At 45.2% G+C, this 72089-nt stretch overlaps 1 pseudogene; it reads right to left on the reverse strand.

Moving 5' to 3' along the window:
• Positions 1-27696: 27696 nt before the first annotated feature.
• LOC123485523 lies at positions 27697-35301 on the reverse strand (annotated as a pseudogene).
• Positions 35302-72089: the final 36788 nt, after the last annotated feature.

A 72089-nucleotide genomic window follows, 5' to 3' on the forward strand; every position in this document is an offset into this window, starting at 1 on the left:
CAGCCAAGCCCTCAGAAAAGAAATTGTTGACCTCCACAAGTCTGGTTCATCCTTGGGAGCAATTTCCAAATTCCTGAAGGTACCACGTTCATCTGTACAAACAATAGTACGCAAGTATAAACAACATGGGACCACGCAGCCGTCATACCGCTCAGGAAGGAGACACGTTCTGTCTCATAGAGATGAACGTACTTTGGTGTGAAAAGTGCAAATCAATCCCAGAAGAACAGCAAAGGACCTTGTAAAGATGCTGGAGGAAACAGGTACAAAAGTATCTATATCCACAGTAGAACGTGTCCTATATCAACATAACCTGAAAGGCTGCTCAGCAAGGAAGAAGCCACTGCTCCAAAACCACCTTAAAAAAGCCAGACTACGGTTTGCAACTGCACATGGGGACAAAGATCTTACTTCTTGGAGAAATGTCCTCTGGTCTGATGAATCAAAAATTGAACTGTTTGGCCATAATGACCATCGTTATGTTTGGAGGAAAAAGGGGGTTGCTTGCAATCCGAAGAACACCATCCCAACCGTGAAGCACGGGGGTGGCAGCATTATGCTGTGGGGGTGCTTTGCTGCAGGAGGTACTTGTGCACATCACAAAATAGATGGCATCATGAGGAAGGAAAATTATGTGGATATATTGAAGCGACATCTCAAGACATCAGTCAGAAAGTTAAAGCTTGGTCGCAAATGTGTCTTCCAAATGGACAATCACCCCAAGCATACTTCCAAAGTTGTGGCAAAATGGTTTAAAGACAACAAAGTCAAAGTATTGGAGTGGCCATCACAAAGTCCTGACCTCACTATATAGAAAATTAGTGGGCAGAACTGAAAAAGCGTGTGCAAGCAAGGAGGCCTACAAACCTGACTCAGTTACACCAGCTCTGTCAGAAGGAATGGGCCAAAATTCACCTAACTTATTGTGGGAAGCTTGTGGAAGGCTACCCAAAACATTTGACCCAAGTTAAACAATTGAATAGCATTGCTACCAAATACTAATTGAGTGTATGTAAACTTCTGACCCGCTGTAAATGTGATGAAAGAAATACAAGGTGAAATAAATCATTCTCTCTACTATTATTCTGACATTTCACATTCTTAAAATAAAGTGGTGATCCTAACTGACCTAAAACCTCCAAAACGAGCTTCAATGCCATACAAAACTCGTTCAGTACCCTCCAACTGCTCTTAAACACTAGTAAAACTAAATGCATGCTCTTCAATCGAACGCTGCTGGCACCCGCCCACCCGACTAGAATCACTACTCTCGACGGGTCTGACCTAGAGTATGTGGACAACTACAAATACCTAGGTGTCTGGTTAGACTGTAAACTCTCCTTCCAGTCTCACATTAAGCATCTCCAATCCAAAGTTAAATCTAGAATCGGCTTCCTATTTCGCAACAAAGCCTCCTTCACTCATGCTGCCAAACATGCCCTCGTAAAACTGACTATCCTACTGATCCTTGACTTCGGCGATGTCATTTACAAAATAGCCTCCAACACTCCACTCAGCAAATTGGATGTAGTCTATCACAGTGCCATCCGTTTTGTCACCAAAGCCCCACATACTACCCACCACTGTGACCTGTACGCTCTTGTTGGCTGGTCCTCACTACATATTCGTCGCCAAACCCACTGGCTCCAGGCCATCTATAAATCACTGCTAGGCAAATCCCCGCCTTATCTTAGCTCATTGGTCACCATAGCAACACCCACCCGTAGTATGCGCTCCAGCATGTATATCTCACTGGTCATCCACAAAGCCAACACCTCCTTTGGCCGCCATTCCTTCCAGTTCTATGCTGCCAATGACTGGAACGAATTGCAAAAATCTCTGAAGCTGGAGACTCTTATCTCCCTCACTAACTTTAAGCATCAGTTGTCAGAGCACCTTACCGATCACTGCACCTGTACACAGCCCATCTGAAATTAGCCCACCCAACTACCTCATCCCTATATTGTTATTTATTTTGCTCATTTGCACCCCAGTATCTCTATTTGCACATCATCTCTTGCACATCTATCATTCCAGTGTTATTACTAATTGTAATTATTTTGCACTATAGCCTATTTATTGCCTTACCTCCATAACTTGCTACATTTGCACACACTGTATATATATTTTCTGTTGTATTTTTGACTTTATGTTTTGTTTTACCCCATATCTAACTCTGTGTTGTTGTTGTTTTTATCGCACTGCTTTGCTTTATCTTGACCAGGTCGCAGTTGTAAATGAGAACTTGTTCTCAACTTGTTAGGCCTACTGCTGATAGGTAGCTCTCTCCCTCCCCTCTGTCTGTCCTTGATTGCAGGAGTGAAGTCTGGTGTGCGGGAGTCAGGGTTCCAGCTGCAGCTCATTCACCATATCACCTCAGCCTTTAAGACCCGGTCAAACTTACCACTCATCGTCAGATCATAGTCAAGACGACCATGTTAGTCTCGCTGCCGACTCAACCTGGTTATTTTTGCTCTTTGTGTTTTTGGTCTGTTCTATTTACTTTTTCTCCTGTGCCACAGATATTTGGAACCTGACTCCTGCCTCCGCTTCACTCCTGCCACCACCATCCTGCTCTCCATTACCGGACCTCTCTTTTGGACTCACCACGGACACTAGGACATTACGGTACCACACCTGCCCTGATCTGGATCTGTTACCCTCCCTGTACCTGGACTTGCTCTTCCCATATATTTGGAAACCTGGACTTTGAACATTGTAAATAAACCTGTTAAAACTTCTCTGGCTTGGTGTACTTGTCTGCATTTGGGTTCTTATCCAGTTAAATCATAACAGTATGATCTGACCAACATGAACCCAGCAGACAGTAGCTCGGATACCACCCCAGAGTGCACTCAAATTTGGACTGCCATAGCCAATCAGGGCATTTTACTTGGCCAACATGATACCCTGTTTAAAACGATTGCTGAGGACAGTCAGGTGCTGCTTAATCAGGTTCAATTACTCTCCAATCAAGTATCTGCCCTTACTACCCCTTCAGCCCAGATCAGAGAGCCTTTTGTTCCTGCTCCAGAGCGCTATGACGGGAACATGGGAACCTGTGGCGATTTTTTGACTCAATGCTCGTTAGTGTTTGAACAACAGCCCCTCACCTACGCCTCAGAAAGAGCCCGTATTGCCTACCTTATCAACTCTACTAGCGGTTCCGCTCGTGCCTGGGGATCCGCGGTCTGGGAGAGTCAGTCGGACATTTGCAACGCTTACGTTGCCTTCACCACGGAGATGAGGAAGGTTTTTGACCACCCCGTCACGAGGCAAGGAGGCTGCGAAACGGCTGTTTTCTCTTCGGCAGGGGGCTCGTAGTGTGGCGGAGATGGCAGTGGAGTTTCGGACTTTAGCAGCAGTGAGTGGTTGGAATGACGAGGCATTACAAGGAGTGTTCATCAATGCTTTGTCTGAGACCTTAAAAGATGAATTGGTGTCATATGATGAATCGCCTACGCTGGATAATCTTATTTCACTCACTATCAGGTTGGATAATCGGATTCGGGAGCGCCGCCGGGAGAGGAGTGTTAGTTCCAAGCAACCTGTCTGTCATCAACAAACTCCTCCCTGCATCGTCCCTACGGAGAGAGCCGTGTCTTCCCGGAAGTCGATACGAGGAGCACTGAACCCGAAGCCATGGAGGTGGGTCGTGCACGGTTGTCCTCAGAGGAGCGTGCACGTCGTATTCAGGCTCGGGTCTGCCTGTATTGTGGAGAAGCTGGTCATTTCGTTCCTTCCTGCCCAGTTCGTCCGGGAAAAGGGCCGGCTCATCATTAATGGGAGAAGTTTTGGTGAGCCGAGCAGCGGATTCTTCCTCTTCTCCCGCATTCTGCTCCAGGCATCCCTCCAGTGGCAGTCCCAGAATTTCTCTGTTAGTGCGCTGATTGACTCTGGTGCCGACGAAAGCTTTTTGGATAGAGAGTGGGCTCAACAAATGGATTTGGAGACTGTTCCTATGGACTGTCCGCTGCAGGCTAAGGGTCTAAATGGACAATTGTTGACCCGCATTACCCATCAGACTGTTCCTGTTTGTCTTAGAGTGTCGGGAAATCATCAGGAGAACATTCAATTCCATATTATCGACTGCCCACAGACTCCCCTGGTCCTTGGTATCCCCTGGCTCATAAAACACAATCCACACATTGATTGGGTGACAGGTAGCATTGTTTCATGGAGCACATTTTGTCATGTGAATTGTTTGTGTTCTGCTCAGACTCCTGCCAGTACTGTGCCTCAACCTCCACTGGAGTCCATGGATCTTTCTGCTGTTCCTGACGTGTATCATGACCTGGCATCCGTTTTCTGCAAACACAGAGCTACTTCTCTTCCTCCTCACCGGCCTTACGACTGCGCCATTGACCTCCAGCCAGGAGCCCCGCTCCCCAGCAGTCGCCTGTACAATCTCTCCCGGCCGGAGACGGAGGCTATGGAGAACTACATTCGGGACTCCTTGGCGGCAGGTATTATGCGTCCTTCCTCGTCACCTGTAGGAGCGGGATTCTTTTTGTTGCTAAGAAGGATAAGACCCTCAGACCCTGTATTGATTACCGTGGACTTAACAACATCACCATTAAGAACAAGTATTCTCTGCCTTTGATTAATTCTGCTTTTCCCCTCCTTCATGGTGCTACCATCTTTACGAAACTGGATCTACGAAATGCGTATCACCTGGTGCGCATTCGTAAGGGTGATGAATGGAAGACTGCCTTCAACACACCCTTGGGACATTTTGAGTATCGGGTTATGCCTTTTGGGTTGTCTAATGCCCCTGCTGTTTTTCAGGCACTAGTCAATGATGTCCTTCGGGACATGTTGAATCGGTTTGTTTTTGTCTATCTGGATGATATCTTGATTTTCTCAGAGTCCTCCCAGGAACATGAACTGCATGTGCGCCAGGTGTTGCAAAGGTTGTTGGAGAACAAACTGTTTGTGAAGATGGAGAAATGTGAATTTCATGTGTCTGAGACCTCTTTTTGGGTTACATCATAGCTCAGGGGAGCTGCGGATGGACCCAGCTAAGATCTCTGCTGTCACGGACTGGCCAGCTCCCTCTACCCGCAAACAACTTCAACGATTCCTGGGGTTTGCGAACTTCTATAGGAGGTTCATCAAGGACTACAGCCGCATTGCGGCGCCACTCCACCGCTCTCACCTCCATCTCACGACCGTTCGCTTGGAATGAAGGGGCCGAATCAGCGTTCGAAGAACTGAAACATCGCTTCGCCTCGGCTCCCATTCTGATGCAGCCGGACCCCGACCGCCAGTTTGTCGTGGAGGTGGATGCATCCGACACTGGGGTAGGTGCAGTGTTGTCACAACGTTCTCCTGAAGATAACAAACTGCATCCCTGTGCTTTTCTCTCAAGGAAACTTTCTCAGGCAGAGAGGAATTATGATGTTGGAAATCGTGAACTGCTCGCCGTTAAGCTGGCTCTCGAGGAGTGGCGACATTGGTTGGAGGGGGCGGAACAACCCTTCATCGTTTGGACGGATCATAAGAATCTGGCTTACCTCCAGTCAGCGAAGCAGCTCAACCCCCCGTCAAGCCAGGTGGGCACTATTTTTGGGAGATTCAATTTTTCTCTGTCTTACCGTCCTGGGTCACGCAACGTCAAGCCTGACGCCCTGTCTCGTGTTCATTCGGCTGTTGATACTGGTAGTAACCCTGAACCCATTTTGCCTCCTACCTGCAGTATTGCAGTCATCACATGTGACATCGAGGGGATTGTTAGACAGGCTCAACATCATCAAGCTGACCCTGGGAGGGGTCCTCCTAACCGGATGTTTGTCCCTGAGTCTGCTCGCTCCCAGGTACTTCAGTGGGCTCACTCGTCTCCCCTTACCTGTCACCCTGGAGTTTCGCGGACCCTTGACTTTGTGCGGCGGAAGTTCTGGTGGGCCACGATGGAGGCGGACACTCGAGCCTTCATTGCTGCTTGTACGGTATGTGCACCGAAGTAAAAACTCCACCCAGGCCAGCGCTGGTCATCTACGACCTCTACCTATACCCAGCCGGCCCTGGTCGCATATCGCTATGGATTTTGTCACTGGACTTCCCCCCTCATCTGGTAAGACTGTCATTCTTACGGTGATTGATCGTTTTCTAAGTTCGCTCATTTTTTGGCCCTACCTAAACTGCCCACTGCCAGAGAGACGGCTGATATTTTGGTTGAACATGTGTTCCGCTCTCATGGTCTACCCACGGATATTGTCTCTGACAGGGGTCCCCAGTTTGTCTCCCAGGTGTGGAAAGCTTTCTGTAAAGCTTTGGGCATTACATCCAGCCTGTCCTCTGGATATCACCCCCAGACCAACGGGCAAGCCGAGAGAGCGAACCAGGAGATGGAGACCGCACTTCGCTGTGTCACTGGGTCTAACCCTGGGTCATGGAGCTCCATGCTCCCCTGGGTGGAATATGCTCATAACACCTTGACTAACGCTTCCTCTGGTTTGTCTCCTTTTCTGTGTGCTCTGGGTTATCAACCTCCCCTGTTCCCTTCCCAAGAGAGGGAACTTGCGGTACCCTCGGTGCAGTCCCACATGCGCCGCTGCTTCAAGGTCTGGAGGAAGGCCAGGGTAGCTCTGTCCCGAGCTTCGGCGTACATGCAGAGGCAAGCCAACCGTCACCGGTCCCAGGCTCCCGGTTACTCTCCTGGTCAAGAGGTATGGCTGAAGTCACGGGACCTTCCATTGAAGGTGGAGTCTAAGAAGATGGCGCCTCGTTTTATAGGACCGTTCAAGATACTGTCTATTGTTAACCCCTGCGCGGTTAAGCTACAGCTTCCTGCCTCCCTACGGGTTCATTCCACCTTTCATGTTTCCCAGATTAAGCCTGTGTCGGTTAGCCCTTTGTGCCCGCCCTCTCGTCCCCCTCCTCCGCCCAAGATCGTGGGTGGGGGTCCGGTCTACACTGTCCGGCGACTTCTGGATGTTCGCCGCCGAGGTCGTGGTTTCCAGTACCTGGTGGATTGGGAGGGTTATGGTCCCGAGGAACGTTCCTGGGTGCCCAGGAGCTTCATTGTGGATCCTGATCTGGTCCGAGAGTTTCATAGGTTACATCCCGATAAACCCGTCGGCCGCCAGGTGGCGTGCGTAGAGGGGGGGGTACTGTTAGGCCTACTGCTGATAGGTAGCTCTCTCCCTCCCCTCTGTCTGTCCTTGATTGCAGGAGTGAAGTCTGGTGTGCGGGAGTCAGGGTTCCAGCTGCAGCTCATTCACCATATCACCTCAGCCTTTAAGACCCGGTCAAACTTACCACTCATCGTCAGATCATAGTCAAGACGACCATGTTAGTCTCGCTGCCGACTCAACCTGGTTATTTTTGCTCTTTGTGTTTTTGGTCTGTTCTATTTACTTTTTCTCCTGTGCCACAGATATTTGGAACCTGACTCCTGCCTCCGCTTCACTCCTGCCACCACCATCCTGCTCTCCATTACCGGACCTCTCTTTTGGACTCACCACGGACACTAGGACATTACGGTACCACACCTGCCCTGATCTGGATCTGTTACCCTCCCTGTACCTGGACTTGCTCTTCCCATATATTTGGAAACCTGGACTTTGAACATTGTAAATAAACCTGTTAAAACTTCTCTGGCTTGGTGTACTTGTCTGCATTTGGGTTCTTATCCAGTTAAATCATAACACAACTGGCTTACCTGGTTAAATAAAGGTGAAATAAAATAAATAAAAATAAAAAGACAGGGAATTATAACTAGGATTAAATGTCAGGAATTGTGAAAAACTGAGTTTAAACGTATTTGGCTAAGGTGTATGTAACTTTTTTTTTATATACATTTGCAAAAATGTTCTAAAAACCTGTTTTTGCTTTGTCATTATGGGGTATTATATGGAACTTGATGAGGAATAAAAAGGTTTTACAATAAGTCTGTAAAGTAATTTTTTGGGGAAAAAGTCAAGGGGCCTGAATACTTTTCTGAATGTACTGTATTAGTGAGTGTTGATGATGGTATTTATAAACATACTCATTAACTAGTTAATGGTTAGTAAACTATATATATATATATATATATATATAGTTTACTAACCATTAACTAATGTTTTCTAAATGATTACAGTAACCAATAATAGCTTCTTTACAACTGGTTTGCAAATGCTGTGATAAGCCCATTAAATCTAGTTCATAAATCATTTATAAAGTATAAAATAAGTACCTTATAAATGGTCTTATTTATCACAAATACATAATTTATAACCGTGTTCATTAATTGATAACATATTGTTAATGAATAACTTACTGATGTTAGTAAATATATGAATAATGATTCATGAATAGTTATAAACTATTTACAAATCCTTTAATGTTTTGTAACCAGGGGTTATTATAAAGTCTTACCAATATGTCTGAATAGTTATAATAAATAATTATAATAACAAAAAAAAAATATATATTTCAATATATTTATCCTCGAAATCAATGGGCAGTTCCAGCTATAATGGTGTCATACAATTTACATTGAATACTTCTGCACTGGCCACCGTATTGTGTAACTTGGTCCTGGAGTTTTTCTTGAGCTTTTGACCTGACCTGACTGGGCAAACTCAGGGCCCTACCTATCCATAACACATTCTACACAACAATGCATATTCTCTTCAACCATACAAAACATCACTTAGTCTTGTCATAACCAGTGGAAAACATTTGCATCTCAGGTGTGGTCCATCTAGTGAGGTGATGGGCAGCATCAGTTTACAGACGGGAGAAACACAGGTGTGTTGATGGGCATGGCTGAGGGTGTGGTTGTGGGTGAGAGAGGGAGAGAGGGAGGAAGTAGGTGAGTGGGCGGGCGAGTTCCTTTTCCATTCAATGGGTTCTAAAGTGAAATCTCAACCCTCCAGCGGCACCAGGGGATGCAAAATGAACTCACTGAGAGACCGAGTGAGGGTGTGTTAATGTCTGCACTCCAGCTTCAACTTGTCAACTTAACGTCTCCCCTTCACCTTCAGACAAGAAGAGAACACCGTCTTCTCTGGATTGTTAATATTGTCTCTGAGTTTATCTCTGATTTAAGAACCAATGAGAATATATGCTAGATTTGTTGAATTTGGGTAATATCATTAGATGTGTTTAATGAGACATTGAGTGAGTTAATTCAATAACGTGATTTTATGAATAATTATAATTATAATAATTATAATACATGTTACTTATATAGCACTTTTCAGGTACCAAAGTCACTTTTTTTGTGTCTGTATTGATGAATTTCCTGAATTGACTGAGTTTAAATGGAATTGAACCCAACCTTGGTTCCTTTGATTGATTAATGTTTTACTGTGGCATTGCAACAGGAACAAATCCTGGTGACACGTCTTTATTGTTGTAGAACATGATTCCCCAACAGGCGGCCAAATTTGGCCCTCAGGTGGTTTTATTTGCCCCCACAACTTTTCTGAGCAAAAATATTTTTTTATTATTTTAATTTTATAGTATATATTTTTTTGTTTTGTTGGACATACTAAAAACACCAGAAAATCAACTCCAAGTGATTTTAATTTTGGAAATCTGTTCCCAAGTATTCCCACGCATAGTAGAGATAAACGTGATCATATACACATTTAAGCAAGGTTTGAAATGATCTGTTTAAGATTCTGCTGTCAAATTGCAGTTTACATTTTAACATGTTAGTCATTTAGCAGACACTCTTATCCAGAGGAACTTACAATTAGTGAGTGCATACAATATAAATATATTTTTCATACTGGCCCACCGTGGGAATCGAACCCACAACCCTGGCGTTGGAAACGCCATGCTCTACTAACTGAGCTACATCCCTGCCAGCCATTCCCTCCCCTACCCTGGGCCAATTGTGCGCCGCCCCATGGGTCTCCCGGTTGCGGCCGGCTACGACAGAGCCTGGATTCGAACGAGGATCTCTAGTGGCACAGCTATTTGTAATCATGTTCCGGCCTCCTGACATTCTGGTCAAGAAACAAATCTGCCCGCGGCTGAACCTAGTTGATGATCCCTGTTGTAGATGTGTTTAATGAGACATTGAGTGAGTAAATTCAATAACATGTAATTGTATTAATAATAATAATATTAATAGTTATACAGGTTAATTACATAGCGCTTTTCAAGGACACAAAGTCACTTATTTTGTGCTGGTATTGATGACTTTTCTGAATTGACTGAGTTTAAATGGAATTGAACCCAATCTTGGTTCCTTTGATTCATGATTGATTGATTCATGTTTTACTGTGGCATTCCAACAGGAACAAATCCTAGTGACACCTCTTTATTGATGTAGAATATTGAAGCCCCACACAGCAGTATAGAAGGTGAAGACATGAACATCTCAGAGACAAACAGATCTTCAGTAGCTGCTCTCAATGCACAAGTCACATCAATCTACACTGCTTCCTATACAGTGAACATCATCCTGGGTCTCCCCACCAACGTCTACGTCCTGTTGCTGATACTGACCGGAGCGGGAGGGACGATGGCCTCAGAGTTCTTCTCTCTCAACCTGGCCGTGTATGAGGTCCTCTACTGCCTGTTTTCTGTCTTCGTCCTTGTCAACATGCACATCCCTACAACTGCACTTGCATATCTTGGATTATTTTATTTTGGTTTCTTTAATTCAGGTCATCCACTGTTCCAGTGCTGTATCTGTGTAGAGCGCTACCTGGCGGTGGTCCACCCTGTGGTCTTCCTGAAGAACAAACCCCTGAGATACAGGGTGGGGTGTTGTAGTGTTGTCCTGCTGATGGTTCTTGGGTCCTGCTGTCTATGTTTGTTTGCTAAATATTCACCAGTGTTCTTCTACTCTGTCTTTGACCAGTCAATTATCTATTTTTCTCTCATGTCATTCTGCTGCCTCTCAGTTCTCTGGGCTCTGAAACATCCAGGGCCAGGGGATGGGGACAGGGAGGGGACAAACAGCATTAAGACGAAGGCCTTTAAGATCATTTTGATTATCCTGGTGTATGCTACTGTGTCTCAACTCCCTGGGAGTTTGCAGCCCCTCTTCTACCTCCACAGGGTTGGGAAGCTGACCTGTATCAGCGGTCTCTAAGACAAAAAATCAAAATCTCTTCAACTAATTAGTACCCTAAAAATATAGTGTATTACTTTATATTTTCCTTTCATTTGTGAATTTAAATGTATGATTTTCTTTGATATGGATTGTATTGCTTTCCAATTCACAATGTTTGAATGTATTACCAATGTAATCATTAGCCTAGAAAGTGATTGGGTCTGCAGTTTATGTACCCACATTGACTGTACACCAGCCTAAGAACACCTCAAATCGCCCACATGTAGTAAAATAATTGTGATATATTGGCCAGCATTCATGCACTTGTAGTCAATTCTGCTTTTAAATGCAACGGAACCACATTCACAGAGATAGCGTTCAAGGTAAACACTTCCAATGTTGGCTCAATTGGAAATTACCTTTAAATGCATTATACAGTGCATTCGGAAAGTATTCAGACCCCTTGACTTTTTCCACATTTTGTTACGTTACAGCCTCATCCTGAAATGTATTACATTTATATTTTCCACATCAATCTACACACAAAACTCCATAATGACAAAGTGATAACAGGTTTTTAGAATTTGTGTGAATGTATTAAGAATAAAAAACATAAATCATTTTTTTACAGAAGTTTTCAGACCCTTTGCTATGAGACTCGAAAATAAGCTCATGTGCAACGTGTTTCCATTGATCATCCTTGAGATGTTTCTACAACTTTGTTGGAGTCCACCTGTGCTAAATTCAATTGATGGACATGATTTGAAAAGACACACACTTGTCTCTATAAGGTCCCACAGTTGACAGTGCATGTCAGAGCAAAAACCAAGCCATGTGGTTGAAGGAATTGTCTGTAGAGCTCCGAGACAGGATTGTGTCGAGGTACAAATCTGGGGAAAGGTACCAAAACAATTCTGCTGTATTAAAGATCCCCAAGAACACGGTGGCCTCCATCATTCTTAAATGGAAGAAGTTTGGAACAACCAAGACTCTTCCTAGAGCTGGCCATCCGGCCAAATTGAGTAATCGGGGGAGAAGGGCCTTGGTCAGGGAGGTGACCAATAACCCGATGGTCACTCTGACAGCGCTCCAGAGTTCCTCTTTGGAGATGGGTGAACCTTCCAGAAGGACAACCATCTTTGCAGCACTCCACCAATCAGGCCTTTATGGTACTGTGGCCAGACGGAAGCTATTTCTCAGTAAAAGGCACATGACAGCCCACTTGGAGTTTGCCAAAAGGCACCTAAAGGACACTCAGACAATGAGAAACAAGATTCTCTGGTCTGATGAAACCAAGATTGATCTCTTTGGCTTGAATACCAAGCGTCACGTCTGGAGGAAACCTGGCACTCTCCCTACGGTGAAGCATGGTGATGGCTGCATCATGCTGTGGGGATGTTTTTCAGCGGCAGGGACTGGGAGACTAGTCAGGATCGAGGGAAAGATGAACTGAGCAAACAAAGTACAGAGTGATCCTTGATGAAAACCTGCTCCAGAGCGCTCAGGACCTCGGACTGGGGCAAAGGTTCACCTTCCAACAGAACATCGACCCTAAGCACTCAGGTAAGACAATGCAGGAGTGGCTTCGGTACAAGTCTCTGAATGTCCTTGAGTGGCCCAGCCAGAGCCCAGATTTGAACCCAATAGAACATCTCTGAAAATAGATGTGCAGCAATGCTCCCCATCCAACCTGACAGAGCTTGAGAGGATCTGCAGAGAAGAATGGGAGAAACTCCCCAAATACAGATGTGCCAAGCAGGTAGCGTCATCCCCCAAAATACTCTGTAATCGCTGCCAAAGGTGTTCCAACAAAGTACTGGTTAAAGGGTCTGAATATTTAAGAAAATATGATATTTCCGTTTTTAATTTTTAATAAATTAGCAAGAATTTCTAAAAACCTGTTTTTGCTTTGTCATTATGGGGTATTGTGTGTAGATTGTTAAGGGATTTTTTAATATTTTAATCCATTTTAGAGTAAGGCTGCAAAGTAAAAAAATATGGAAAAAGTCAAGGGGTTTGAATACTTTCCGTATGCACTGTATATCACGGTTTCATATTGAATCCTGGCAATTATATACTTGTCTGTAAATAAACCCGGTGTCATTCTGTTTTAACATTAGCTCGATATTCTATTGGCAGAGACAGACCATTCAGCTGGCTAATGCAAAAAACAGACTGGCACCAATCATTTATATCTTTTCTCTTGAAAGTTACAATGTATTTATTGTTGGGTTGATGAGATTAAATACATACTTATTAAGGAGCTCCTTGTCTGTCTGTCTTCTATAAAGAGGATGAATAAAGGATATGTTTGTATTTTTATAGTAAATAATAACAATAATTACAATAACAAATAAAATAATAATATTTCAATATACTTATTACCTCTTAAGGATTGGAACCTTTTTTTAAAATTTCGCCTAAAATGACATACCCAAATCTAATTGCCTTTAGCTCAGGACCTGAAGTAAGGATATGCATATTCTTGATAACATTTGAAAGGAAACACTGAGATTTGTGTAAATGTGAAATTAATGTAGGATAATATAACACATTAGATCTGGTAAAAGATAATACAAACAAAAAAACATGAGTTTTCTATTATTATGTTTGTTCCAACATCTTTGAAATGCAATTTAGATGTTGGCCACAAGATGGCAGCAGTGTGTGTGCAAAGTTTCAGATTGATCCAGTGAAGCATTGCAATACTGGACTATTTTGTATCAAGTCTGCCCAAATGTGCCAAATTGGTCAATTGATAAGTTTTCAAGTACATAACTATAGAGAACATACAGAAATGATATGGTAATACAAAATGTAAGTTTACAAACTCCCAAGAATGTCATACATGAATAATCATAAGCTTATACACTAACTTTAGCACTTTGGCCTGGCGTGGTGGGTGTGGAGCCAGAGACAGCCTTTGAATATAAAATTGATTATATCTAACAAAACAATGCTACATTTTATCTCTGCGACCGTTAGGATGACAAGATTACTGAATGTAAGTACATTATTTACCTTCAGAGGAGAACGTATCAAACCAGTTGCCTTGATAATTTTGTTGTTGTTGTGCATTCTCCTCAAACAATAGCATGGTCTTTTTTCACTGTACTAGCTACTTTAAATTAGACAGTGCAGTTAGATTAACAAGAATTTAAGCTTTCTGCCCATATAAGACATGTCTATGTACAGGAAAGTTTGCTGTTGCTACAACAGTCATGCTAATCACATTATTTATTTTTATTTTTATTTCACCTATATTTAACCAGGTAAGCCAGCTGAGAACAAGTTCTCATTTACAACTGCAACCTGGCCAAGATAAAGCAAAGCAGTGTGATAAAAACAACAACAACAACACGTACAGTCAAAAACACAATAGAACATCTATATACAGTATGTGCAAATGTAGTTATGGAGGTAAGGCAATAAATAGGCCATAGTACTAATCACATTAGCGCATGTTAGCTCAACCATCCCGTATACGGGACACCGATCCCATAGAGGTTAAAGTCAATGATCAGGTCCCACTATTATGGTGTCATATAATTGCATAAAATAACATTGAATACTTCTGCACTGACTGCCATATTGTGTAACTAGGGCATGGAGGTTTTCCTGACCTTTTAACCTGACCTGGTCTGGAAAAACTCAGGGGCCCTATCGATCCACAACATATTCTCCACAGCACATCATATTCTCTTCAACCATACTAAACATCACTTAGTGTTGTCATAACCAGTGGAAAACATTTGCATGTCAGGTGTGGTCCATTAAGTGAGGTGATGGGCAGCATCAGTTTACAGACAGGAGAAACACAGGTGTCTTGGTGGGGGTGTAAGCCTGATCCTAAGCTTGATCTAACGACCTAAAGTCGACATCTCCTCTGCCGGTTCTACGGCTCCAACTGGTGGCAAGGACAGACTGTGGGAACTACGTCCTCTGGTTGACAGGAGCACTCACTGTCTAAGTCAGGATTAAAGATGGCGACAGGGACAGGGGTCGATACTAATGCTGAAGGAGACGAGGCTCAGCCAGGTGATGAAGGGATGAAGGTTGAAGGAGAGGTTGAAGCCACAGAGAAGGAGTCTCCAGCATTAGGAGGAAAGGAGCAAGAGGATCAGCCTGATGCATCTTCATTACAGCCAGCAGGAATGAATCAGAGAGAGGATACAGAACCCAACACAGACCAACCTGGAGGTCAGGGTGGAGAGGAGGTCACAGAACCCAACACAGACCAACCTGGAGGTCAGGGTGGAGAGGAGGTCACAGAACCCACCACAGACCAACCTGGAAGTCAGGGTGGAGAGGAGGTCACAGAACCCAACACAGACCAACCTGGAGGTCAGGGTGGAGAGGAGTTCACATAACCCAACACAGACCAACCTGGAGGTCAGGGTGGAGAGGAGGTCACATAACCCAACACAGACCAACCTGGAGGTCAGGGTGGAGAGGAGGTCACAGAACCCAACACAGACCAACCTGGAGGTCAGGGTGGAGCGATTGTGTTGAGAAACGTTTTGTAATGGAAAACTAATTAGAGTGTTTCTTATAGGACAAGTCCAAGTAGGTCCTCCCTCATTCAGTCCATTCAATTACATATGGTGCCTAATGATCACGACCCTGATGTGCCCTTCATTCTGAGGTAACTAGCATCTGATGGGTCCTTTATTCTGAGGTAACTAGCCTCTGCCTTGCCACAGGAGGAAAGACAACAGACAAGCCAGCTCTTAGGTAAAATAGTGCTTGAGATATGTTAGCCAGCACACTGCACATGCATAGTAGTGGTTGAGATGGCCACCTGCCATTTGTTGATAAGTGCTCAATGAATGGTAACCTGGTTTACATAGATTAGTGGTTATGGTCATTGTAGATTACTGGTTGTGGTGTGGTCAGATAACCAACTGTATATAGATAAGGGGTAGGTATGGTAACATCTAGATGGCTAGATATTAAACAGTGGTAGCTATGGTAACCACTATATGGCTAGATGTTAAAGTGTGGTAGATATGGTAACCACTACATGGCTAGATGTTAAAATGGAACTGACAGCGTTTTAACTACACAAAAAAATATATAAAAGCAACATGCAAAGTGTTGGTCACATGTTTCAACAGCTGAAAATGAAAGATTCCAGAAATGTTCCATATGCACAAAAAGCTTATTTCTCTTTTTTTACATCCCTGTTAGTGAGCATTTTTCCATTGCCAAGATAATCCATTCACCTGACCGGTGTGGGATATCAAGAAGCTGATTAAACAGCATGATCGTTACACAGGTGCACCTTGTGCTGGGGACAATTAAAGAACACTCTGAAATGTGCAGTTTTGTCACACAACACAATGCCACAGATGCCTGAAGTTTTGAGAGAGCGTACAGTTGGCATGCTGACAGCAGGAATGTCCACCAGAGCTGTTGCCAGAGATTTTAATGTTAAATGATTTACCATAAGCCACCTCCAATGTCGTTTTAGAGAATTTGGCAGTACGTCCAACCGGTCTCAGAACCGCAGACCACATCAATGGCGTCATGTGACCAGAGTGTCCCATGGTGGCGGTGGGTTTATTGTATGGGCAGGCATAATCTACGGACAATGAACACAATTGCATTTTACCGATGGCAATTTGAATGCACAGATATACCGTGACAAAATCCTGAGACCAATTGTCGTGCCATTCATCCGCTGCCATCACCTGTTTCAGCTTTCAATTTCGAGTCTTATAACAAAGGGTCTGAATACTTATGTAAATGTAATATTTAGTTTTTTTTATTTTTAATAAATTTCAGTCAAGGGGTCTGAATACTTTCTGAATGCACTGTAGGTCCCATAGTAGAATCACATAATTTGTCATTTGAAGCTGGTTTGTTTCTGGTCTGTTTGATCACTATCAGGCATGGAGTTTCTGGTCCCCATGTCAGGCTTCTTCTGCAAGTTGTGTTCTAAATTCTATAGCGGAACTGACGAGGCCAAGAAGAACCACTGCAGGAGCCTCAAACAACATCAGAACCTAGAGGTGAGAACCACAAACAACCAATCAGCCACAACACTGACATTCAACAACCAATCAGCAAGAACATTTTGTCAATCAGGGGTGGGGCAGATTCCCTTTAAATTTAGTAAATTCAGTTAGTAATCCGAATTGGAAATTCCGTTTGCTTCTTGAATTTAAATGGAATGGAATCCAATGACTCACTACTGCAACAGTTGATTTCTGTAAAAGGGAATTCTCAGTCAACATAAATACATTAAAATCATAATAAACAATACATGAATGAAATAAGTAACATTTAATAATGATATGTTTAATCTATATAGCGCTTTTCATTACAAGAAGATTCTCAACAACTCAATTTGCCTAAATGATCCCTTGGCTAATGTGACACACAGTTTTACATCACAGCTCCAGGAATTTGCATCAACAGCCTCAGCTGCTGGCCATGTTTGTTTCTCCCTGTAGCTCAGCCACTTTGACTGTCTAATGAGAACACATCTAGAGCAGGGATGACCTTGGCTGGCACCATATTCCCTATTTAGTGCACTACTTTTGAACGGTGCTTAAAAGTGCTCTGGTTAAATGTAGAGCACTATATATTGAATAGGGTACCATTTGGGACTTCACTGCTTTTACCTTCAAACAAAGAACTAAACTAAAGCTAAGTCACAGAATCAACCCATTTAAATCAGTGTTCAGAACTGTTCAGAACAGCCTTGTCATTAGGAACAATAGTGAAAAACATTTAAACATCTTGTTGAACCTATGATATGAATGGGTGTAGTGCATCAATATCTTCTCATAAGACATTACTGAAGCATTATGTAGATATTATAAGAGATAAGAAATCAAATATAACAACATTGTTTGCTATTTGTCTCGTTCTACTACTGATGATTGAAAAAATCTTCTGCAGGTCAGAAGTAAACCCCTCTTTTCTAAACTAACCATATCACTAAAGATAAAGTTAAACCCATCCCACTAAGCCTAACCTTAACCCTTCAATTTAGCCGTAAACCAATTTTTGATCCCTATGGATCAGCTGCCTGCATCTGCCTAGTCGAATATATAGTTGCTAAACTAAACATGTGGGAGAAGTATGAAAAATGAACAGCATTTATTTACTACTGTAAATTGCTCTGGATTAAAATGCCAACTATATCTGTTTTTGTTGTGTTATTTACAGGGGCATCACATGGTTAGGAAGTCTCCTGTCCCTGGCGCCTGTATAGGACCAATCGGAATCCTCGCTTCAAGATAGTTTTGATCACGCGGACTGGGATATGTTCCGGGTAACTTCCGAAAATAATTTAGAAGAATACACTGAAACGGTGACTGAGTTTATCAGGAAGTGTATAGGTGATGTTGTGCCCACTGTGACTATTAAAACCTACCTTAATCAGAAACGTGGACAGATGGCAGCATTCGCACCAATCTGAAAGCGCGAACCACCGCATTCAACCATGGCAAGGTGACAGGGAATATGGCAGAATACAAACAGTGTAGCTACTCAATCCGCAAGGCAATAAAACATCAGAATAGAGACAAAGTGGCAATTCAACGGCTCAGACACTAGAAGTATGTGGCAGGGTCTACAGACAATGACGGACTACAAAAGGAAAACCAGCCACCTTGCCAACACCGACGTCTCGCTTCCAGAAAAGCTAAACACCTTCTTCGCCCGCTTTCAGGATAACACAGAGCCACTGATGAGGCCCACTACCAAGGACTGTGGCCTCTCCTTCTCCGTGGCTGACTTGATTAAGACATTTAAGCATGTTAACCCCCACAAGGCTGCCGGCCCAGACGGCATCCCTAGCCACGTCCTCAGAGCATGCGCTGACCAGCTGGCTGGTGTGTTTATGGACATATTCAATCTCTCCCTTTCCCAGTGTGCTGTTCCCACATTCTTCAAGATAACCATCATTGTTCCTGTACCCAAGAAAGCAAAGGTAACTGAATAAATGATTATCGCCCTGTGAAACTCAACTCTGTCATCAGGAAGTGCTTTGAGAGACAAGTCAAGGATCATATCATCTCTACCTTACCTGTCACCCTAGACCCACTTCAATTTGCTTACCGCCCCAATAGATCCACAGACGATGCAATCGCCATCACACTGTACACTGCCCTATCCCATCTGGACAAGAGGAATACCTATGTAAGAATGCTGTTAATTGACTATAGCTCAGCATTCAACACCATAGTACCGTCCAAGCTCATCATCAAGCTCGAGGCCCTGGGTCTGAACCCCGCCCTGTGCAACTGGGTCCTGGACTTCCTGACGGGCCTCCCCCAGGTGGTGAAGGTAGGAAACAACATCTCCACTTCGCTGATCCTCAACACTGTGTCCCCACAAGGGTGCATGCTCAGCCCCCTCCTGTACTCCCTGTTCACCCATGACTACGTAGCCAAGCACGCCTCCAAGTCAATCATCAAGTTTGCAGACGACACAACAGTAGTATGCTTGATTACCAACAATGACGAGACCGCCTACAGGGAGGAGGTGAGGGCTCTGAGAGTGTGGTGCCAGGAAAATAACCTCTCACTCAACCGTCAACAAAACAAAGGAGATGATCATGGACTTCAGGAAATAGCAGAGGGTGCACCCCCCTATCCACATTGACGGGACTGCAATTGAGAAGGTGGAAAGCTTCAAGTTCCTTGGCGTACACATCACCGACAAACTGAAATGGTCCACCCAGGCAGACAGTGTGGTGAAGAAGGCACAACAGAGCCTCTTCAACCTCAGGAGGCTGAAGAAATTTGTCTTGGCACCTAAAACCCTCACAAACTTTAACAGATGCACAATTGAGAGCATCCTGTAGGGCTGTATCACCACCTGGTACGGCAACTGCACCTTCCGCAACCGCTGGGCTCTCCTGAGAGTGGTGCGGTCTGCCGAACGTATTATCGGGGGCATACAATGCGCCTTCCAAGACACATACAGCACTCGATGTCACAGGAAGGCCAAAAAGATCATCAAGGACATCAACCACCTAAACCACTGTCTGTTCAACCCGTTATCAACTAGAAGGCAAGGTCAGTACAGGTGCATCAAAGCTTGGACCGAGAATGAAAAACAGCTTCTATCTCAAGGCCATCAGACTGTTAAATAGCCATCACTAGCACTTTAGAGGCTGCTGCTGCCTGTTGAAATCACTGGCCACTTTAAGAAATGGAACACTAGCCTCTTTAATAATGTTTACAGTCACTTTAATAATACTTCGATATCTTGCTCTACTCATCTCATATGTATATACTGCATTCTATTCTATAATATTCTACTCTATCTTAGTCCATGCCGCTCTGTCATTGCTTGTCCATATGTATATTTTCTTAAATTCCATTCCTTACTAGTTTTGTGTGTATTAGGTATATGTTGTGAAATTGTTTATATATATATATATATATATATATATATATATATATATATATATATATATATATATATATATATATATACACTGCTCAAAAAAATAAAGGGAACACTAAAATAACACATCCTAGATCTGAATGAATGAAATAATCTTATTAAATACTTTTTTCTTTACATAGTTGAATGTGCTGACAACAAAATCACACAAAAATTATCAATGGAAATCAAATTTATCAACCCATGGAGGTCTAGATTTGGAGTCACCCTCAAAATTAAAGTGGAAAGCCACACTACAGGCTGATCCAACTTTGATGTAATGTCCTTAAAACAAGTCAAAATGAGGCTCAGTAGTGTGTGTGGCCTCCACTTGCCTGTATGACCTCCCTACAATGCCTGGGCATGCTCCTGATGAGGTGGCAGATGGTCTCCTGAGGGATCTCCTCCCAGACCTGGACTAAAGCATCCGCCAACTCCTGGACAGTCTGTGGTGCAACGTGACGTTGGTGGATGGAGCGAGACATGATGTCCCAGATGTGCTCAATTGGATTCAGGTCTGGGGAACGGGCGGGCCAGTCCATAGCATCAATGCCTTCCTCTTGCAGGAACTGCTGACACACTCCAGCCACATGAGGTCTAGCATTGTCTTGCATTAGGAGTAACCCAGGGCCAAACCGCACCAGCATATAGTCTCACAAGGGGTCTGAGGATCTCATCTCGGTACCAAATGGCAGTCAGGCTACCTCTGGCGAGCACATGGAGGGCTGTGCGGCCCCCCAAAGAAATGCCACCCCACACCTTGACTGACCCTCCGCCAAACCGGTCATGCTGGAGGTTGTTGCAGGCAGCAGAACGTTCTCCACGGCGTCTCCAGACTCTGTCACGTCTGTCACGTGCTCAGTGTGAACCTGCTTTCATCTGTGAAGAGCACAGGGCGCCAGTGGCGAATTTGCCAATCTTGGTGTTCTCTGGCAAATGCCAAACGTCCTGCACGGTGTTGGGCTGTAAGCACAACCCCCACCTGTGGACGTCGGGCCCTCATACCACCCTCATGGAGTCTGATTCTGACCGTTTGCTGTAGGTCATTTTGCAGGGCTCTGGCAGTGCTCCACCTGCTCCTCCTCGCACAAAGGCGGAGGTAGCAGTCCTGCTGCTAGATGTTGCCCTCCTACGGCCTCCTCCACGTCTCCTGATGTACTGCCCTGTCTCCTGGTAGCGCCTCCATGCTCTGGACACTACGCTGACAGACACAGCAAACCTTCTTGCCACAGCTCGCATTGATGTGCCATCCTGGATGAGCTGCACTACCTGAGCCACTTGTGTGGGTTGTAGACTCTGTCTCATGCTACCACTAAAGTGAAAGCACCGCCAGCATTCGAAAGTGACCAAAACATCAGCCAGGAAGCAGAGGAACTGAGACGTGGTCTGTGGTCACCACCTGCAAACCAGTCCTTTATTGGGGGTGTCTTGCTAATTGCCTATAATTTCCACCTGTTGTCTATTCCATTTGCACAACAGCATGTGAAATTTATTGTCAATCAGTGTTGCTTCCTAAGTGGACAGTTTGATTTCACAGAAGTGTGATTGACTTGGAGTTACATTGTGTTGTTTAAGTGTTCCCTTAATTTTTTTGAGCAGTGTATATTACTTGTTAGATATTACTGCACTGTCGGAGCTAGAAGCACAAGCATTTCGCTACACCTGCTATAACATCTGCTAAACACGTGTATGTGACAAATACAATTTGATTTGATTTGTCACTTAAGGCTTGTTCACATTGGCTGTTTGAAGTGACTCAAATTCTATTTTTTTCTGCATATCTGATTAGAATCTGTTCATTTTCCTGTAGACTGAACAGCCAAAAAGCACATGAAATAAGAATTTTCAAGCCACATTTCCAACCTCCTTTGTACATGGTTTGAAATCAGATAAAAATCGGATTCCTGGCCATGCGACTTTAGTCTGAACAGTCAAATCTGATTTATTTTCCCTCAAGTTTTTTATGGGACTTATTTTGTATATGTTGTTGATTGCTAGCTACTATGTTGACAGTTTTGACAAGCACATGTGGCAGCTACATGGCTTGTTAATTGTTTACAAACAAATGAGTGAATGTGCTGGAAAGCTAAACAGCTACCTAGCTAGCTAGTTCACTGCTGTGGCTAACCAAAAAGGACTTGTTTTGAAAGTTGGATTATCTTATCCTTTGACACTGTAAAAGTGTTCTTACAGTATGATTTTGAACATTCAAAGCAACTGGAAAACGTCCATGGGAGGCATTGTTGTCACCTTAGCTTGCTACATAACTTCTGTGTGATAGGAAGCATGAGCACCAATCAGACTACACCACGGCGCAGACACCCGTCATCACTATGACAACTAGAGTAGATATGTCAACAAATTACTGCTGTCTGACCGAACAACAAATCAAATTTCGTCACTTGTAACTTGCCGTTTGGACAGTCAGTATTCCAAAACAGATTTGAAAAACAGAACAGATTTGAGCATTAAGGACTGCAGCAATGTCAAGCGTCAGTGTGAGGCGCTAGGACGGAGTCAGGCGTATGACAAAGAGCTAGTAGACAACGTACTTTACTCGTGAAAATAAATGAACAATAATCTCCACGCAGGGAGGACAATCCCGCTCACCAGTCTATGACACCTAACATAGAACAAACACGCACACAACACAGTGGGAGCCAGAGGGTTAAATAGGGAACAAATCATGAACATAATGGGAACCAGGTGTTTACAATAAAGAAAAACAAGTAGAATATTGAAACATAGATCGGTGACAGCTAGTACTCCGGTGACGACGAACGCCGAAGCCCGCCCGAGCAAGGAGGAGCGGCAGCCTTGGCTGAATTAGTGACAAGCGTGAACAAAGCTTTACAAAACCTCCTTAATCAATCATGGACTCTGTATGGCCATTAGGTCCTGTTAAACACAGGCATTTGCATAGGTGTAATGACCTGCTGCACCTGTTTCTGACTCACAGGTGCTCAAGCTGGGACTAATACACCTGACTTGTGTTCAGGACACACCAAATGCACAATGTTTTGAATGGGGTTAAAAAACAAAGACTATCATTCTCATTGGATAAGGTTAGGAAGCACCTCCTCCATTTCCACCCGTTTTACCCCTGTTATGTTGTGTCTGTTGTGTATGACCCAGCATTCAGTTCTTGATGGACACCGACTTTCCAGGAGAGAGAAGAGCTCCATTAGTCAAGGTTTGAAATTGTTATTTTCCCTATTCAAAATCAGAATTGTTGCTGCAGAATAAGTATTCAGTTCCCTTTTTTTCTGGAATTCTATGGTATAATTTATGCATGTTTTATATGAATATTTACAGGAATTTGTATTTTCAGTTTGTATTGAGGAAACACCTTAAAAAGCTATTTAAGTCTCTCTCTCTCTCTCTCTCTCTCTCTCTCTCTCTCTCTCTCTCTCTCTCTCTCTCTCACACATCAGAACTACACCAAGTGAAGACATGAATACTTCAACTCCAGCTACAAACTCTTCCCTTCATGAAGATCCATTGGCTGGCTACTTTTCCCAAATCAACTCAATCAAAACTGCTTCCTATGTAATCAACATCCTCCTGGGTCTCCCCACCAATGTCTACATCCTGTGGTTGATACTGACCGGAGTGGGAGGGACGATGGCCTCAGAGTTCTTCTTTCTCAACCTGACTGTGTCTGAAATTCTCTTCTGCCTGTCTGCTATCTTTTATTTTGTCCGGCTCAACGACCCCTCAATTTTTTTCGTGCACATCATGTTCTTTTCTAATGGAATTCTCTTCACCGGTCGTCCCCTGTTTCAAAGCTGTATCTGTGTGGAGCGCTACCTGGCGGTGGTCCACCCTGTAGTCTACCTGAAGTACAAACCCCTGAGATACAGGGTGGGGTGTTGTGGTGTTGTCTGGCTGATGGTGCTTGGGTCCTGTCTGTTCTTTATGCTGGTGAATCAAAGATCTGTTGTGTTTTATTTTTACTGGGGTGAGGTTCTGATGTTGTTTTTGTTGAAGCTATTCTGCTGCCTCTCAGTTCTCAGGGATCTGAAACGTCCCGGGCCGGGGGAAGGGGAGAGGGACGGAACAAATAACATGAAGATGAGGGCCTTCAGGATCATTTTGATTATCACGGTGGCTATGTTGGTGAATTATCTTCCTTATGAGGTTTTTATACCTTTAAAAGGTTATTTGACTGATGGAGAGTTTTCATTAGCCTCTAACATTTGTTTGATCATCAATATGATCACTGGTTTGGTGCAGCCCCTCCTCTACCTCCACAGGGCTGGGAAACTTCCCTGTGTCAGAGCTCTCTAAGAGATAATACAGGCTAGATAATAGGCTTTATGTAGTCCAGTAGGTCTACCACCTGATTCCAATGGTGAATTGTTTAATTGATGTTTATATACTGTAGATATGCATGGTGTATTTGTTGTTTGTTGATGTGTTCATGCAGTGCTCATCTTTAAAAATATATATATAATTTCACTAGGCAAGTCAGTTAAGAACAAGTTCTTATTTACAATGACGGCCTACACCGGCCAAACCTGGGCCAATTATGCGCAGCCCTACGGGACTCCCAATCACGGCCGGTTGTGATACAGCCTGGAATCGAACCAGGGGGTCTGTAGTGACGCCTCAAGCACTGAGATGCAGTGCCTTAGACCGCTGCACCACTCGGGAGCCAAGAAGAGTCTGTTGTCTCAGCATGACTCCCTGTGTAAATAAAGGTTAAATGAATGACATATGGTATGTAAAATATATAAATGTATATGTCTACTAATTACAACATGTTTGCAGCTGACATACAATGTTTTGATTACATAGTAGTTATATATCGGTGATGATGTGTGTGGGAAAAATATTGATATTTCAATCCCTTCCCACTAAGTGGAAAAATACCTTTAAAATGTTATTTCTAGAAATATAACTATAGATTACTTTAATATCTTTGTTTAATAGTGAAATGGGGAGATAATACCCAAATTGTACAAGGTTTTTAAAGTGTGTATATTACATGTTTACTTTGTGTTTTTCTGAACTATATATGTATTCTTCTGTTTGTATTTGTATTTATTATGAATCCCCATTAGCTGCTGACAAGGCAACAGATACTCTTCATGGGGTCCAGCAACATTCAGGCAGTTTTATACAATTAAAAATCTGAAATTACATTTCATAACACTTTTCACTTATATGTAGCTTTGAGTGTGTGTGTGCCCATGTGTGTGTCTTTTCACAGTCCTCACTGTTCCATATGGTGTATTTTTATCAGTTTTTTAAAACTGATTCTACAGCTTGCATCAGTTACCTGAAGTGGAATATAGTTCCATGTAGCCATAGCAACAGTATATGTAGGCTTCCTTGAACATTGTTTTGGTTCCACAGAGATGGGGTCATTCGTTCAATGTGGCGTGGCCTCACCCTGCAGAGCTTGATCTTATTTCTGGTTAGTAAGTCCTCTTATTTATATGGACACTCACAGAAGTTCTCTAATGGCCAGACAGTGTCATTGGGAGCGCCCTGCTGATTCAGGGATCATATGAGATAAACATGACATTCCCTCATAAGTGATCACAGAATGTTAGAATGTGTTTTGAATAACTAAAACAATCTCTTGGATGAAGTACTTAGTCTGTAGAGTACGCACATGACCATGGTAAAATCCATAATTGTTTTTGCCCCTCATCAATCTACACACAATACCCCATAATAACAACGCAAAAACAGGTTTTTAGATTTTTTTTCACATTTATAAAATCAATGGAAATATCATATTTTCATGAGCATTCAGAACCTTTACTCAGTACTTTGTTGAAGCACCTTTGACAGAGATTACAGCCTCAAGTCTTCTTGGGTATGACGCTACAAGCTTGGCACAACTGCATTTGGGGAGTTTCTCCAATTCTTCTCTGCAAATCCTCTCAAGCGATGTCAGGTTGGATGGGGAGTGTCGCTGCACAGCTATTTTTGTGATGCTTCCACCACCTTGCCTCACCGTTGGGATGGTGCCAGGTTTCCTCCAGATGTGATGCTTGGCAGTCAGGCCGAAGAGATACATCTTGGTTTCTTCAGATCAGAGCACAAGCGCTCAATGAATGGTAACTTGGTTTACATAGATTAGTGGTTGTGGTCATTGTAGATTAGTAGTTGTGGTCAGATAACCAACTGTATATACAGTTGAAGTCGGAAGTTTACAAACACTTAGGTTGGAATCATTAAAACTTGTTTTTCAAATACTCCACACATTTTCTGTTAACAAACTATAGTTTTGGCAAGTCAGTCCGGACATCTACTTTGTGCATGACAAAAGTAATTTTTCCAACAATTGTTTACAGACAGATAATTTCACTTATAATTCACTGTATCACAATTCCAGTGGGTCAGAAGTTTACATACACTAAGTTGACTGTGCCTTTAAACAGCTTGGTAAATTCCAGAAAATGATGTCATGGCTTTAGAAGCTTCGGATAGGCTAATTGACATCATTTGAGTCAATTGGAGGTGTCCCTGTGGATGTATTTCAAGGCCTACCTTCAAACTCAGTGCCTGTTTGCTTGACGTCATGGGAAAATCAAAAGAAATCAGCCAAAACCTCTTAAAAATATTGTAGACCTCTACAAGTCTGGTTCAGCCTTAAGGAGCAATTTCCAAACGCCTGAAGGTACCACGTTCATCTGTACAAACAATAGTACGCAAATATAAACACCATGGGACCACGCAGATGTCATACCACTCAGGAAGGAGACGCGTTCTGTCACCTAGAGATGAACGTACTTTGGTGCGAAAAGTGCAAATCAATCCCAGAACAACAGCAAAGGACCTTGTGAGGATACTGGAAGAAACAGGTACAAAAGTATCTATATCCACAGTAGAACGTGTCCTATATCGACATAACCTGAAAGGCCACTCAGCGAGGAAGAAGCCACTGCTCCAAAACCACCACAAAAAAGACAGACTACGGTTTGCAATGCACATGGGGACAAAGATCTTACTTTTTGAAGAAATGTCCTCTGGTCTGATGAAACAAAAATAGAACTGTTTGGCCATAATGACCATCATTATGTTTGGAGGAAAAAGGGGGTTGCAAGCTGAAGAAAACCATCCCAACCGTGTAGCACGGGGGTGGCAGCATCATGCTGTGGGGGTATTTGCTGCAGGAGGTACTGGTGCACTTCACAAAATAGCTGGCATCATGTGGAAGGAAAATTATGTGGATATAACTGACCTAAGACAGGGAATGGAATTTTTACTACGATTAAATGTCAGAAATTGTGAAAAACTGGCTTCTTCTGCAAGGTGTGTTCTAAAGTCTACAGCGGAACTGACGAGTCAAGAAAAACCACTGCAGGAGCCTCAAACACCATCAGAACCTGGAAGTGAGAACCCCAGACAACCAATCAGCTACAACACTGACAAATCAACAACCAATCAGCAAGAACATTTAGTCAATCAGGGGTGGGGCAGTTTCCCTTTAAATTTAGTCAATTCAGTTAGTAATCCGAATTGGAAATTCCGTTTGCTTCTTGAATTTAAATGGAATGGAATCCAATGACTCAATACTGCAACAGTTGATTTCTACCAAAGAGAATTCTCAGTCAACATAAATACATTACAATCATAATAAACAATGCATGAATGAAATAAGTAACATTTACTAACGATATGATTAATTTATACAGCGCTTTTCATTACAAGAAGATTCTCAACAACTCAATTTGCCTAAATGATACCTTACATCAAAGCTCCAGGAATTTGCATCAGTAGCCTCAGCCGCTGGCCTTGTTTGTTTCTCCCTGTAGCTCAGCCACTTTGACTGTCTAATGAGAACACATCTAGAGCAGGGATGACCTTGGCTGGCACCATATTCCCTATTTAGTGCACTACTTTTGAACGGTGCTTAAAAGTGCTCTGGTTAAATGTAGAGCGCTATATATTGAACAGGGTACCATTTTGGGACTTCACTGCTTTTACCTTCAAACAAATAACTAAACTAAACCTAAGCCACAGAATACCATTAATTTAACCCTCCCGTTGTCCTGGTATTCTGTGCACACCCCGTGTCCTCCAGGTCTAACTGTCCTGCTTTCACTGAAGCCCCAATCGGCACAGGTGGGACAGCAGGCACGTGAACAGCCTTTGCAGATGTATTTGTTACACCTGAAGCACACAGTGTGCGTTTTACAGTCGTTCTTGTGCAGGCAGATCTGACACCTCTTCCTCTTACTCGCCGGGGCAGGGACCGGGGCAGGATCCTTGGGTGGATCGCGAGCAGCGAGGGCGGGAACTCTGACTTGTTCTTGCGCACCGTGCTGACCACGGTGAGGTTCCTCCGGAGGAGCCGCTGTCCGAGTTCGTAAGAGGTGAAGAAATTGTCGCACGTCACGTTGTGGCCCCTCAGCCCCTTGGTCAGGTCGAGCATGACCGTCATGCCCTGGTTCTTCTCCAGTCCTCCGCCCCGCGGGCTTCCCGGTGTATACTTGCATCTTCCAGGCGTACCTAGATTTGGCGTCGCAGGCAACCCACGTCTTGATGTCGTATTTGGCCAGCTTGCTTGGTATATACTGGTGGAAAGGACACTGACCTGTTGTCTTTTTTTTATTTTGTTGGGGGAAGAAGAAGAAGAAGAAGAAGAAATTAGACCAGGTGGTAATTATTATTATTATTACTATAATTATTATTATAACACCGCACGCCAACACGACTACTACCTCTGAACGGAACCAGCTGCTCGTCCACCGTCACCTCGGGCCCCGGGGTGTAGAGGTCTGGACTCACGGTCGTCGAACCGCAGCGGCCTTGAGTAAGTGTGAAAGGCTTTGAGCGGTATGGTGGCACGGAAGATGGCCATTGTGTAGATATCATAAGAAATAAGATATCAAAGATAACATTTTTTTTTGCTATTAGTCTTTAGTCTTGTTCTACCATTGATGATTACAAAAATAATCTCACTCTATTCTGCAGGTCAGAAGTAAACCCCTCTTTTCTAAACTAACCATATCCCTAAAGTTAAACCCATCCCACTAAGCCCAACCTTAACCCCTCAATTTAGCCGTAAACCAGTTTTTGATCCCTATGGATCAGCTGCCTGGATCTGCCTGGTGGAATATATAGTTGCTAAACTAAACATGGGTCCTGTGTGGCTCAGTTGGTAGAGCATGGCACGTGCAAAGTATGAAAAATGTACAGCATTTTGTAGCTTAGTGGTTAAGAGCGTAGTGCCAGTAACCGAAAGGTTGCTGGTTCTAATCCCCGAGCCGACTAGGTGAAAAATCTGTCGATGTGCCCTTGAGCAAAGCACTTAACCCTAATTGATCCTGTAAGTCGCTCTGGATAAGAGCGTCTGCTAAATGACTAAAATGTAAATGTAAAAATTTACTCACTACTGTAAGTTGCTCTGGATAAGAGCGTCTGTTAAAATGTCAACTATATCTGTTTTGTGTTGTGTTTTTTACAGGCGTGTCACGTGGTTAGGAAGTCTCCTGTCCATAGAGCATGTACAGGTGCTGTCACTAAAGCCTTCTTCACATTGGCAGTTTGAAGTGACTCAAATTCTGTTTTTTTCTGCATATCTGATTCGACCGCACACAAATCCAATTTGGTCACTTGAAAGTTGCTGTTTGGACAGTCAGTTTGCCATACGGATTTGAAAACAAAACTGATTTGAGCATTAAGGCCTGCAGTGTGAACAAAGCTTTACAAAACCTCCTTAATCAATCATGGACTGTGTATGGCCATTAGGTCTTGTTAAACACAGTCATTTGCATAGGTGAAATTACCTGCTGCACCTGGTTGGCCTAATAGACCTGACTTGTGTTCAGGACACACCAAATGGAAAATGTTTTGAATGGGATTAATAAACAAAGACTAGCATTCTCATTGGATAAGATTAGGAAGCACCTCCTCCATTTCCATCTGTTTGGCCCCTGTTATGTTGTGTTTGACCCAGCATTCAGTTCTTGATGGACACAGAATTTCCAGGAGAGAGAAGAGCTCCATCAGTCAATGTTTGAAATGGTTATTTTTCCACTTCCAAATCAGAATTGTTGCTGTAGAATAAGTATTCAGTTCACTTTTGTTCAGGAATTCTGAATTATTTCACAGCAGAAAAACAAATTCTATGATATAATTTATGCACGTTTTATATGAATATTTACAGGAATTTGTATCTTCAGTTTGTATTGTGGAAACACCTTAAAAGGCTATTTAAATGTATACGTATATTGTATGATCTGGTGTTGACAGGTAATTTCTCTCTCTCTGTGACAAGTACTGAGGATACGAAGAGGCAGGACGCAGACGCAGGAATTAACAAGGTCAAGATTTACTCAAACAATGACAAAAATAATGAAAACATTGAGTACATGACACGAAGCAAAACAATCACACACAACACAACGCCAAATATTCCAGGGGTATATAAGCGTGGTGATTAGATGATGAGGTTCAGGTGCGCTGGAGGTGATTAGGGTGCGTTGGATTCCCATTCCAGTGTAGCCGAGGTGGAGCGCTCAGACCGGTGGCTTAGTAGACCGGCGAATCAGAGCGCCGGAGGGGAGCAACGGGAATATTAGCAATTTATGAAAATATATGGACACATTTTTTATTTCATCATGTTTACAAAGTGGATTGTAAGAGACCATTTTAATTTAGATTCATCAGGTGTTTTGTATGATTCATCATGATTTTAGCACGACTGCACACACAGCTGCACACCTACAGTACTCAGCGTTTAAAATGTATTTTTCAACCAGGGTAAAAAAACGGTCTTTACCAGAGTAATACCTACTGCCATGGTTACAGAATGATTATATGTGCATATTTAATATCAGTACTGAAAGTATATAGACATAAATACTTTGATATGATCCTGATGTTTCTCTATCTCTCTCTCTCTCTCTCTCTCTCTCTCTGTGCATGCTGGGAGTTTTTTGGAGTTTGAGTGTTTGGTGTGGAGGGCTTGTCCTAACTTGTTTCTTTCCTTGGTTTTTCCTTTCAATTTCAATTTTCTATGGTGGGGAGTTAATGCACTGTTTGTTTTAGTGGTACCCACTGTTTTTATTTTCAAAGTTCTTGAGGAAGAGGACAAAGGTTTAGTTTCCTGGGGTTTTGAACGGTGAGGTGTGAGCGATGGCTTCGCAGTCTAGCAGCCTAGCGTGGAGGAGACGCTGTTGTTACGGCATGGATTCAGGTGTGTTCCTGAGAATGGAATTAAGGTGGAGGAGGTTCTGCTCGCGGTCGGCGAACAGGTAGGAATTTATACATTCCGCATCAAGAATGAACAAAGCTGTGGTTGTGTTTATGAAAAGAGCAAATTTGGTGGGTAGGCTCATTTCTAGTGTTATATTTGTAAGGGATGTGTTTGTGCCAATTTCTCATTTTTCTTCGACTAGGGTGGTAGTTGCAAATTTGAGTCGTTTTGGTAAGTTTGCTAGTGGTTTTCGTGTACTGTCTGCAGGTTTTCAGTCAGATGGCGTCAAGCATGTTGTTTCGTTCCGGAGGCAAGTGTTCATGTTTCTGAATAACAATGAGCAACAGTTAAATGTGCATTTTAAAGTGAGGCATGGGGAGGGGCTTTACGCAGGTTTTGCCAGCACAGATAGTCTACGGTGCTTTGAGTGTGGGGATTTGGGGCATAAGAGCTTTGCGTGCCCACATAAAGGCCGTAGACAAGGTGAGGGTTCAAGCACCAGTGGGGGAAATCGAGGTCAACGTGCAGGGTGCCATGAGACGCAGGCAGCAGAGGCTGGGCCTAGTCATGCGACAGATGGTTGTGTAGCTAAGGCTGGGCCTAGTCATGCTATAGATGGTGGTGTAGGTGAGGCTGGGTCTATTCATGTTATGGATGGTGGTGTAGATGAGGCTGGGCCTAGTCATGCTATAGGTGGTGGTGCAGATGAGGCTGGGTCTAGTCATGTTATGGATGGTGGTGTAGATGAGGCTGGGTCTAGTCGTGTTATGGATGGTGGTGTAGATGAGGCTGGGCTTAGTCAGGTTATGCTAGTGGATGAGGAGAGTATAGTGGGGAAGGGTAAGCGACTAGGGGGGGCATAAAAGTCTACCTTCAGACACTGTTTAGATGAAAGTTTTCTTTCAGGCACTGGGGCTTTTTGAGCTTTGCTATTGGTCTCTTTCTCTGCTGGCTTTTCTCCCACTTCTTATGGAGACTCTTTTGGTAGGCTCGCTTAATATTAATGGCGCCAGAGATGCAGGAAAGAGGAGTGTGTTGGGTGAATATGTAAAACAAAAAAAAGTACATGTGTTGTTTCTGCAGGAGACGCATAGCGACGTGGTGAATAAAGTTGATTGGGGGCTCTGGTGGAAAGGGGCAAGTGTGCTGAGCCATGGGACAAATGTTAGTGCAGGGGTGGCAGTCCTTTTTGTACCGGGTCTGTCTGTAAAAATGGGCTCCTCAAAAGAGGTGTGTACCGGTAGACTGCTTGTAGTAAAAGCAGAAATTAACAACAGGGGATTTGTCTTTATAAATATGTATGCGCCTAACACAGGGAGAGAGAGGGGGCTTCTATTTGGGTGTCTTAGACAGGAACTATCACAGATATCGCCTGAGGAGATGCTGGTGGTCGGCGGGGACTGGAACTGTACAACGGATTTTACGAAGGACAGAAATGGGGAGGAGCCTCATTCTGGTTCAGTGGGGGTGTTAAGGGACATTATTAATCCGTTTGACCTAGTGGATGTTTGGAGAACTAGACATCCCAACACAAGACAGTGTACATGGGTGAAGGTCTTTGGGGCTAGGGTGAGTGCAGCCCGGCTTGATCGATTGTACATGTCTAGGAATCAGAGCAATAGGCTGCTGGGCGCTACTCTTCTCCCGGTAGGTTTTTCGTATCATCACATAACCATGGCTCAACTGTCTATTTCACCAGGGCCTCGGCAGGCATCCTATTGGAAGTTTAATGTAAAGCTCTTACAAGATGCCACTTTTTGCTCAGGTTTCCAGACTTTTTGGGAAAGGTGGGGACAGCGAAGAGAGGAGTATGAGGCTCTGAGTCAATGGTGGGATGTGGGAGAAGTCCAAATTCGGCTTTTCTGCCAACAGTATATAGCTCTCTCATCCTCAGTGGCTAGGAGAGTATTGGGGGAACTCGAGTGTAGTAGTAGTGAGATGGAGGTAGAGCTGGTGGGGCAAGGCAATGTAGGCCTCCAGGCTAATTTAGCTGAACTACGTAGGGACCTGGTCAGTTTTTTCCAGGTCAAAGCAAAGGGAGCACTTGTAAGAGCTAGGTTCTCCATGCTCAAGGAGATGGATGCTCCCAGCTCCTCCTTCTTTGGTTTGGAAAGACACAGCGGTGAAGCCAAGGGTATGCATTGTCTTCGGCTTTCGGATGGCCGGGTGACCTCTGTGGTGGGGGAGATGTGGGAGCGGACTGTGGAGTTTTATACAGAGTTGTATAGGGCAGATCTGTGTGATCCTATGTGTGCTCTGGTTTTGTTTTCGCCAAACTCCCTATGCTCTCTCTGGTACAAAGGGATGAAATGGACATTCCCCTGGACTGGACTTCTTTTGCATGTTGCGTGAGTGCGTCGGGGTAGGAGAGTTGCCAATGAGTTGCCGGAGGGTGGCTCTGACTCTCCTGCCCAAAAAAGGGGACTTGTGTGAACTTAAGAACTGGAGGCCTGTGGCATTTGTCTGTGTGAACTACAAGATATTTGCCAAGGTCCTGGCTAACAGAATGAAGTCCCATCTGACCTCTATAGTACACAAGGACCAGACATATTGTGTACCAGGACGCTCAATCACCGACAACTTGTTCTTAATCAGGGACATGTTGGACTTATCAAGAGGTTCTAATGTGAACTTTGGTCTGGTCTCTTTAGATCAAGAGAATGCTTTTGATAGCGTGGACCATGAGTATCTGTTTAATGTGATGTTTGGGTTTGGGGAATGGTTTTTGGCCTATGTGAAGATGTTGTATGATGGGGCATCATGTATGGTTAAGGTGGGAGGGGGGCTCAGTAGGCCAGTCTGTGTAAGGCGGGGCATTAGAAAAGGATGCCCTCTATCAGGGCAGTTATATACACTAGCCATTTAGCCTTTTTTGGGCCTGCTATGCAGGAGACTGCAGGGAGTGTGCTGGACAGGCATGGCAGTGTCAGCGTATGCAGATTACGTTTCTGTGATGGTCAGGGATGGTCAGGATATGCAGGCACTAGAGAATAGTCTGAAGGTGTACAAGGGAGCTTCGTTGCTAAATTAAACTTGGGCAAGAGCAAAGCTCTGTTATGTGGGGCATGGGGGGATAGGGCCCCTCCTCTGCTTCCAGGGGGTTTGCAGTGGGGTTTTGAAGGGATTAAAATGTTGGGGGTGTACCTGGGCTCTGAGAGGTGGGTCAGGAGGAACTGGGAGGGGCTGTCACAGGCAGTGGTATCAAGACTGGCCAGGTGGAGGTGGCTCCTGTCCCAAGTGTCATATAGAGGGAGGGTGCTGATAATCAACAACCTGGTGGCATCTTCCCTGTGGCATGAACTGGCTGTCCTCAACCCCCCCCGCCGGTCTGCTCGCAGACCTGCAATGCAAGCTGGTGGATTTTTTCTGGTCAGGCCATCACTGGCTGAGGGCGGCAGTGTTGTATATGTCCGTAAATGAAGGAGGACAGCGCCTGGTGGAATGGAAAGCAGGGTGGCTGCATTCCGACTAAAGGCGGCATAGAGACTGCTGTACCATACTGATGTCGGATGGAGAGAGCCAGCATGCGCACTGCTGAGGAGAGCTGGCAGATTAGGGTTGGGCCGGCAGCTATTGCTCATGAGGCTTGAGGGGCTGAGTACAGCAGGTCTCTCTGATTTTTACTCTGTGGTGCTGAGAGCCTGGCAGCTACTAAGACCACACGAGAAGGGGGTGTGGAGCCTGGGCTGTGGGTGTGGGAGGAGCCTATCTTCCATAACCCAGCCATCCTTTTGAGATCTGTTCAGTCGGCCACCCTGAAAAGGCGAATGATGGCAGCGGGATTACTAAGGCTGGGTGACCTGCGACTGCTGGGAGAGGAGGGGTGGAAAACCCCAGAAGTACTAGTACAACAAACAGGACTAACATCTCTTAGGCTGCTGGAGAGATTCCTGGGGGAAGTCCAGGAGGCACTGTTTGAGCCAGTAAAGGGGGTGTTTGAGCGGCCAAAGGGGGAGGGGCCACCAATGTTTTCACCACTGCACGTGATGGCAGAGACTGGGGACTGGCAAGGGGGTCTGGAGGACTTGTTAGATTTTAACACTCCGAGCCTGGGGGAGTTTGAAGGGGTAGGAGGTAAAGCCCTCTACAACCTCTGTATTAAGGTAAAGAACATCAGAAGCCTAACAGGAGTGAAGGCACATCAGTGCCAGGGAGTATGTGGGGCGGAGAGTATGGTGGGTTTTAGATGGAGGGGGGGCTCTACAAACTCCCAGTACCAAAGAGGTCAGGGACCTCCAGTGGAGGGGTTTTACATGGAGCCCTGGCCAATAACAGCTGGTTGGCACGGGCTGTGTCATGAGTGAAACTGTGATTCATGTGTTTTCTGTGTGCGCCAGGTTAATGCTATTAATGTCTCTGTTGGAATGTCTGTGTGAGAGGTTGGGAGTGGAGTTTACTGTCGGGATGTTTATAATGGTGTACAGGTATTCAAATAAGGAAAAGGCTTAATGTGTGTTGTTGAATTTTCTGTATGCTCAGTCAAAGTTGGCTATTTGGATAACAAGGAGGAACAGGGTTAAAGGTGGAGGGATAACAGACCCTTTACTATTATTTAATGGGATGGTCTCTGTGCGCCTTAGGGTGGAATTTCAGTTCTATAAAATGATAAAAGTGTGGAGATGTTTCAAGAGATATGGTGTGTTGGGGGGCTGTCTGTATAGCTGGGGATGATGGTCTGGATATACGGTTGTAGAAGTGGTGAGGTTTGGGTTATTGTGATGTGTGGTGTTGTTTTTGTATCGTGGGGGTATAGGGAAAGGTGAGTATATAGTACAGGTGATATTGGCAATTTGTATTTTTTATTTTAGGGGGTGAGGTTTTAATGAAATTAGGATTTATCATTAAAGAAAGACAGTCAAAAAGTGTCTTCTCTCTCTCTCTCTCTCTCTCTCTCTCTCTCTCTCAGCTTCCATCACACATCATAACTACACCAGGTGAAAATATGAATACTTCAACTCCAGCTGCCAACACTTCCCTTCATAAAGATCCATTGAATGTATTTTTTTCCGAAATCAAATCAATCAGCAGTGCTTCCCTTGCAATCAACATCATCATGGGTCTCCCCACCAACGTCTACGTCCTGTGGCTGATACTGACCGGAGTTGGAGGGACGATGGCCTCAGAGATCTTCTTTCTCAACCTGGCCGTGTCTGAAGTCTTCTTCTGCCTGTCTAATATCTTGTATTTTGTCCGGCTCCACGACCCCTCAATCGCTGTCTATTATATCCTGTTATTTTCGTATGGTTTTCTCTTCACCGGTTGTCCCCTGTTTCAAAGCTGTATCTGTGTAGAGCGCTACCTGGCGGTGGTCCACCCTGTAGACTACCTGAAGTACAAACCCCTGAGATACAGGGTGGGGTGTTGTGGAGTTGTCTGGCTGATGGTACTTGGGTCCTGTCTGTTCTTTATGCTGATGAATGAAAGATCTGTTGTACTGTATGTTTACTGGGGTGAGTTTCTGATGTTGTTTTTGTTTAAGCTATTCTGCTGCCTCTCAGTTCTCAGGGATCTGAAACGTCCAGGGCCAGGGGAAGGGGAGAGGGAGGGGACAAATAACATGAAAATGAAGGCCTTCAGGATCATTTTGATTATCACGGTGGCGATGTTGGTGAATTATCTTCCTTATGAGGTATTTACACCTTTAAAAGGTTATTTGACTGTAAGAGAGTTTTTGATAGCCTATAACATTTGTATGACCATCAGTGTGATTACTGGTTTGGTGCAGCCCCTCCTCTACCTCCACAGGGCTGGGGAAACTTCCCTGTATCAGAGCTCTTGAAGAGATAATACAGGCTAGATAATAGGCTTTATGTAGTCCAGTAGGTCTACCACCTGATTCTAGGGGTGAATTGTTTAATTGATGTTTATATACTGTAGATATGCATAGTGTATTTGTTGATGTGTTCATGCAGGGCTCCTCTGTAAAAGAGTCTGTGGTCTCAGCATGACTCCTGCTTAAATAAAGGTGAAATGAATTACATATTGTATATAAAATATAGACATTTACATTTCTACTAATTACAACCCGTTTGTAGCTGACATACAATGTTTGATAACATATTCGTTTTATATCTGTGATGATGTGTGTGGAAAAATATGGATATTTCAATCCCTTCCCACTAAAGTGGACGAATACCTTTTAAATGTTATTTCTAGAAATATAACTATAGATTACTTTCATATCTTTATTTAATAGTGAAATGGGGAGATAATACCCACATTGTACAAGGTTTTTAAAGTGTGTATATTACATGTTTACTTTGTGTTTTTCTGAACTACATATGTATTCTTCTGTTTGTATTTGTATTTATTACGAATCCCCATTAGTTGCTGACAAAGGCAGCAGATACTCTTCATGGGGTCCAGCAACATTAAGGCAGTTTTATACAATAAAAAATCTGACATGACATTTCATAAATTTTCACTTATACGTGTGTCTTTTCACAGTCCTCGCTCTTCCATAAGGTATATTTTTATCAGTTTTTTTTAAAACTGACTTTACTGCTAGTATCAGATACGTGAATTGGAATAGAGTTCCATGTAGGCATAGCTACAGTATACAGTGCCTTGCAAAAGTATTCATCCCACTTGCTATTTTTCCTATTTTGTTGCATTACAACCTTTAATTTAAATGGATTTTTATTTGGATTTCATGTAAGGGACATACACTAAATAGTCCAAATTGGTGACGTGAAATGGGAAAAAATACTAAAATAAATCTAAAAAATGATTAACGGAAAAGTGGTGCGTGCATATCTATTCACCCCTTTTCTATGAAGCCCCTAAATAAGTTCTGGTGCAACCAATTACCTTCAGAAGTAACATAATTAGTTAGATTGCACACAGGTGGACTTTATTTAAGTGTCACATGATCTGTCACTTGATCTCAGTAAATATACTCGCCTGTGCTGTAGCACCAATTCGAACTGCTCTCGGACTCACCTATTGCTGTTCACTGGACCTTATGATCACTCAACTGCACAGACTGTTCCTTTACACGGTACCCCCATCATGTTTATCTGTCCTGTTTAGCCTCAGCCCAAACTTTCATCGCCATTACCAGTTTTTGTCTTAGCTCTCTCGAATAACACCTGTGATTGCTTTATGCCTCTCTCCCATGTCAATATGCCTTGCCTATTGCTGTTCCACTTAGTTGTTATTATACAATTTCACTGTAGAGCCCCCAGCCTCAGATAGCTCCTTTGTCCCACCCCCACATACACGGAGAGACCGGCTCAATCAGTGCCTCCAGTGACGCGCTCTCTTTCATTGTTACCCAACGCTTAAGTTTACCTCCACTGTACTCATATCCTTCCATATCCTTGTCTGTACATAATGCCCTGAATCTATTCAACATCGCCCGGAAATCTGCCCCTTTTATTCTCTGTACCCAACACACTAGAAAACCAGTTCTTATAGCCTTTAGCCGTATCCTTATTGTAGTCCTCCTCTGTTCCTCTGGTGATGTAGAGGTTAACCCAGGCCCTGTAGCCCCCAGTATCACTCCTACTCCCCAGGCGCTATCATTTGTTGAATCATGTAACCGTAAAAGCCTTGTTTTTTTGCATGTCAACATCAGAAGCCTCCCTAAGTTTGAATTTTTCACTGCATTAGCACACTCCGCTAACCCTGATTTACTAGCAGTGTCTGAATCCTGGCATAGGAAGACCACCAAAAACTCTGAAATGTCCATCCCCAACTACAACATTTTCCATCTAGATAGAACTGCAAGGGGCGGAGTTGCAATCTACTGTAGAGATCATACTATCTAGGTCTGTGCCCAAGCAGTTTGAGCTTCTACTTCTAAAAATCCACCTTTCCAAAAATAAGTCTGGACACCATATGTGAATTGATTGCCCCCCATCTATCCTCAGAGTTCGTATTGCTTGGTGACCTAAACTAGGATATGCTTAACACCCCGGCCGTCCTACAATCTAAACTAGATGCCCTCAATCTTAGACAAATGATCAAGGAACCTACCAGGTACAACCCTAAATCCGTAAACATGGGCACCCCTCAAAGATACATTGGGGGGAAAAAGTATTTAGTCAGCCACCATTTGTGCAAGTTCTCCCACTTAAAAAGTTGAGAGAGGCCTGTAATTTTCATTATAGGTACACGTCAACTATGACAGAAAATTGAGAGAAAAAAATCCAGAAAATCACATTGTAGGATTTTTTATGAATTTATTTGCAAATTATGGTGGAAAATAATTATTTGGTCACCTACAAACAAGCAAGATCTCTGGCTCTCACAGACATGTAACTTCTTCTTTAAGAGGCTCCTCTGTCCTCCACTCGTTACCTGTATTAATAGCACCTGTTTGAACTTGTTATAAGTATAAACACCTGTCCACAACCTCAGTCACACTCCAAACTCCACTATGGCCAAGACCAAAGAGCTGTCAAAGGACACCAGAAACAAAATTGTAGACCTGCACCAGGATGGGAAGACTGAATCTGCAATAGGTAAGCAGCTTGGTTTGAAGAAATCCAACTGAAGGAGCAATTATTAGGAAATGGAAGACATACAAGACCATGATAATCTCCATCGATCTGGGGCTCCACGTAAGATCTCACCCCGTAGGGTCAAAATGATCACAAGAACGGTGAGCAAAAATCCCAGAAACACACAGGGGGACCTAGTGAATGACCTGCAGAGAGCTGGGACCAAAGTAACAAAGCCTACCATCAGTAACACACTACGCCGCCAGAGACTCAAATCCTGCAGTGCCAGACGTGTCCCCCTGCTTAAGCCAGTACATGTCCAGGCCCGTCTGAAGTTTGCTAGAGTGCATTTGGATGATCCAGAAGAGGATTGGGAGAATGTCATATGGTCAGATGAAACAAAAATATAACTTTTTGGTAAAAACTCAACTCGTCGTGTTTGGAGGACAAAGAATGCTGAGTTGCATCCAAAGAACACCATACCTACTGTGAAGCATGGGGGTGGAAACATCATGCTTTGGGGCTGTTTTTCTGCAAAGGGACCAGGACGACTGATCCGTGTAAAGGAAAGAAATGAATGGGGCCATGTATCGTGAGATTTTGAGTCAAAACCTCTTTCCATCAGCAAGGGCATTGAAGAGGAAACGTGGCTGGGTCTTTCAGCATGACAATGATCCCAAACACACTGCCCGGGCAACGAAGGAATGGCTTCTTAAGAAGCATTTCAAGGTCCCTGGAGTGGCCTAGCCAGTCTCCAGATCTCAACCCCATAGAAAATCTTTGTAGGGAGTTAAAAGTCTGTGTTGCCCAGTGACAGCCCCAAAACATCACTGCTCTAGAGGAGATCTGCATGGAGGAATGGGCCAAAATACCAGCAACAGTGTGTGAAAACCTTGTGAAGCCTTACAGAAAACGTTTAACCTGTGTCATTACCAACAAAGGGTATATAAAAAGTATTGAGACACTTTTGTTTTTGACCAAATACTTATTTTCCACCATAATTTGCAAATAAATTCATAAAAAATCCTACAATGTGATTTTCTGGAGAAAAACAAATCTTATTTTGTCTGTCATAGTTGACGTGTACCTATGATGAAAATTACAGGCCTCTCAAATTTTTTTAAGTGGGAGAACTTGCACAATTGGTGGCTGACTAAATACATTTTTTCCCCACTGTATCATCCTGACTAATTTACTCTCTAAATACACCTCCGCTGTGTTCAACCAGGATCTCAGTGATCACTGCCTCATTGTATGCGTCCGTAATGGGTCCACGGTAAAACAACCACCACTCATTACATTTTACATTTTAGTCATTTAGCAGACGCTCTTATCCAGAGCAATTAGGGTTAAGTGCCTTGCTTAAGGGCACATCGACAGATTTTTCACCTAGTCGGCTCAGGGATTAGAACCAGCGACCTTTCGGTTACTGGCACAACGCTCTTACCCACTAAGCTACCTGCCACTCATCACTGTCAAACGCTCCCTAAAACACTTCAGTGAGCAGGCCTTTCTAATTGACCTGGCCCGGGTATCCTGGATGGATATTGACCTCATTCTGTCAGTAGAGGATGCTTGGTTGTTCTTTAAAAGTACTTTCCTCTCCATCTTAAATAAGCATGCCCCATTCAAAAATTCAGAACAAAGAACAGATAAAGCCCCTGGTTCACCCCAGAGTTGACTGCCCTTGACCAGCACAAAAAACATCCTGTGGCGTACTGCATTAGCATCGAACAGCCCCCCGCAATATGCAACTTTTCATGGAAGTCAGGAACCAATATACACAATCAGTTAGGAAAGCAATGGATATATTTTTCAAACAGAAATTTGCATCCTCTAGCACTAACTCCAAAAAGTTTTGGGACACTGTAAAGTCCTCGAAGAATAAGAGCACCTCCTCCCAGCTGCCACTGCACTGAGGCTAGGAAACACTGTCACCTTCAATAAATCTATGATAATCGAGAATTTCAAGAAGCATTTTGCTACGGCTGGCCATGATTTCCACCTGGCTACCCCTAACCGGCCACCAGCTCTGTCCCCTCCGCTGCAACTCTGCCCATGCATCCCATGCTTCTCCTTCAACCAAATTCAGATAGCTGATGTTCTGAAAGAGCTGCAAAATCTGGACCGCTACAAATTAGCTGGGCTAGACAATCTGGACCCTTTCTTTCTAAAATTAGCCGCCAAAATTGTTGCAACCCCTATTAATGGCCTGTTCAACCTCTCTTTCGTATCATCTGAGATCCCCAGACATTGTAAAGCTGCCGCGGTCATCCCCCTCTTCAAAGGGGGTGACACTCTAAATCCAAACTGTTACAGACCTATATCCATCCTGCCCTTCCTTTCAAAAGGTTTTGAAAGCCAAGTTAACAAACAGATCACCCGAACCATTTAGAATCCCACCGTACCTTCTCCGCTATGCAACTCGGTTTTCGAGCTGGTCATGGGTGCACTTCAGCCACGCTCAAGGTCCTAAACGAAATTATAACCGCGATCGATAATAGACAGTACTGTGCAGCCATCTTCATCGACCTGGCCAAGGCATTCGACTCTGTTGATCATCCAATTGGCAGACTAAATAGCCTTGGTTCTCAAATCACTGCCTCGCCTGGTTCACCAACTACTTCTCAGATAGAGTTCAATGTGTCAAATCGGAGGGCTTTGTTGTCTGGACATCTGGCAGTCTCTATGGGGGTGCCAAAAGGTTCAATTCTCGGGCCGACTCTATTCTCTGTGTATATCAATAATGTCGCTCTTGCTGCTGGTGACTCTCAGATCCACATCTACGCAGACGACACCATTTTGTATACATTTTGCCCTTCATTGGACACTGTGTTAACAAACCTCCAAATGAGCTTCAATGCCATACAACACTCGTTCCGTAGCCTCCAACTGCACTTAAACGCTAGTAAAACTAAATGCATGCTCTTCAATCGAACGCTGCTTGCACCTGCCTGCCCGACTAGAATTACTACTCTCGCGGGTCTGACTTAGAAATTGTGGTCAACTACAAATACCTAGGTGTCTGGTTGGACCGTAAACTCTCCTTCCAGACTCACATTAAGCATCTCCAATCCAAAGTTAAATCTAGAATCGGCTTCCTATTTCGCAAAAAAAGCCTCCTTCACTCATGCTGCCAAACATGCCCTTGTAAAACTGACTATCCTACCGATCCTTGACCTCAGCGATATCATTTATAAAATATCCTCCAACACTCTACTCAGCAAATTGGATGTAGTCTGTCACAGTGCCATGCGTTTTGTCACCAACGCCCATATACTACCCACCATTGTGACATATACGCTCTCGTTGGCTCACCCTCACTACATATTCGTCGCCATTCCCACTGGCTTCAGGTCATCTATAAATCACTGCTAGGCAAATCCCTGCCTTATCTTAGCTCATTGGTCACCATAGCAACACCCACCTGTAGTATGCGCTCCAGCAGGTATGTCACTGGTCATCCCCAAAGCCAACACCTCCTTTTTGCCGCCATTTCTTCCAGTTCTCTGCTGCTAATGACTGGAACGAACTGCAAACATCTCTGAAGCTGGAGACTCGTATCTCCCTCACTAACTTTAAGCATCTGTTGTCAGAGCAATTTACCGATTATTGCACCTGTACACAGCCCATCTGCAATTAGCCCACATAACTACCTCATCCCCATATTGTTATTTATTTTGCTCCTTTGCACCCCAGTATCTCTATTTGCACATCATCTTCTGCACATCTATCATGCCAGTGTTAATACTAAATTGTAAATATTTTGCACTATTATTTTGCACCTATTTATTGCCTTACCTCCATAACTTACTACACTTGCACACAGTGTATATGAATTTTCTATTGTGTTTGTAACTGTAGGTTTTGTTTATCCCATATGTACCCAGTACCTTGCCATCTGTGTTGTTGTTGTTGTTTTTTATCGCACTGCTTTGCTTTATCTTGGCCAGGTCGCAGTTGTAAATGAGAACTTGTTCTCAACTGTCTTACCTGGTTAAATAAAGGTGAAATTAAAAATTAATAAAAATAAAAGTATCTTTCAAAAAACCGGAGCTTGTGAATTCAGAATATACTTTATTATAACGCAACAAAGCCGAGCTATTCCATGGAGCAACACATTGCCCTGACTCGAAGCTCTCCTTTTATACAGACACAAATGCATAGTCATGCTTATACAACATACATAGTTACTCCTCTCTATGTGAATGATTAACATCTTTCAGTATCACACGTTGTTTACTTACGAGGGCTACGTTTGTTTCTCTAGGTAGGGCCTCTGTCTCTTATCTCATTATATTGGTGGCGTGACCCGGACATTCTCTCAAAAATAAAGAACAACCACACTCTGTATTGACTATATTCACTATCCAGGCATGCATCTGGAGTACCAAGTGTCAATCATGTTTATTCTGTTTTTCCCTTATCATTTCATAACATATGTACTAGAAAATCATCCATGTATTCCCCCTTTGGGACTTTCTAAGTCCCAACGAATAAAACAAAGTTAATATAAAATGAGTGTAAGCATGTGCATAAACTTATTCTTAGCCTTGCCATCTGTGGTTACATTTTATAAGAATTTATATTCAGACCAATGTATCTTCCTCATTGTCTTACACATCACGATGAGGACGAGGAGCCCAGTCAGGTACTGGATACAAGTCCGGAAGGTTTCCCTCTAAGCTAACCTTCAATTGTTGCTGTTGATCTTTGTAACCATGACAGGCCCATCCACCCCGAGGGACAACACCATACGGACATCCAGGATTCCCAAAGGGGCAGTCCATTGGTCCTCCTTTAATATTACAGGGCTTTCCATATTCATTAACATACTGTCCTGGAGCTCCCTGAACAGGGTGTATTTCTTTGGTTGACTTATTAACAATTGTCTGTACAGTCGTTTGCTTTACTGTGGTTTGGATCAAACGTGATTTCAACAAAGGCAGTACACAACAAAAGACCATTCCCATGACTACAAGTGCTATGTCTATCATGATCGCCAGTTTTGTAGACATTTCTCCCCACTTTCCCAAAGTTACGTCCTTCCAATCCCAAGTGTGAGCGTCATGCCCAGCATTGTCCTTAACTTCTTTTCGTAGTCCTTTGAGCTTATTCATTGCTTCAGTGAATGAACCATCCGGGGCAGTATTATTGGGAATGAAGGTACAACATTCATCCCCAAACATAACACAAATTCCACCTTTTTCTGCCAACAGACAGTTTAAAGCCTGCCTATTCTGCCATGTCATTCTACTTGTAGCCTGTACTTGCTCTCCCAGAGCTGTTAACGCAGAGTCTGTGTAAATAATAAACCTCTGTTGATCATAGTAAATATAATTGATCCATTCTAGATTTTGTTGGGTGATATCCAGACCAATATTGATTAAAATCCTTCTTTAATTTCATCCCTTGCCTTATATTCATTTTGAATTCCTCTAGGCTGACCTATTGCATCTAAATATACATTGGGGTCCTGTTCATACGCTCTTTATACCCTTTTATTATTATTGTGTGTGTCCTGATTGGTTGTCTTTACTAACTCCCACTCTGATATAACTACTTCCTGAAGCACATATTCCCATCCATTTCTTAGGCAAAGTGGCTCTAATTCTTTGTTCTCCACATATCCAGAAGAAGTCTGCCACTGCCACCGATTGCTCCTCATAAGGAGAGATTAGTGGGAGTGATAGTGCCTGCTTCTCGCATTCCCCGGGATCACCAGGGCCCCCATCGGTAGCTGTAACTCCAATGCTTGACCCTGCCACCTGATAGGTTGCTCTTCGAGGGGTGTCTGCGTTCCAAGAGATATCGTTATCTAAATGCCATGTGGTCTCACACTTTCCCTTACATTTTCCCAAATCATGTTCCCCGTTTGTTTTGTTGTAGCATTCATACTTCTGCTCATAATCTATTAGATATTTCTCTAGTGTTTTCATTTTTCTTGGTTCTATTCTGACATCACATTTTTTACACCACTCCTCCCATCCTGCTTGATTATAGTATTTGTGGTGGTCAGGACTTCCCCTAAGAAAGATACGCATTCTGCAGGGCATCTTTTGAGGTGACAGAATTTTCGTTTTAAGTCAACAATGTCCCTGTGGCTATGTGGACTTGGTATTACTATCAGTTCCTTTAATGGGGAGGGGGCGATACTAGACAATTTGTTTTCTTATTAATTACTTTAGCTGAATACTGTGCCCATCTGTACCAATCATTTTGTAATGCTCCTTCCCATATTCTATTTAGTTTTGTTGGTGCTTTTATTGTTTCCGGTATTGCTACTGGGGCTGAGCTAGATAGTTTTTTCCTGATTCCTCCAATTAGTCAAAGACTCCCATACATTTTGAAAGAACCCAGTTGATTTTGTTGTTTCTAGTTCTGTCATTATTGGTATAGTTGTTACAACAATTGACGGTCCTTGGGTGATTGCCATAGTTGCATTAGTTGTCCCTATCTCTCCTTCCTGTCTAGATTGATACGTGGGAATATTAGTAATATCAATTGCTGTTATATTGTTCCCTTCTGATCATTTAGTGCTGACTATATCCAAAACATATTTTGCACCATTCTCTTGTGTCAATTCCTCTAAGGTAATTTCCCAAGTAATGTTTCCCTTGTCAGATTCTATTTTACAGCCATATTCATCCCACATTGCTTCTCCTATTGTTTGATTATTAGCCCAGCCACAGAGTGATAATTCTGGCAGAGGTTTGATCCTCCGTATTGGAAAGGATCTTTTTTAGTTTCTGTAGCTGTCATTTCTTGGGCTGGAATAAAAATACTAGTTTGAGCTGTTTCCAATGGTACCTGCTTTTTTATTCAATTTTTTATTCTAGCTTCAGGGGCCAATTCCTTAAGTACTGGTGAGATCATAAGATGTTTGGCTTGTGTTATATCCATTATTTTTGCATATCTATTCCCTACAAGTTTTCCATTTGTATTTATATTTGGCTTAACTTTTACACAATGAATTTTTTGACATTTTATTTTAAACTAGTGCATATCCTTCTATCTGACATCTGCCTAGTCTAGGCCAGCCTGTGTATAATATTTGTTGTCTGTTCACAGCAGATACTCTTCCTGGTTCAGTAAGGCTATGTCTAAAAAATGGTATAGTTATGGGCAGACTCACTACCATCTTTCCTAGGTTAACTGCTATTAGAATTAGAGCCATTCCATAGCTCTTCAGTTGAGGGGGACAATAAGAGGGCAGAGAAGTCAAATCTTTGGGAAGTCACCTTCCTCAATGGCAGGGGAGTCACTTTCTTCAATGGCAGGAAAGTAATTCTCCCCTCCATCTCCTGTTGTCCCTCCATTGCCTGGGTTATTGCCTGAGCTTCAGGCATCTGCCATAGCAGGTATCTGATTAGCAGTATTCCCCACATCATCAGGCCCCATCTCCTGACTCTCCAGATTTTCAGGAGGGAGTGCCTGCTGACCTTCGATGTTGGTGCTGAGGCTCGTACTTGCTTCTTCTTCTTCTTGGACTCCGCCTGGTGCCTCGACATCCTCAGCTTCCTCATTGCTCGCCGGTGGCAGGCCGGTTCCCTTCGAGACCCTGGTACAGTGATTCAGATGGTACCACGTTGTACTTCCTTCCACCTGTATCGACGTGGGCATTGCTTGGATCACCGTGTATGGGGTTTCTCTCTTGAGCTCATTCCACTTTCTGCAGAACACTCGGATGTAGACTTGGTCTCCTGGGATCACCGTTCCTGGCTCTTCTGGTCTAGGTTCCTGTTGTCACCTTTTTTCCTGTAGATAGATCACTATATGTATAGCAGTTAGTTGTCTTACGTATGCTTTAAGTTCCATCTCGAATTGTTCCAATGAGTGTCCTTTTTAGGGCCCTCTCAGAACTGGCACTGGCATGGGTCGACCTGTAAGCATTTCACGCGGGGTTAGATGCGTATTTCTGTTAGTTTGCATCCACCCAATTGAGCTGGTACAGATTTGATTCCATTTAGCCTTGAGGGTTCCATGTATTCTCTTTGTGATCTTATCCCACAGTCCATGACTAGGAGTTGGAATGGTCCCTCTGGGACTGGTATGTGACGTATTGGCGTGTTTTTCCTTTTCATATATTGTTCTGTGCCTCACATCTTTTTAATGCCTCATCTACTGTTGCCTGTAGATATATCTACTGTTGCCCATGGGTTCACATGACCTTGGAATTGTTTCTGATTTTGTTGCCAGCCACCAGTTTGTTTCCAATTACTTTGGTTTCTGTTCCTTGTTGTTGCCAGGGGTTTGTGGGGCAGTTTCATCTGGTATGCCCTGGCTGTTGGCATCCCCAGCAGGTTCCAGGTGGCTCTTGTGGGCCCCGGTTTTCTCCTTTTTGATTGTTTTGCAGAGTTTTTTGTTGTCTATTGTTATTATTCCATTGCTGGGGTTGTTGTGCATACACATTCACTAATGGTACTGTGGGTTGCACTTGGGCCTGTGGCGTGGGAAGCAGTTGTGGCCCTCCGGAGGAGACTGCAGCCACCATTCCTGTCTCAGCCATAGGTTACTGGAGCCTGAATTTTCTTCTTCCCTCTGCTTGTCAGTTCTTCCAGTTGGAGTTGAGTCAGCTTTCTTTGAATGTCTCACGCCTGTTCTGTGAGTCTCTGTTCATCCTTTCTGTGTTTTTCTACTGCATGTATCACATAGTCACAGAATTCTTTGTGTGACTTTGAGGTTAGTCCTACCAAATCCACCAGCCTGCTTTTCACTGGCTGGGGCATGGCCTCTATCACTGAGTTTCGGAACAGAGTTGTCATCAGTGGGTCCCCTTCTGGGTCTCGTTCTGTTTCCAGTCTCCATCGTTTCATCTGTTCGTGTAGGTAGGCAACTGGATTCTCAGTTTCCCCCAGTGTTCCCCCCTTTTTAGTGACTTGGGATCAATTCTCGCTGGATATTCTTGTCTCAGTGCTCGCCAGACTTCAAGGCGGTGTGAGTCAAAGTCCATCCCGCCTCTCATGGCGGGTCACTCACTTCTCTCCCCAGGTCACTGTTCCTCAGTACATCCTCCATTTCTGCCTTTCCTACCACCCTTGCCAACAGTGCCTTCAGATCCACCACAGCCAGCAGTTTCCCCATGGTTTGCCCTCAAAGGTTCTTATCCATTTTCCTTTCCCATCATGCAAATCTGGCAGGCGGGAAACCAATCCCTCCAGGTCCTGCGATCCCCATGGAACATAATGTGTCTGGGTACCTTTTATTAAGATTGGATATTGCCCCTCATATTTGTTCAGTGTTTTCCTATTCAGCACTCTTTCCTCTTTTACTTCTTGGTTGCAGGCTCACTCCCATATTTCAGCCGCTGCTCTTCTTCCTCCTCCTCTAGTTCCCTGTCAGTCTGTTATCTAACCCAGTTCTGTTCTTTCTCCCTTTCTTCCTTTTTTATAAATTTCCTTGTCATTTTGTCTATTTCTCTTCCTATTAGTTCGTTTGTTGCTTCGATAGTTGTCATATCTTCATCCGGAGATTCCACATCGTCTTCTGTTGTCATCTTCATTTTTTCTAAAGCCTCCCTTAACCCTCCATAGCAGTCCAATCTGTTTGGAATTATTTCTGCCCTTTGATTGATTCTCCTGCTTTTTTCGGGTCCTTTTCTCTCCTTCGGGAAGGTGTAAAAGGAGTTATTTCTTTTTCCATTTCTATTTCTCCTTTTATCGATACTACTCCGGACACCTGTGGAAATTGTCCACCGGTGTATGGCAGAGGTCAGAGGTCCCATGGACCAGTCCACTTTCTTTCTGTTTGTTTTCTCATCATCTTCTCTCAACATGTTTCTGGTTTCTCGTTTGTTTTTCAGCAGTCCTTCTCCTTCTATTTTAAACATGTTGAGTACTTATTTTTCTCTTTCTTTGGCCTTCCTCTTCTTTCCTGTGTCTTTTGTTTCATAATTTTTTTATTAGTGTTTCCATTTCCTCACACACCGAGACGTCAAACGTTCCTCCTTCTGGCCATTTGGTGCCCATCTTCCTGGTTTGTTGTTCGCATTTTCTAGATGTTTCTATTATTTCTCCCCTGTGTAGGGGATACCTAGCACTCAGGATTACTACCACCATTTTATTCATATTTATACTCCCCAATGCCAGTCCCAATATAATATTCGTCCTATTTTGGTAAATTATTTTTCCTAATTGCTTTTTATATTGGTACTAGCTTTTCTCTTATTGTTAATCTGTTCGTGCCTTTGATTATTTTAGCCAGAACTTATTTATCATAAATGTGTGTTTGGTAATTTCTTATATCTCCTGATGTCCACTTTTCTCTTGTGTGGAAAAACCTCATGAATCTTACCTTTGCGTATTCTCCTATTGCCCAAGCACTGAATATCGAGTTATCATAAATATATGTTCGGTTTTTCTCTTATCTTTCCTGATGTCCACTTTTCTTTGTGTGTGAACACCTCATGAATCTTACCTTTGCTCATGTTTTTCTTAACTTCAAACCACTTAGCTGTATGTGTGTTTCTACCCCTTGTACTTTAATGGGCATTCACACACCGTTCTCTCTTCCTCCCTTAGTGTGAGACCGGGTGCGTCCTCTCTACAAGGCTACACTTAAGCAGCGGTCCAGAAGAGGAGCACAAACCTTTCCCCACCAACGACAGAAACTTTCACACTTTAATTTTTTATTTTCCATTACACATGCATTCACACTTTTCCATATGCTTTCCTAAGCGACCTGCAAATTCAGCCCCTTACCTGATTCACTTCCTCCACACAAGAAAAAGCGGTATTATACATGATGTTTGTCTACCTATGCAACCCTCTTAGTGCTACACTTCCATACGCTTTCCTAAGCAACCTGCCAATTCAGCCCTTTCCTGATTCACTTCCTCGACACAAGAAAGCGGTATCATACAGAATATTTGCCTACCTATGAAGCCCTCTAAATTACTCACTTCCTCAACACGTTTAGAGCGGTATTCGCAGGACTTCTGCCTGCCTATGCCATACGATTTCCTAAACGACCTGCAAATTCAGCCCCTTTCCTGATTCACTTCCTCAACACAAGAAAATAGGTATTATACAGGATTTTTGTCCACCTATGCAGCCCTCTAAGCGATTCACTTCCTCGACACACCTAGAGCGGTATTCGCAGGACTTCTTATTTATTTTCTGATCGCCCAAACCGATGGACAGCCGCTCACGCTGAAGCTACCCAATTGAACAAATGCCTCAGATGAACAACCTTGATGATTGAATGCACGAATTGAGTAAACGAATCAAACAGATTGATCAGATCGTCCAGATGAGCAACCTGAATGAACCATAATGACCCAAGCGAACCACCCACCTGCCCGGACCGAGGAGATCTACTCTTACTTAAACTATTTTATATATATTGTCACAGGCCGGCTCATAGCCTGTGGCAAAATGAGGGGACATGAAAAACAGTGCCAATCAAAAGGTTATTTATTTTAAACCACAAACGATTAAATTTAAAACAAATAAAACAAATAAAAAGGAATGAGGTGTGGAAATGTCATAATGTATGGTGTAGGTAAGGTGCATGGATGCATGAATCTGTGTGTGTGTGAACATGACTGAGTGGAAACTAAGTAAACCTACAAAGGAACAAACAAAACAGGATCGTACCTGGAGGAGCAGGGAGAGATAGAGAGAGAGGTTAGTGAAGCAGTTTTATATACCCTGAGTCAGGTGGCTCCAATCACACCAACTCCAATCACTAACGACCCTCCTCTGCCTGCAGGAGGAACCGCCCCTGCACTGCAGAGGGGCCGTGACACCCCCTCCTTAAAATGAGGGTCCCACCCTCAACCCAAATTACGGCCCAACATATTTACAAAATCCAAAATTCCCCCAAAAACAAAAAAAGGGATACCAGTCCCGGCTTCTGGCAGTAGCCCCTTGTCCCCTAGCTGACTGTCCGTCCACAAACTCAGCAGCCCTGGTACCTGGGGGAGCAATTTAAGAGAAAATAGGCACAGACAGCCCGCAGGGGTCAGCAGAGAGAAAATACAAACTAGGCTAACGGAGCATCAGCAATGATATTATCCTTACCAATTATATGTCTAATATCAAGGTTGAATTGTTGCAAAAAGGGTGGATGGTTTGGATTTTAAAGGGACTTCAGAAAAGAAGTGGGTTGTGGTCAGTGAACACAGTTACAGGGGTTAAACCAGAACCAACATAGACCTCGGATTGCTGTAAAGCCCAAATGAGACCTAAAGCCTCCTTTTCAATTACAGAATAGCTTTGCTGATACTTTGCTACTCCGGGAAAAGAAACTGACTGGACACTCAACATTGTCATCATTTTCCTGGAGAAGGACAGCTCCAGCAACGATTTGACTGACATCTACCTGAAATTTGAAAGGTTTCCCCAAAATGTGGTGCTGCCAACACAGGTGCCAAATACAAAAGAGCCTTAACTGCATCAAATGCCTCTTGACACTAGGGTGGACCAGATCAATTCAGCCTTGGCCTTCAACAGATTGGTCAGCGGGGACACTACTACCGAAAAGTTTTACAGAAAGCACGGTAGTACCCCGCCATTCCCAGGAAGCGCATCAGTTCTTTCTTTGTGGAGGGCTGTGGGAACTGCTTCACAGCCTGAACCTTGGCTTCCACGGGACAGACAACACCCTGACCCACAACCTTGCCTAGGTAAGTGACTGTACCTTTAGCAAACTCACACTTCGCCAAATTTATAGTCAACCTGGCTCACACCAGTCTTTTGAACAGGGCTTGCACTCTACAGACATGCTCCTCCCAAGAGTCTGAGTATATGACCACGTCATCCAAATACACGGCACACCCTTCCAGACCTGAGACCACCCGATTCATCAGCCTCTGGAAGGTGGCTGGAGCTTCCGCAAGCCGAAAGGCATCACTGTATAAGAGAACAAACCAGATGGAGTTATAAAGGAGGAAATCTCACAAGCTTTTTTGGTAAGGGGTACTTGCCAATATCCCTTTAAGAGATCAAATTTGCTAACATACTTTGCTGACCCAACTTGATCAATACAGTCCTTTATCCTATGAAGAGGGTAAAGGTCTGCTTTAATATCATTGTTAACTTTTCTATAATCAGTGCAAGGTCTGAAAGTAGAATCAGACTTCCTGACCAGAAGACAGGGTGAAATCCAATTTGAACAACATGGCTCCGCAATACCATTGTCCAACATATACTGCACTTCTGTTTCCAACTGCAGTCTCTTCTCCTGAGATAACGATAAAATATGTTTAATAGGCTTAGCATCTCCTAGCGTCTATGTCATGCTCAATTAATTTAGTTTTCGATAGAGTGTCTGAAAACAAAAACAGGGTAGCTTCTAATAAGAGCTACCAATTCATCATGTTTCTCAGAGTCTAAATGATCTACCAAAACCCCAAGGTTTTGCAAAGTCTGGGACTTTTTCCAACCAACCTTGTAAGACCTCATCCGAAACCCTAACTACCTCCTCTTCTCCCCCTCCACAAAGTTAAAGCCACAAGATGTAGTGACTGGAGCAGCAGTCAACGCTGACCTCACAGCTGGAGTGCCTTCCACTTTGCTTGGATCACGGGAGTGATAACATTTTAACAGGTTCACATGGCATCATTTAGAGGGACTCCCTATGACCAGGGGTTTCAATAAGATAGTTCAAATCTGACACTTTGCGCAACACAGTGAAAGGACCACAGTATTTTGCTGAAAAGGTGAACTTACAAGAGGCAAAAGAGCAAGTACATGATCACCGGGACTAAACTCACGGAGCTCAGCCTGTCTGTCATATTTTAGTTTCATTTTCTGTTGAGAACATATTCGTTTTCTTTCGCCAGTTCACCAGCCCTATACAACTTCAGCCTAAAACCATTTACATAGTCAATAAGGTTCCGAGGTGGTTCTTCAGGCAGACAACCATCCTGCAGCACCGCTAAAGGCCCACGAACCTTATGACCAAACACTAAGTAATTTGGGCTAATCCCTGTGCTTTCCTGCACTACTTCACGAGCAGCTAGTAACAGCCAAGGTAACCCCTCCTCCCAATCCGCAGACAGTTCTGTACCATATGCACGAAGCAAGGATTTAAAAGTTTGATGAAAACGTTCCAAAGCTCCCCTGGCTCTGGGCATGGAACGCAGTAGACTTGCTGTGTTTAACTTTAAGCTGTTTGGGAACCTGAGCAAATAAATGGGAGGTAAAGTTAGACCCCTGATCTGACTGGATGATTTTTGGAATCCCAAATGTTGAAATAAATTGAGTTAACGCTTTAACTACTGATTTTGAAGTTATGGTACGCAAGGAAAAAGCTGCCGGATATCAAGTTGCCTGACACATAACAGTTAATAAGTAGCTATGACCTGACTTGGACCGTGGTAAAGGCCCAACACAATCGATAATAAGATGCTCAAAAGGTTGCCCTTCGGCTGGTATTGGATACAAAGGTGTTGGCTTTACATTCTGGTTTGGCTTGCTTGTGCGCTGACACGTATCACAAGTTTTAATAAACTGAGCTACATCCCGCTTTAAAAATTGCCAGAAAAAATAATGGAGTATGCCATCATATGTTTTACGAACACCCATATGACCTGCCACATCACCATGTGAAGTTTGCAACACTTTATTTCGCAGAGTAGTAGGTACAACTATTTGAAAGACTGGTTCTCCTAGAACCTGATCATAGTGTAGAACCCATTTCCTGACCAACAGCCCATCAAGAAGAAAATAACACTGAGCACTGTTCCTCACCACTGAATCAGGAACAACTTTATCAAACAGATCAGCCAAGTTAGTATCAACCTTTAGCTCAGCTATCAATGAATCTCTAGAACTAGTCAACTGTTCTGTCTGGAGTTTAACTGGCAACTCAAGACTTTCTGGCTTACTCTCAACCTTATTACGAGAGGCAGCGCGGGTAACAGCATAAACTGGAAATACCTTAGGAGACACACAGTTGAGATCTGGAGATACCCTTGCTGGGGACACTGAAGGTTGCTTCATGAAGATGTTTAATTGGCATCTGCCCACACCTTACTACCCGCCAAGTCATTCCCCAAAATCATGTGTACTCCCTCTACTGTCAACTGGGGTCAAACCCCAACATCTACAGCACCCTCTACCAGACCACATTTTAGGGTAACTTAATGTAAGGGAGAGGAGAATGGAAATAAACCCATACCCACGTACCATTACACATGTGACACTATCAGACTCATTAGAGAATGGCAACACATATTCCAAAATAAAGGAATCCAAAGCTCCAGTGTCTCTTAAGATCTTGATTGAAACATTTTGGTTGCCATCTACCAGGGACACTACACCATCTGAAATACAGGTTGAAAAATCACAGTGGGAAGACTGAGAATCAAACTCAACTCGTGGCTGAAAAAACTCACTCTGGTGGTCAGAGGCTGTAACAGGAGCTGCCATCACAGCAGGTTTAACTTGACCTGACATTTTTAATTTAAGTAGAGGACAATCTTTCTTCCAATGTCCTTCAACTAAACAGTAGCGACAGGTATTAGCATTAATCGGTGCTTTAAGTCCTCCAGACCCAAACTTCTGCTGAGGCCTTTGGAAAGAAACTCCAATATAAGGTGACCTACTATTCCTAGAAGTAAAGTTATTTTTATGGTACATGTCACTGTTTGACTCAAAATGGCTTTTATGTGTTAGCCTGTACTCATCTGCAAGGACTGCTGCATCACTTGGAGACTTAACTTTACGTTCATTCATGTATGTAGCAACCTGGTCAGACATAGAATTTTTGAACTGTTCTAACACAATCAAATTAGACAGACCCTCAAAAGTACTAACTTCAGAAGCTGTACACCAATGATTAAATGCAGAAGTCAAATCACAAACAAACTCAGAATACGTTTGTGAATCTAACTTTTTCCTGTAACGAAAACGTTGACGATATGCCTCTGGCACAAGCTTGTAGACCTTCAGAACTGCTGATTTAACTTTATCATGCACTTTACTGTCAGCTACACTCAGTGCTACAAAAGCCTCACATTCTTTACCTGTAAGTACACATTGCAACAACAGTCATGTCCAAATCTGACCAAGCTCTAGCTTCCGCAATACGCTCAAATACAGCAAAGTATGTGTCTGGATCTGACTCATCAAATTTAGGCAACAAACAAAGATTACGTGAAACATCAAACTGTGGTAGTCCTTCTGGTCTATTAGCATTTCTCAATCACGCTATCTCCAACTGCATTTGCAACAGCTCCATCTGCTGCTCAAAAGTTAATGAAAGACTGAAAACTTGTACCCCACTACTAGCAGATTGACCCGAAAAAACACCTATTTCCATAAGACCCTGCTTTAATTTACAATGAGGGAAAAAAGTATTTGATCCCCTGCTGATTTTGTAAGTTTACCCACTGACAAAGAAATGATCAGTCTATTATCTTAATGGTAGGTTTATTTGAACAGTGAGAGACAGAATAACAAAAATCCAGAAAAACACATGTCAAAAATGTTATAAATTGAATTGCATTTTAATGAGGGAAATAAGTATTGGACCCCTCTGCAAAACATGACTTAGTACTTGGTGGCAAAACCCTTGTTGGCAATCACAGAGGTCAGACATTTTTGTAGTTGGCCACCAGGTTTGACACACATCTCAGGAGGGATTTTGTCCCACTCCTCTTTGCAGATCTTCTCCAAGTCATTAAGTTTTCGAGGCTGATGTTTGGCAACTAAAACCATCAGCTCCCTCCACAGATTTTCTATGGGATTAAGGTCTGGAGACTGGCAAGGCCACTCAAGGACCTTAATGTGCTTCTTCTTGAGCCACTCCTTTGTTGCCTTGGCCGTGTGTTTTGGGTCATTGTCATGCTGGAATACCTTCCATAACCCATTTTCAATGCCCTGGCTGAGGGAAGGAGAATCTCACCCAAGATTTGATGGTACATGGCCCCGTCCATCGTCCCTTTTGATGCGGTGAAGTAGTCCTGTCCCCTTAGAAGAAAAACACCCCCAAAACATAATGTTTCCCACCTCCATGTTTGACGGTGGGGATGGTGTTCTTGGGTCATAGGCAGCATTCCTCCTCCTCCAAACACGGCGAGTTGAGTTGATGCCAAAGAGCTCAATTTTGGTCTCAATTGACCACAACACTTTAACCCAGTTCTCCTCTGAATCATTCAAATGTTCATTGGCAAACTTCAGACGGCCTTGTATATATGCTTTCTTGAGCAGGGGGACCTTGCGGGCGCTACAGGATTTCAGTCCTTCAAGGCGTAGTGTGTTACCAATTGTTTTCTTGGTGACTATGGTCCCAGCTGCCTTGAGATCATTGACAAGATCCTCCCGTGTAGTTCTGGGCTGATTCCTCACCGTTCTCATGATCATTGCAACTCCACGAGGTGAGATCTTGCATGGAGCCCCAGGCCGAGGGAGATTGACAGTTATTTTGTGTTTCTTCCATTTGCGAATAATTGCACCAACTGTTGTCACCTTCTCATCAAGCTGCTTGGCGATGGTCTTGTAGCCCATTCCAGCCTTGTGTAGGTCTACATTCTTGTCCCTGACATCCTTGGAGAGCTCTTTGGTCTTGGCCATAGTGGAGAGTTTGGAATCTGATTGATTGATTGCTTCTGTGGACAGGTGTCGTTTTTACAGGTAACAAACTGAGATTAGGAGCACTCCCTTTAAGAGTGTGCTCCTAATCTCAGCTCGTTACCTGTATAAAAGACACCTGGGAGCCAGAAATCTTTCTGATTGAGAGGGGGTCAAATACTTATTTCCCTCATTAAAATGCAAATCAATTTATAACATTTTTGACATGCGTTTTTCTGGATTATTTTGTTGTTATTCCGTCTCTCACTGTTCAAATAAACCTAACATTAAAATTATAGACTGATAATTTCTTTGTCAGTGGGCAAACTTACAAAATCAGCAGGGGATCAAATACTTTTTCCCTCACTGTAGGTCACACAGTAGAATCACATGTAATATGTCATTTGAAGCTGGTTTGTTTCTGGTGTGTTTGATCACTATCAGGCATGGAGTTTCTGGTCCCAAAGTCAGGCTTCTTCTTCAAGGTGTGTTCTAAGTTCTACAGCGGAACTGACAAGTCAATAAAAACCACTGCAGGAGCCTCAAACCCCATCAGAACCTGGAGGTGAGAAACCCAGACAACCAATCAGCCACAACACTGACAAATCAACAACCAATCAGCAAGAACATTTTGTCAATCATGGGTGGGGCAGATTCCCTTTCAATTTAGTCAATTCAGTTAGTAATCCGAATTGGAAATTCCATTTGCTTCTTGAATTTAAATGGAATGGAATCCAATGACTCACTACTGCAACAGTTGATTTCTACAAAAGGGAATTCTCAGTCTACATAAATACATTAAAATCATAATAAACAATACATGAATGAAATAAGTAACATTTACTAATGATATGATTAATTTATACAGCGCTTTTCATTACAAGAAGATTCTCAACAACTCAATTTGCCTAAATGTTCCCTTGGCCAATGTGACACACAGTTTTACATCACAGCTCCAGGAATTTGCATCAGCAGCCTCAGCTGCTGGCCATGTTTGTTTCTCCCTGTAGCTCAGCCACTTTGACTGTCTAATGAGAACACATTTGGAGCAAGGCTGACCTTGGCTGGCACCGTATTCCCTATTTAGTGCACTACTTTTGAACGGGCCTTAAACATGCTCTGATTAAATGTAGAGCACTATATATTGAATAGTGTACTTCACTGCTTTTACCTTCAAACAAAGAACTCAACTAAACCTAAGACACAGAATCACATTAATATAAATCACTGTTCAGAACTCTTCAGAGCAACCTTGTCAATGATAGTGATTTTTTTTAAACACGCTGTTGAACCTATGATATGAATGGTTGTAGTGCATCAATATCTTCTCATAAGACATTACTGAAGCATTATGTAGATCTTATAAGAGATAAGATATCAAAGATAATTTCATTGTTTGCTGTTAGTCTCGTTCTACCATTGATGATTACAAAAATAATCTCACTCTCTTCTGCAGGTCAGAAGTAAACGATTAGTTACCGGAGTGTAACTCCAGTTCTATGAGTGGAGCGGAGCCCCATAGGGGAGCTCTGCTCCTAATGGTTTACCCTCTGCCCTAAGGCAGCAGCAGCCTGAGACAAAATTATGCACACACCTACTGTCACGGTTTACTAAGCCAGAACCCAGAAGCAGACCAGGACAAGGTAAGTGGTGTCAAAAGGTGAGTGTTTATTTACTGAACCAAGGGTGAAGGGAAATAATCCAGGGAACAGAGCGGCGGCGTGGAGGAGTTGTAGAGGGTCCAGTGGTTGATCCGATGATGGCTCGGCAGCCGCCCGACCATCAGGCAGAGGTTGGGTAGAGGTTCCGGACGAGTGACTGTGGGGAGAACAAAAACGGAGGTAAGTACCAGGCAGGTCAACAGGGTGCAACAAAACAACAAAAACTAACTCTAGTACTGAGGCTGATACGCCGGCAAAACATACTGTTCATGGCTAACGATCCGGCAGGAACTGGATGTTGGGCCAGACCCTAAGAAGGGTGATGATTAGGCCCAGGTGTGCCGATTGCTGATGGGAAGCAGGTGCGGAAACAAGCGCGCCTCCCGGAGCGTTCCCGAACCCCTCGGGAAACAGGAGCTACGACCAGAAACACTCGTCACCAGACAGGACCCGACTCAGACCGCCGGGATCGTTACAGTACCCCCCTCCGACCGAACGCCACCGGGCGGACTCCCCGGAGCGCCAGGATGGAGGCGGTAGAAGTCCCTGATGAGATCCGGATCTAGGACCTGTCGCCGCGGAATCCAACTCCTCTCCTCAGGACCATACCCTCCCAGTCCACGAGATACTGAAACCCGGCCCCCGCCTCGTCGGGAATCCATGATGCGCCGCACCGTGTAGGCAGGACCACCTCCGATCATCCGAGGAGGAGGAGGGGGGAGGCGGAGGAGGCAACAGAGGACTGAGGGAGGACAGGCTTGAGGCAGGAGACATGAAAGGTGGGATGGACTCTGAGCGTCCTCGGTAGTTTGAGTCGAACTGCCACTGGATTGATCACCTTCTCCACCACAAACGGACCAATGAACTTCGCGCAACAACTTCCTAGACTCAGTCCGTAACGGAAGATCCCGTGTGGCCAACCAAACCCTATCTCCGATGGTATAGGTGGGAGCGGGGATCCGGCGACGATTCGCCTGGAGCTGATACCGGTCCGAACCTCTAAGGAGTGCCTTTCTGGCCCGATGCCAGGTCCGGTGGCAACGACGAATGTGGGCCTGAACAGAAGGCACTGAGAGCTCCTTCTCCTGAGAAGGGAACAGGGGGAGGTTGGTAGCCATACAGGCACTGGAAGGGAGACATCCCAGTGGCAGATGTAGGGAGAGTATTGTGGGCATACTCAACCCAAGGCAACTGAGAGGCCCAGGAGGTGGGGTTGGAAGAGACCAGACAGCGTAGCGTGGATTCCATCTTCTGGTTGGCTCTCTCCGCCTGACCATTGGATTGGGGGGTGAAAACCAGATGTGAGACTGACTGTAGCTCCAATGGCCGAACAGAAGGACTTCCAGACAGCAGAGGTAAACTGAGGGCCACGGTCGGAAACGATATCACTGGGCAAACCGTGGACCCTGAAAACCTCTAACCAGGATCTCGGACGTCTCCGAGGCAGAGGGAAGCTTGGCAATCGGCACAAAGTGGGCGAACTTGCTGAATCTGTCCACGATAGTCAGAACGACCGTGTTCCCCTCAGAAGCGGGCAACCCCGTGACGAAGTCCAGGGCCAGATGCGACCATGGACGCCGGGGAATAGGAAGGGGGTGAAGTAGTCCAGAGCTGGGCCGATTGGTACTCTTATTCTGCGCACACACTGGACAGGCAGCAACAAAACCCCGAGTATCCTCGGCCATGGCAGGCCACCAAAAACGTCTGCGAAGAAACGCCATAGTCCGAGCCACGCCAGGGTGACAAGCCATCTTACTGGCGTGGGACCACTTGAGAACAGCAGGACGAACCGACTCAGGCACAAACAACCGACCGGGTGGACCGTTACCGGGACCGGGCTGAGTCCGAAGGGCCGCCAGCACCTCCTCCTCAATCTTCCACATGACTGCTCCCACGACGCAGTTCCGGGGGAGAAGTAGTCTCGGTCTTGGACCCACTCTCTCCGTCTTGGAGAACATCCGGGGACAAGGCGTCCGCCTTGCCGTTCTTAGACCCAGGTCGGAACGTCAGGACAAACTTGAATCGTCCGAAAAACAACGCCCACCTGGCCTGACGGGAGTTGAGACGTTTCGCCGATTGCACGTAAGCAAGATTCTTGTGGTCAGTCCAGACAATAAACGGTTGCTCCGCCTCCAACCAGTGGCGCCACTCCTCCAAGGCAAGTTTCACCGCGAGAAGCTCCCGGTTACCCACATCGTAATTCCTCTCCGCAGGTGAAAGGCGACGAGAGTAGTAGGCGCAGGGATGGAGTTTACTGTCCGTGGAGCATCGCTGCGACAGGATGGCGCCAACTCCCACATCAGACGCGGTCCACTTCAACAACGAACTGACGGGCCGTGTCCGGTTGAGAGAGAATCGGTGCGTTGGTGAATCGCCTCTTCAAATCCAGAAACGCTCGATCCGCCTCCGGATTCCACTTGAAGGTCCTGATGCTGGAAGTCAAGGCAGTTAATGGAGCGGCCACACGGCTGTAATCCCGGATGAATCTGCGGTAGAAATTCGCAAACCCCAAAAATCTCTGGAGCTGCAATCTCGGACCGGGCTGGGCCCATTCCAGAACCGCTCTAACCTTCTCCTGGTCCATCCTAATCTCTCCCCTGGAGATGATGTACCCGAGAAAGGATGTTGTGTGGGCGTGAAACTGCGCACTCTCGGCCTTCACGAACAGGCGATTCTCCAACAATCGCTGCAGAACCTGCCGGACATGCTGGACGTGGTCGGTAGGTTCCTTCGAGAAGATCAGAATGTCATCCAGGTAAACAAACACGAAGAGACCGATCATATCTCTCAGGACGTCGTTCACCATACTCTGGAATACCGCTGGAGCATTGGTCAGTCCAAACGGCATCACCTGATACTCGAGTGCCCCATCGGTGTATTGAAACCCCGTCAACCACTCGTCCCCCTCTCTGATCCGGACCAGGTGATACGCATTGCGAGGGTCTAACTTGGTGAACACCGTAGCACCCTGTAAGGAGTCGAAGGCAGAACTCATCAAGGGCAGGGGATACTTGTTCTTGACCGTGATGTCATTCAACCCCGATAGTCAATACATGGTCGAAGAGAGCCATCCTTCTTACCCACAAAGAAGAATCCTGCCCAGGGGTGATGACGAGGGACGAACGAGACCAGCAGCTAGTGACTCCTTGATGTAGGTCTCCAACGCTCACGTTCAGGTCGGGAGATACTGTATAACCTTCCCTTGGGGTAGACAGCTCCAGGGACCAGGTTGATGGCACAATCATATGGTCGGTGGGGGAGGAGTGACAGAGCCTTCTGCTTACTGAAAACCTCCCCCAAATCGTGATATGTCTCGCGGGGAACCAGGGACAAATCTGGAGGTTTAGCCTCAATCACCTGACTGGGAACCGAATGGGGGCAGGCAGTCTTGAGACAGTTAGCATGACAATCCAGGCTCCAACTGTTACCTTGCCCGTCACCCAATCGAACGTGGGATTGTGTTCCTTCAGCCAGGGGTATCAAGGACCAGAGGAACATGGGAAGACGGCAGAATGAAAATGAAATCATCTCAGAATGATTCCCTGACAACCGCATCTTAACCCGGTTCAGTCCTCATCGTGATACGTGCCAGACTACTGCCGTTCAGAGTGGTCACTTCAATGGCTTCCGGCAATTGCTCCTTGGAAAGCCCCAGCTGTTCCACCAACTCGGCATCAAGAAAGCTTCCATCGGCACCTGAATCGATAAAGCGTTAAGCGCGAAGCTCTGATTCCTGTTCACAAGGGTAGCCGGGAAGCGGGGTCTGACAGAGGTACTGAGAGGTTGAAACTGGCTCGCTAAAAGTCCTCCCAACTTTAGCGAGCCGGGCAGTTTGACGACCGCCGGGAACAAGTGGAGATGTAATGTCCCGAGCTACCACAGTAGAGGCAGCAGTTGGTCTTACGTCTATGTTGACGCTCCTCCTTGGTTAACCCGTGCCGCCCCCACTTGCATGGGTTCCGAATCGGGAGAGAGGACCTCTCCACTAATCCACTGTGGTGGAGAATGATCGATGTGTTCTGGTCCACCACCCGACCCGACTGGGAACTGAGAAACTGATCGATTGGACGGACCCCATTGCTTCTCCCTCCTTCGCTCTCGGACTCGATTATCCACCCGAATGGACAAGGCTACAAGCTGTCCAGGTCACTAGGCTCCGGATAGGAGATCAACTCATCCTTGAGCTGCTCCGACAGACCCTGGTAAAAGGCCGCTTGCAGAGACTCCTCGCTTCACCCACTCTCCACAGCCAACGTCTTGAACTCAATCACGAAGTCGGCCACGCTGCGAGTTCCTTGGCGAAGCGAAAACAGGCGCTAGCTGCGTCCCTCCCTCGGACGGAATGGTCGAAGAGCTTCCTCATCTCGGTCGTGAACCCCTGGTATGAAGCCATGCGGGGATCCTGTCGTTCCCAAACGGCTGAAGCCCACTCCAGCACACGACCACGCAGCAACTCAATCACAAAGGCTATCCTAGCCTTGTCTGTGGCATAAGAGTAGGGCTGTAGATCGAACACTAGTCCACACTGCATAAGGAAGGAACGGCATCTTCCCAGCTCCCCCTCATATTTATCCGGCGCCGGAACCTTGGGCTCACGGATGGCCACAGCTTCAGAAGCGGCAGGCGAGATGGATGAAACCGGTAGTGGATCCTCCACCGGCCACTTGCGTTGGTTCTGGACCTCCGTCAGACCGGTAGAAAGGTTCGAACTGACAACGCGATCTCCTGTAGTACCGTGCTATGATGACCCAACATCTTCTCCTGCTGGGTAATAGCATGGCGAACAGAGTCCAGGTCCGCTGGGTTCATTACTGGCCGGATCGTTCTGTCAGGTTTACTAAGCCAGGAACCCAGAAGCAGACCAGGACAAGGTAAGTGGTGTCAAAAGGTGAGTGTTTATTTACTGAACCAAGGGTGAAGGGAAATAATCCAGGGAACAGAGCGGCGGCGTGGAGGAGTTGTAGAGGGTCCAGTGGTTGATCCGATGATGGCTCGGGCAGCCGCCGACCATCAGGCAGAGGTTGGGTAGAGGTTCCGGACGAGTGACTGTGGGGAGAACAAAAACGGGAGGTAAGTACCAGGCAGGTCAACAGGGTGCAACAAAACAACAAAAACTAACTCTAGTACTGAGGCTGATACGCCGGCAAAACATACTGTTCATGGCTAACGATCCGGCAGGAACTGGATGTTGGGCCAGACCCTAAGAAGGGTGATGATTAGGCCCAGGTGTGCCGATTGCTGATGGGAAGCAGGTGCGGAAACAAGCGCGCTCCCGGAGCGTTCCCCGAACCCTCGGGAAACAGGAGCTACGACCAGAAACACTCGTCACCAGACAGGACCCGACTCAGACCGCCGGGATCGTTACACCTACATCTAATAGGAGTACAGGTGTCCCTATAAGAGGGGGTGCCTCCCCTCAATCAGCCTCCCGAGATATTTTTCTTTAGCGAGACTAGAGAGGGTCGGCAGGGCCTTAAGTCCTATGGGGGCTCCGCTCCACTCAAAGAACTGGAGTTACACTCGCAACGAATCGTTTCTATATCATGGAGCTCCGACACGTAGGGAGCTCTGCTCCTAATGGGTTAAGGCGGGAGCGTAGCGCCCAAAATGTACTCCCTGCCAAGCCTAACACTTCCCATCGAAACAGAAAGGTCAAGCCTAGCAATGGCTGCAAACGAGTCCCGAGAACTGCAACTAAAAGCCCACGGCGTCACAATATACCGCGTCATTGGTTTAAAAAAAACACCTAGTCTAATGGCAATGCCAATGACTAGTGGGCAGATCACCAGAATAGAAGCCATACTAATCTGTACTAGCAGATAGATGTGCATCAATATCCTGTGAAAACACTACCGACCACTAATGGAATGACATCAAGTGTCACTCTACATTATGAACGCTGTAGACCGCCTCACTCACCTCAGTGGAATCCCAGAGATTAGTGGGCAGGAACAAAAACATGAGTCATACTAACTGAACAAGCAGATAGATGACCTCATATTCTGTTAATCAACGCATGCCTCTACTGTACTGATCCTGTCAGTCAGGATTCATGTCACAAAATATGTTTTCTTATCCAAAGGACCTGATGGAAACCCAGTCCATAGTCCTGCTTTTCCCTCTCTTCCTAGCTCCAGATCTCCCCTTCAGCTATGCTGAGTACAGACCGAGCCAAAGAGTTAGAAAACACATCTGTCAAAAACACGTCTTCCTAACCAAAGCGGACCTGATGGAAACCTGTGTCCACAGTCCTACTTCTCCTCTCTTTCTTGCTCAAGATCTCCCTTCAGCCACGCTGAGTACAGATCGAGCCAGAGAATTAGAAGACATATCTAAGAGATAGAAACGGATAAATGGAGACGGCGTCGACCAGGATGCTGCTCTACAGATATCCTCTACTCCTGTTCCTCTAAAAAGGGCAGTAGAAGCCGCTACTCTACGACTGGAGTGAGCTCTGATACCCTGAGGCAATTGCCGCCGTGCTACCTCATAAGCTGTCTCAATGCCTTCACAAAGCCAGTGAGACAGCCTCTGTTTTGAAAGTGGTCTACCTAGTGCAGCCGCACCGTGACACACAAACAACTGAGGCGATGACCTAATCGCTGCTGTGCGCTCGATGTAACACGCCAAAGCGCGTACCGGACACAGGCGATGGAGCTTCTCCTCACTCCTCTCTCTATGAGGAGGAGGAGAAAAAGCCCACAGCTCCACGGTCTGTGACCTATATGAACTCTTAATAACCTTCGGCACAAATGCCGGGTTAGGACGTAACACTGCTCTGCTCAGGTCACCATTGATGGCCAGGCAGTCAGGTCTCGTCGAAAGAGCACAAAAATCACTGACCCGCTTAGCTGTAGTCAAAGCGAGCAACAGTGCTGTCTTGATAGACAGCATCTTGAGGGGTATTTGATTCAATGGCTCGAACGGCGACTTACATAGCGCTTCGAGTACCAAAGCTAAATCCCACTGAGGAAGCGTGACTCTAGGTGTTGGCCTAAGTCGCCGCGTTCCTAATAGGAAGCGTTTCACTAGAGGGTGACTAAAGACATTGTCTCTGCCAAAACCCTCATGACAAGCTGAAATCGCTGCTGCAAACACTCTAATCGTGGCAGGCGATTTTTGCTTATCAAACATGAGCTGCAGAAAAGAGAGAATACTCTCCACCTGACAGCTCATGGGGTCCACACCTTGTGTGACACACCATCGTGAAAACACGTTCCATCTACTGGCATACATCTTAGAAGTGGAACTGGCACGTGAACCCTGTATGGTCCTGATCACTGCATCAGATAACCCACGGCGCTCTAGCCTGTCCCTCTCAGCAGCCAGGCCTTCAGTGGTTGGCCGATTATGGGCAATTTCCCTATCGTGCCAGCCGCCTGAGATAACGCGCCGTCGATGTGGAATTGGCCAAGGTGGCGAATCAACATCTGACTCATCTCCGCGAAACCACAGAGCCCCCGGGCGATCGGGCGCTATCAGTATCACTGACAGCCCCCTGACCTCACCCCGGCTAGCAGTGGGAGAATGCAGGACAGCGGAGGGGAATGCATACAGGAGAACTCTCAGCCACGGTTGGTGCGCAAAGGCGTCCCCTTCCCAGTGGCGGTTCGTTCTGTTCCTCAGAGAGAACCACAGGAGGACATTACGCGGCTCACGCGTGACGAATAGGTCCACCTCGGCTCTCCGAATTGTTCCCAAATCTGGAGAACAATGTCTGGATGCAGACACCACTCGTCGTCTCGAGGACCCTCTCTTGACATGAGGTCTGCTCCTACGTTCAAGTAACCCGGAATGTGTGCTGCTCTCAATGAGCGAAGGTGCTCGTGAGCCCAGAACCACAATTCCTCTGCCGCCCGATGGAGAGCAGGAGACCTGACTCCAACCTAGCGATTTATGTGGGCTACTGTGGTCCGGTTGTCTGACCGGACCAGCACATTGCGACCCCGAAGGGTAGACGCGAAGTGGGTCAGAACCAGTCGAACCGTTTCCAACTCCAGGAGGTTGATGTGTCGACCAGATTGAGGCCACACACCTCCTATCGCTTGTGTCTGACATGTCCCTCCCCATCCCGTCAGGGACGCATCCGTGAATACTGGGATGTGAGAGGACACCTTTCCTATCGGGACTCCGTGCGTGAGAACGCGCGAGTTTCTCCAATAGTTTAGGTCTGCACTGAGCGAGAGGGAACCACCATCAACCGGATGACGTTGACGCAATGGGTCTAGTCTTAGTTGGGCGAACCATCGCTGCATCCTGCGCAAGTGCAGGAGTCCCCAGCAGAAACACAGAGTGGGGTGACGACATGAGACCCAAAAGTGACATGATCGACAGCGCCGTCTCACCGTGTGATTCGGACGACACTTCCTTAGGGCTAGCAACAAGGCTACCCTTCGGGGTCCGAATTCGAGCCCTCATCCTCACAGTGTCTAGCTGTATCCCCAGGTAGACAATCTGATGAGTGGGCCAGGGCGCGCTCTTTTTCCAATTCACAGCGAACCCCTGACTTGTGAGATGCATCACTGACTGTGTTGTGTGAGTGATCGCCAGCTCTTGCTGACGGGGCGGAACCAGTAGGTCGTCCAGGTAGACTAGTAGCCGTATTCCCGACGACGAACGGTTCCAATGCCACCTCCACACACTTGGAAAATGTGCGAGGTGCCAGGGCGTACCCAAATGGCATCCTCGTGTATTCGTACGCCACCCCTTGAAAGGCAAACCGCAGAAACTTCCTGTGACGCGGCTGAACCGGCACATGAAAGTACGCGTCCTTTAGGTCTATGCTCGTGCAAAAGTCCCCTCTCTGGACACATTCCAGCAGACGTTTTGTCGTTAGCATTCGGAAGGGCCGTTTGGTTATGCTCTCGTTGAGAATGCGTAAATCCAAAATCGGCCTCACTCCCCCCGTCTTTGGGCACTAGGAAATAAGGCGAATATAGCCCTTTTGTTCCTTTGCTCCCGGGGAATTACTGTCACCGCCTCCTTCGCCAAAAGTTCCGTAATCTCTGTCATCAGAGCGGCCACTTTGTCTGGTGTTTTCATCACTGTCTCCACCACTCCCCTGAACGGGGGGTGGGGTCCGTGGAATCGGAGAGCATAACCCTTCTGCAACGCCTGTTCTAGCCAGTGTGAGAGGGTGCAGCTTCTTCACCACTGCCAGCAATGCAGAGAAAGTGGCTGGGCGCGAGTTGTGGTGCATCCAGTAGGAAGGACCTGTATTCCTCATGGCCCTTACCTCCACTGTTCCCCAACATTGAAGTGGTGGAACAGCCCAAGGTGGGCCTCCCGTGAAAGGGAGATGAAATGCTCTGAGAAAGAAAGAGGAGTAGGGACGTCGGTTCAAACCCGTGAACCGTCGTATTCCTGCCCTCCTTGAACGCATCGCAGGTCTGAATTGCGCTGACCGAGGCACAGCCTGCGGCAAGGCACCATCCCAGCAAGCGATTGCGTCATCTTAGGTGACTGCACTCGCTTATCAGAGCCCTTCACTACAGTACTCCTAGAAGTCTGTAGTATGAGGTCTCTATGAGGTAAAACAAGGCGGCGCCTTGATACCTTCTTAACTTTCACCTTCTGTTTGTGTTCAACTCTGCACCCCTGGTGGGTCGATTCACGCTCAGTGTGGTGAGTACTGGCTCGTTCTGTCAGGGGAGCTGATACTTTGGTTATACCCATAACGCTAGTAATCCTGCCCTCCGTGAACGTAGGCATGGGTCTGAATCGCATTAACCGAGGACCTTGGTCTGCGAGTAATGCGCAGTCCCCAGATAGCTGCTGTGTTACAATGCCTGGGGGGCGCCGATACTCTGGGCACCTTGGTGACCGCGTAATCGGACCCTCCGTGAACGCAGCATGGGTCTGGCCTGCATTCTAGTGGAGACCTTTAATCTGTACTAGTGCGCCATCCCCAAATAGCGGCTGCGTCCTCATGTCAGAATCTGACCGGGACTGGTGCATTCTATGTAAAGCACTTCTTATACGTGAAGTGTGATGTGACGACCTGATTGACGTCTTCTGGATACCTACTCTTAGTGCCTGTTCAGCAACGCACCCTCGGTGGGGTGGGCTGAACGGCTCTTAGAGTGGTAAGGAAGAGAGGGTGAGATTTGAACGCCTCGGACGTATTATGGAAAAGAGGCTCTTTTTGACAAAGTCAGGTGGAGCCAACTCTTTATTAAACACATCAACAAAAGCATGTACATCAGCACCCGCCCCTTCAACCGAAGGGTGGGGGGGGAACAGTGGGCACATTCGACACCATCGATCGTCTTCCATCCTCTCCCCCGCGCCCCGTCACGTACGCCTCCTCTTGCCTCCCTTGGAGGGCCAGGTCGGCGTCCTCGTCACCTCCCTCGCCGGCTGTAGTGGGGCTACCGTAGCTGCTGGGAGTGGGCCGCCCCTGCTGCTCGTGGCCGCCGGATGACGGACAGGCGTCGTATACCCAGGTCTACCAGAGGTGGAGGTAGATGGCCTTTGGGGAGGAGGGGGGCCGAGTCGCTGCCAACGGCAGGTGCTTGGCCAACTGCTTTTCCTCCTCCAACTCGAAAAACACTCCTTCGCCTCTTTGACATGCACCCCAAAGAGGCGCGGCCAGAGAGGGGGGGCGTTCAAGAGAGATCTGTCTGCCTCTTTCATAGATGTCAATGACAACCAAAGGTGTCGTTCCACCACCGAAGTGGCCATGGATCTCCCGCGCAGACTGCGGACGCTGTGGAAGGTGGGAGTAGGCGCCAGAAATTCTGGACGCCTCCTCCACCTCCCCGGTGCCATATCTGTCTTACCCGTGGTATAAACGGGACAGAGAGGCCGCCAAGAGGGCAATGTTGTTAGCTGCTGCTACAGCTGGGCTCCCCAACCCAAAAAGACTTCTCTAACAGCGACGCTGTGAGTCGGTCCTTCTGGGATGGCAACGTGGCCTTCTTGGAAGAGGGCCAAGGCTCGAACCCGTACGAGATACGCCGCCATGGCGCTCCAACCTGGGGATTCCTGACCTGAAGCCTTCCTTCCACTCTCGTGAATGGGAGATACGCTTACAGGCGAACGCGCCGCTAAAGGTGCCTCCCACGAGCCTCCAACGACCTAGCCAAAGAAGTCATGGCAGGAGCCACTGGCTCTGCTGCCTTCCTTGGCCTGGAATAAGGACCGCCTCCATCATATCAACCTCCGGTGCGGAGGGAAGAGGGGCCAGCTTTATTGCCAGCCGTTGAGCAGCTCTCTCAATGAGACCCGGAAAATCCGCCTCAGAGAGGCTTGCAGCGAAAGAGAGAGCTTCTGATCTCTCAGATCTCGTATCCCCCTTCGCTATAGTGACTACAAGCCCTCTCGCTCTCCAAAGGAAAGGGGGCTGAAAGTAGAGGGACGGGTCCGACTGTTCCATTGGAATGCCAGACCCTTCCTCAAAGTCCCTATCTTCCCCGAGTCTGCGCTGCCGGACGACGCCTGAAGCAGAGGCTAGTATCGACAACACATCCTCAAGGGGGATGTCCTCCCTGAAAACGCCTAACGCTGCTTCCTCTCCTTTAAAGAAGGAGGGCGCAGGAGGCTAACGGGGGACTGAGACGCTTCCTTGGCATGCTGGGATCCCAAACACACGGAAACATAAGTCGGGTGGTCACGGCCGCCATGGAAGTGCATCTGCACTGAGCTCTGAAAAGAGCTTTTGGGGGTGGGAAAATCTCGGTGTGCTCATTTAGACGACGTTGATGACTGGAATATCAACAGCTTTTCGGTCCTGAGTCTTCGAGCTTCGTCTCTTCTTGGCTCTTCAGTCTAGTCATCCAGTCACTGAAGAAAAAGGGAGGCTGATTGAGGGGAGGCACCCCCTCTTATAGGGACACCTGTACTCCTATTGGCTGTAGGTGTGTGCATAATTTTGTCTCAGGCTGCTGCTGCCTTAGGGCAGAGGGTAAACCATTAGGAGCAGAGCTCCCCTATGGGGCGGAGCTCCATGATATAGAACTCCTCTTTTCTAAACTAACCATTTCCCTAAAGTTAATGCTAAACACAGCCCACTAAGTTGCTCTGGATAAGAGCGTCTGCTAAAATGTCAACACTATCTGTTTTGTGTTGTGTTTTTAACAGGCTTGTCACGCGGTTAGGAAGTCTCCTGTCCATAGAGCATGTATAGGTGTTGTCACTAAAGCCTTGTTCACATTGGCAGTTTGAAGTGGCTCAAATTCAGTTTTTTTCTGCATATCTGATTCGAATCTGTTCTTTCTCCTGCAGACTCAACACACAAAAAGCACATGAAATCAGATATTTCAAGCCACATTTCCAACCGCCTTCAGATGCGGGTTTGAAATCAGATAAAAATCTGATTCCTGGCTATGCAACTTTTGTCGGAACAGTCAAATCTGATTTATTTGCCCTCAAGTTTTTTTTGTTGACTTATTTTGCAAATGTTGTTGATTGCTAGCTACTATGTTGACAGTTTTGACAAGAACATTGGTAGTTACATGGCTGATTCATTGTTTACAAACAAATGAATGAATGTGCTGGAAAAAGCTAAACAGCTACCTACCTAGCTAGTTGACTGCTGTGGCTAGCCAAAAAGGACTTGTTTTGAAAGTTGGACCATCTTATCCTTTGACATTCAAAGCAACTGGAAAACGTCCATGGGAGGTATTGTTCCACCTTAGCTTGTTACAAACTTCTGGAGTGATAGGAAGCACAAGCACCAATCAGTACACCACGGACAGACACCGCCACCACATGACAACTAGAGTAGATACGTCAACAAATGACTTGTCACGACTTCGCCAAGACTGCCTCCCCTCCTTGTTCGGGCTGAATTAGTGACAAGCGTGAACAAAGCTTACAAAACCTCCTTAATCAATCATGGACTGTGTATGGCCATTAGGTCCTGTTAAACACAGGCATTTGCATAGG

Source organism: Coregonus clupeaformis, unplaced genomic scaffold (genome assembly GCF_020615455.1).
Source record: "Coregonus clupeaformis isolate EN_2021a unplaced genomic scaffold, ASM2061545v1 scaf0717, whole genome shotgun sequence".
NCBI lineage: Eukaryota > Metazoa > Chordata > Actinopteri > Salmoniformes > Salmonidae > Coregonus > Coregonus clupeaformis.